This window comes from Rhinatrema bivittatum, chromosome 3 (genome assembly GCF_901001135.1).
Source record: "Rhinatrema bivittatum chromosome 3, aRhiBiv1.1, whole genome shotgun sequence".
Lineage (NCBI taxonomy): Eukaryota > Metazoa > Chordata > Amphibia > Gymnophiona > Rhinatrematidae > Rhinatrema > Rhinatrema bivittatum.
The window spans coordinates 282,359,306-282,431,394 of NC_042617.1; the positions used below are offsets into that span (position 1 = coordinate 282,359,306).

At 46.3% G+C, this 72,089-nt stretch overlaps 1 pseudogene; it reads right to left on the reverse strand.

The window, feature by feature from the left end:
- Positions 1 to 5,003: 5,003 nt before the first annotated feature.
- Positions 5,004 to 43,694, reverse strand: LOC115087530 (annotated as a pseudogene).
- Positions 43,695 to 72,089: the final 28,395 nt, after the last annotated feature.

Genomic DNA, 72,089 nt, shown 5'->3' on the forward strand with positions numbered 1-72,089 from the left:
GAATGATTGACCAGCAGATAACCAATATGTTCTTAAGTCCGGATTAGCAATCGAACCCTAAGCCTCTGATGCAAGAAATAGCAATTCAGGCAGAAGGGGAAATGCCTGTGATAGTGTCGCAGGCCTCTACTGCATCATCTGGGGTGCCAGTTTGTCTGATCGCATGATGTCTAGTGAAGTGAGAGAGCCACAGCGTCCCAGGCACAACCCATGGGTTTTTAGTGGTGGTGGCTGGGCCATCTCTCGTACTATCTGAAGATCGGGCTGAAGTTTCCCCAGAGGTATGTGCCTTAAACAATTTAAAATCAAGAGCCTCATTGGTAAAAGCCCTCTGTTATCTTAAAGAGTGTTTGGAATGTAATAGCTTCTGTGAGGCGAACTGTTTCATCCTTGGCCATGATAACTGTTAATATCCCCTCTGGGCTACAAGTTCAAGAATTTCATTGTTGGAGATAAGAGCTGTGCATATAGAGGCTTCTGTGGCTCAATTGTAATCTGTTCATACCGAGTTAATTAAAGATCAGAATTTAATGCATCGAAGAGTTTGGAGAATTCCGCCAAAAGCTTAAATCTGCAAATACTTAATTTTCCTATTATTCCATTTATTTCACCTTTGGAGCTCTTCAAGTCGAAGTTTTGTGTACTCCTGAGTAGGGCTTGCCCCCTAACGGTAGAATATTTTATCTTTCTACTGGAAAGTAGGTGGCGGAGGAGGATCCAACTTCTGTCTGTTCAACAGACAGTCTGAACATCACCTGGGGTGGGGGGAGGGGGTCAGTTCTTGAGAGTTCCAAGATTATAATAACATTATGGCTTGTATTTTCAGAATTGTCTTGTCTTGTTTAAAGGCCTAAGGGTATGAATGTTTCTAGATTTGGCCAGAACAACTCAAAAACACAGGAAGACATTTCTGTCCACGAGCAACAAAGTCTTGGCAAGTGGGGCCATTTGTCATATACATTTTCTCTGCAAATGTATAGTTGTTTTGGCTGCTGTTAAATTTTTATTTTCTTCGAACAGTTTCAGTTAAGGTTCTTTTTAGATTCCAGGAAGCAGACATAATTTATAACAGTTTATTTTGAGGCTGTTATGGTGGCATGGGCTGTATTTTGTTAATTACGTAGATTCTTCTATCATTAACAGTTTTCTTTTTCTTTTTTCCTCATGATATATCTTTGTAAGTCCCCTTAAATATCCTTCTTGAATCTTTCTTATTGTGGTCTTTTGATGTTTTGTGTACTATAGATTATGTTGGCATGCATATTTCCTTTGTTTTGATTTTTCCTTGTATACAATTCAATGTACTTCTTTCAAATACTTACTTTTTGATTGTATGTTAATATGGAAATAAAAAGAGAGCCTGTTTTTGCCTGATTTTCCATCTGGTAACATATCTACTCTATAGATGTGAACCGGGTCTGAAGTTCTCTTCCTGTTCTTTAATGGTCTCTTGTGCTTGAGAGCGGAGAGACCTTAGGGGAAAGAAAGGAGGGAGTAAAGATTTAAAGTTCACGTTTATTCACACAATCTCTACCCTATGAAAGGTCAAACATCTCCTCCCTTGAGCTTCGTCCAGAGATTGAGCAGCTCTCACCATCTATGCCATCTACATAGAAACATAGAAATGACGGCAGAAGAAGACCAAAAGGCCCATCCAGTCTGCCCAGCAAATTTCACACTTTTTTTTTCTCATACTTATCGGTTACTTTTGGCTCTTAGTAACCTTTTGATTCTATTTCCCTTCCAACCCCACCATTAATGGGGCCTTAAAACATCTCACTAACAGGCTGATACAGTAAACATCGCGAGAGAGTGGGCAAGTGCCCGCTCTCCTGTGCGCGCGATTCAGAAAAAAAAAATTATTCAAATTAGGACCCCGCGGTAAAAAGAGGCACTAGGGACACTAGCGCGTTCCCTAGCACCTCTTTTTGACAGGAGTGGTGGCTGTCAGCGAGTTTTGACAGCCAACACTCAATTTTGCCGGCATTGGTTCTCCAAACCTGCTGACAGCCACGGGTTCGGAAACCGGACGCCAGCAAATTGAGCGTCCGGATTTCAACCCGCGAACCGCGGGCCGATTTTAAATTTATTTTTTTTAATTTTTGATTATTTTTAACTTTGGGACCTCCGACTTAAAAATCGCCATGATATTAAGTCAGGTGCCGGAGAAATTAACGCCTACCTTTGGGTAAGCGCTAATTTCTGAAAGTAAAATGTTGCGGCTTGGCTGCACATTTTACTTACTGAATCATGTGGAATAACTAATAGGGCCATCAACATGCATTTGCATGTTGCGGGCGCTATTAGTTTCGGGGGGGTTGGACGCACGTTTTCGACGTGCTATTACCCCTTACTGAATAAGGGGTAAAGCTAGTGCGTCGAAAACGCGCATTCCAAAACGCGGGTTAACAGTGCACTCTCCGCCGGAGCACACTGTACTGTATCAGCCTGTAAGAGATTGCATGAGGCACCAGTGTTCTGAGGCAGACATGTAAAAAGAGCAGCAGAGGAAAACCTCTGTCTAGGACACAAAGAGCCTCTTTCGGTCCACAAGTAAACAATTAGCAAGATTCACATAAGAACCATGTTTTGCCATCAGAAGCACATATTCAGTCCATAGGGGGTCTCTGAGTACACCTTCTCCCCTTATCAGTGTTCAAAGAATGATGGCAAGCAAGGTCAACAGTTGATAAAAATACCAGATTCATTTGTGTTTTGGCAGTGAAGAACAGAATTTACATAGAACATAGAAACACGTTGGCAGAAACAGACCGTGTGGCCTATCTATTCTGCCCAGCCACTCAACTAATTTAGCTCTACTTTCCATCATTCCCTCATAGATCCCTTGTGTTAATCCCATGCTTCCTTTACACTCAGACAGGCCAATCCCCACAAGTGGGTTATGGAGCTCTACAAGCAGATGGAGACGGAGTAAAAATTGACATCGTGGACATATAGCCCTGCCCCAACATCAGCCCACCAATATTCTCTGTCTCCAGCAGATGGTGGACATGCATTTCCCTTCTGGGGATTGCTTGTGGTAAAAAATAATGAGAAAAGAGATTTGCGGACACCACTTGAGCTCCTGAGGTGATACCAGTGGGTCCCTCCCTCAGTTGAGCGTTTTCAGTCCAGGAGTCTACCCCAGGCATGGACTTAAAAAAAAAAAAAGCGGTTGGAGCCAGAGGGAGGCCCAGCGGTGATTGCTTGTGCCCTCTCCCTCCATAGCTGGAGACCCGTTGGTGCTCTCAGCCACGGAAGGATTAGCTCAGATATGCAAAAAAAAAACAAACAAAGAATAGAAGAAGAAGAAAGTGTAGGAAGGTAATATTTCCTTCTTCCTTCCTTATCGGCGCTAGGTATTCAGTAGGGATGTGTATCGTTTTTTGATGATTTAAAATATCGTCCGATATATTTTAAATCGTCAAAAATCGTTAGAGCCGCGATACAAAAAAATTCCCCCCGATTTATCGTCAAAAAATCGTAAATCGGGGGAAGGGGGAGGGGAAGGGGGAGGGCGGGAAAACCGGCACACTAAAACAACCCTAAAACCCACCCCGACCCTTTAAAATAATCCCCCACCCTCCCGAACCCCCCCAAAATGCCTTAAATTACCTGGGTCCAGAGGAAGGGTCCCGGTGTGATCTTTCACTCTCGGACCTCCGTGCGTTGTAGAAATGGCGCCGGCGCTACCTTTGACCTGTCATATGACAGGTCAAAGGTAAGCGCCGGCGCCATTTTGTTTTTTTGTCCCCCGATGTCAGGAGATTAGGAGATCGCTTCCCGGACCCCCCGCTGGACCCCCAGGGACTTTTGGCCAGCTTGGGGGGGCCTCCTGACCCCCACAAGACTTGCCAAAAGTCCAGCGGGGGTCCGGAACGACCTCCTGCAGTCGAATCGTGTTGCCATAACGGCCGGCGCCATTTTGCGCAAAATGACTACTGCTCCTCGCCGCCGCCGCTACTGCTCCTCCCGCTCTTACTCTCCTCTCCTCGCCGCCGCCGCCACTTCCTGCTCCTTGCCGCCTTTGCTCCTGCTCCTCCCAGTGCCATTTTTTTTTCGGGCACGCTCCACTGTGACCAACGTGCTCGCCTGCGCGTGCGCGGTAGAGCTGCTCTCTACTGCGCATTTGCGGGCCGTCGGTCAGAGCCCATTTATAAGGTAGAATAAGGTAGATCCTTGAAAATGAGGTTGGAAGTCAGACCCTGGTTGGGCTCTATATACAGCTGGACTAGATGTGTTTGTCTTTACTACTGAGATTGTTCCTGACTAGTGATGAGCCTTTTTTGTCTGGACAAGTACATTACATTTATACACCCCTGAAGCAGGCACTGCAGAAACATCTACCAAAGTTGGGGATTTTATGGGGATTTTGTGTTGGAAAACGTATGACTGTTCTTTGTCTGAGGTTCATTATCAACTACATTTACCCACTTGAGGATTAAGCTGCTTGTGCATGCTTGTGTCAGAGGGGGTTTTTTTTGTTGGGGGGGGGGGGTTGTGTGTGTGATCACCTACTTTTTATTTGCCCTTATTGAAAATCCACAAAAAAAATAAGATGAACTTTTTCGGGGTAAATAATTGAATTTTGTGGGAGTCCGTGAGCTTTCACCAGATGCACTCCACTTTTCTCTGGTACCTCCTGGACTTTATTAAATTAAATATGAATATAAAGCCATTAGTGTTGTTTTGCTGCATTATTTGGTTTATTTTTGTCACACTCCTATTACATTTTTTTGGTATTATTTTTCTAACCCAGTTTCCCAAGTTACATATCCTTGCCTGCTACCACAAAAGAGTGCTGAGTTATTTCTACTTCACAGTAAGTGCTCAGTCTGGAGAGTGTGTGCTACTGTATATACACTCAGTTCTGACTCTGAAAAACAAGATTGGGTCAGACAGGTGCCACTGTGACACTTGTAATGATGCAGTGGGACCTTATATGAGTTTTCTCTGAGGCTTTGTAGCAAAAATAATATGAAAAATATTTCAGAGGCATGAAACAGCAATACATGACAATTTAGTTAAAGTTCACAGTTGAATAAGACAATTAAAAACTTTCCTGTGGTTACTGGATTTTCTAATTGTCCCTCCCACCCTGCTCAAGTCCTTGGTTGCTACAGAGAGGCATAGCAAATACAGGAGGCAGATCCATCCTGGGAGCAGATTGCTTGTTGCTGTTAGCCTCCATAACTTTGCTCTGGAATTAATTATCGGAATTCATATTCAAGTGAATCAAAATCCAGAGGTGTTCTTTGTCATTGCCAAGTGATTACTAGACATCAGATCCGGAGAGCTGCGGGAGTCACAGGAGAAGCAGTAAAGGTGGGCAAAGAGAAGGAATTGTGCACGCAGGACAGTGAGCAGATTGTGATTAGAAATCTGTATGTCATTCTTCAGTCCCTCAGATCCCACTTCAATGCTGAAGAACTGATGGTTTGGTCAAACAGGGTAAAATTCCACGCCAAGGATATTTGAGAGTCTTTTATGAATCTAATAAGCTTATATGATCCTCTCTGTCTGTCACTGAATGCTACAATTGTTCTTAAGCTCTATATGCCCCCTGCTGGTTTGGGTAAAGGCCAAGTAAGCAGGAAATCTGCTAGCTTGGGTCGGTAGGTAGGAGAGGGGGGATGTAGAAGAGTTTGGGCATCCCAGCCAGCAGAGTAGCGAGTGCGAGGGTGCACTGCAGTCAAAGCGTGCTCCATGCAGTCTGAGACCGGGACAGGTCGTGATTGCACAAGGTTAAGAAGGTTTTCTCTGTGTGTTTCACATCTACAAATGGAAAAACAAAAAGCAGAGAAGACAAGCCATCCTGGTTAGTGAAGTACTGAATAATTTATCACCATGCCTTCAATGGTAAAAAAACAAAAAAAACAGCTCTCAAATTCCTCAACCCTGTCAATATGTACGGATCTATTGCAATCTGTTTATTCAGCACTGCTCATTTTTAGTGAACAAAGGATCATAGCCAGAGCTGGATGTATCTCTGGTGCACCTCTAGGTGCAGGAACTCCCCTTGGAAGCTGTAGCATCAGGCTGAGAGGAGGATAGGATTGCCAACTTTTCCTCATGAGGAATGGGGGGAGTAGTGCCCCCCCCTTATTTGCATAAAGTGTGCATAAAACAAAATAAAGAAATATTAAACACTAATACAGTAAGACCAAACTAATGAAAACAAAATTTAAAAGCAGCTTTTGAGAATAAAATACATTATTAAAAATTATAAACATTTGTTGTTTAAATTTCTGAAGCACCAATAAAATGTTTCAAAACAGCGTCAAATAGCATGCAATATTTAAAACAAATAAGGAATTTAAAAAACTCCACTCTTTCCATACCTGGGGACATGATTTTCAGTCACTCTGAGATTGCTGTGAATTAGTGGTTGTAGGTGTTCACAGTACACACACTCTTAACTTCTTGGTCATAAACAGACATGTTCATTCTCACATACACACACACTCTCTCTCTCTACCACTCACACATGTTCATGCTGTCTCCTTCACGCACATACATTCTCTCTCGCCTGTTGCGCCGGAGGTGGACCCTTGGACCGAGGTGGGGTTGACGCCTCTCGCAAGGCAAGCCCTACGGGTCCCCACTGTTGGGAGGCGGATTTGGCTGATTGATGGAGGCCAGCTGGAGCTTCGGCCAATACCAACCCTCGTTCCCCGCAGGTTGAGCCCCTGGGTACCGGGGCTGGCTGATGTTAGGTGGGCCTCCGTCCAAGGTCTTCCAGGATGTAGTGAAAGAATCAACCAGAGGTCAGCAGCGGTGACTTGGATAGGAGGACGAGTCCAGACGAGGCAGAGTTCCAGAAACCCGGGTGCCAAGAAGGAACAGGCAGCAAGACAGGTGGCGCCCGAGCACAAGCAGGGCGCCAGAGAGGCCAAGTCCAGAGTAGATTCTGTAGAGGCATCGCAGATCAGGCTGTGGTCAGGACAAGCGGCAAGCAAGGAGAAGCGGATACACGGGCTAAGGTCAAGAGCAGGAATCAGCCCGAGGATGGTCAGGCAAGGCAAAGGTCAATCCAGGAATCAGGCAGGAGTGTAGTCAGACAAAGCAGAGGTCAGCCAGGTATCAGTCAGTAGCGTGGTCAGACAAAGCAGAGGTCAGCCAGGTATCAGTCAGTAGCATGGTCAGACAAAGCAGAGGTCAGCCAGGTATCAGTTAGTAGCATGGTCAGACAAAGCAGAGGTCAGCCAGGTATCAGTTAGTAGCGTGGTCAGACAAAGCAGAGGTCAGCCAGGTATCAGTCAGCAGCATGGTCAGACAAAGCAGAGGTCAGCCAGGTATCAGTTAGCAGCATGGTCAGACAAAGCAGAGATCAGCCAGGTATCAGTCAGTAGCATGGTCAGACGAAGCAGGGATCAAACCGGGTATCAGTCAGTAGCATGGTCAGACGAAGTAGAGATCAAACCAGGTATCAAGCAGTAATGTAGTCAGACGAAGCAGAAACAAACCGGGAACCAGGAACACAGACGAGACGCAGGAATGAGCAACCAAGCACATGAATAGCGTGGGGACCTGTTGCCAAGGCAAGGAAGCACTGGCTGGGCTCGGCTTTAAGTACCGGGACCCAGTGACGTCATCATCCGTGTCCGCGGAGTGGTTTCCCGTCGCGGCCCCTTTAAAAATAGAACAGATGCGCGCGCGTCTAGGAGGCGGTGTGGCAGGAGACGGCAGCGTCTCCCTGCGGGCCATGCCGGGAGGCTCACCGCGGAGCTGGGAGGTCTGCGGAGAAGCCGGGAGCGCTGGAGGCAGCTTGGGAGTGCAGGCGACTGCCCACGGCTGCAAGAGAGGAGGAACAAGGAGCTGGAGTAGGCAAACGGGGGTGAATGCGCCCGGCTGTGGGCCTGCCGCAGCTGGCAAACCCAACATCGCCATCTGGCTTTTGATGATTCCTAAATCAGTCCATTGAAAAGTGTCACAACCTGCACAGACTCTGCTTATTGCCATAATGCTGGGAAACCCCACTCTCGGTACCCAGGAGCCCCAGGATAATTCTGCTCTCACCACAATTCCATAACTCCATATTCCAGAGCCTCACCTTCACTCCACTGCCTCCAGTTCTTCTCTTGAAACCATCACCAGTGCCACCACCAATAGGGGGCCACATGCACCCTGTGCACACCCCATCCAGCCTGTTGCATTTGGCTGGTCGTGGGATGGACCTGTGACCAGCTGCTCTTACCTCCAGCCCTGAGCCACAGTGGGGACCCGCTGACACTACAGTAGGCCCCCGAACAAGGACGTGGCAGGCCACTTCACCTGAGCAGGACCGGCACGCCGCGCTAGGGACACCGCTGCCAGTTGATCGGGTCTTCCCTAGTCACGCACTCAACTCTCCAGTATTTAAAGGGCCCACAGCAGGAAAATCCACCATGGCGCCCTCTGATGACATCATGAGCCTTCACTATATAAAGCCTGCCCATACTTCCCTCAGACACCAGGATAGTTTGCCTCTGCATTCCTGGTTCCTGATCCTGTGCCTTGTCTATGAGTTCCTGGTTCCGTAGTATGTCGTCTGAGTTCCTGTGTCTATTCTTGGCCCTTCCGCAAGTCTGGTCTTATCCTGAGTTGTGTCTTCATGGTCCCTCGTCTGTCTTCAGCATCCAAACTGTCCTGTTGTTCCACTTTGCCTTGCCCCTTAGATTGGACTCCTGGTTTTGACTTTTGTTCAGACGACTCTGTCTTCAGTTGGATTCCTGGCTTGATTTCGGTTTATTCTTCGACACTGCTTGACCTCCGCCTGCTGTTCGACCACTGCCTATTCATCGTCTTGCTAAAACTCTGCCTGCCCAAACATCTGCATGGACCTCGGCACTGTACGAACTCCACCCACCCATTGGCCACAGCCTGTTCCAGTCTCTGCTCTCTGCCGCCTGCCCCAAACTCTGCTTGTACTTCTCCGCTTCATTCCTGCTGGCCTGCAACATCTCCCACAATGGATCTATCTCTCCACAGAGGCCCACACCTAAGCCCAGCTGGCCCCAACACCCGAGGGCTCAATCTAAGGGGAACGAGGACTGGTATTGGTGAAGTTCCTGCTGGGTCTCTGCTCCAGTGAGCCCTGCCTGCTGACGGTGGGGTTCCTCCCTGTGGGTTATGCTAACCTCACATCGGTCCAAGGGTCAACTTCCGCAACACAGCTCTCCTCTCTCCTCTGTCACCAGCTCCTTCCCCCTGTTCCCAAACCTCTCTTCTTCTCCCTTCAGCACCCCACCCCCACTGTGCTTGCCATGTGCCCCATTCTCCCTACTCAGTCCTCCATTCTCGACCCATGTTTGCTCTCCTCTTTTGCCACTTCCTCTTCCCCTTCTTCTTTCAGCCTCCTTTCCCCCTCCTTTCCCCTGTTCCCACCCTCTCTTCTTGCTCTCTCTTCCTCCTGCCCTCACCTTCTGCTCCCCAGGTTTCATAGTCCTCATCATCTACATATAGAAACATAGAAATGACAGCAGAAAAAGACCAATCGGCCCATGCAGTCTGCCCAGCAAGCTTCGACTCTTATTTTCCCATACTTCGATTCTTATTTTCCCATGCTTATCTGTTTCACCAACCACCAACTTCAGGGCTCTTGTTAGTAACTGTTTGATTCAAATTTCCTGCCATCTCCTGTCATTGATGCAGAGAGTAATGGTGGAGTTGCATCAAAGGTGAGCATAAGGCTTATGTTTAAGGGTTGTAACTGCCGCATCAAGCAAGCTACCCCGATGCTTGTTCACCCAGACTGCACAGATCGATGCCTTGTTGGATGATGTCTGAATGCAAATCCTGTTTTCCTTACTTCCCCCTACAATTGAAGCAGATAGCAACGTTGTATATGCTTTCAAAGGGATGTATCAGGCTTAATTGGTATAGGGTATAACCGCCGTAATAAGCAGCTACCCCCACGATTGTTTACCCAGATTGTGAAGTTCAGGCCTTGTTGGTTGTTGCCTGAATGTAAATCCTGTTTTCTACTTTTTTTCCCACTGCCGTAGAAGCAGAGAGCAGCACTGTATATGTATTCAAAGTGATGTATCAGGCTTAATTGGTTTAGGGTAGTAACTGCCGTAATAAGCAAGCTACCCCCATGCTTATTTGTTTACCCAGATTATGAAGTTTAGTCCTTATTGGTTGTTGTCTGAATGCTAATCCTCTTTTCCACATTACCCCCCCTGCCATAGAAGCAGAGAGCAACGCTGTGTATGCATTCAAGTGATGTATCAGGCTTAATTGGTTTAGGGTAGAAAACGCTATAATAAGCAAGCTACCCCCACGTTTATTTATTTACCCAGATTGTGTAGTTCGGTCCTTTTTGGTTGTTATCTGAATGCAAATCCTCTTTTCCACATTTCCCTTTGCCGTTGAAGCAGAGAGCAATGTTGGGGTTGCAATAACAGTGCAAGGGATTTTTTGAGTAAGGGTAGTAATCGCCAGGTAGTAAACATTCCAGCAAACCACCCCCATGACTCTACTCTTCATTCCCATCCTCTAGCCTTTATGGATCCACAGTGTTTATCCCACGCCGCTTTGAAATCTTTCACCATTTTAGTCTTCACCACTTCCTCCGGAAGGGCATTCCAGGCATCCACCACCCTCTCCATGAAGAAATACTTCCTGACATTGGTTCTGAGTCTTCCTCCCTGGAGCTTCAAATCGTGACCCCTAGTTCTATTGATTTTTTTCCATTGTAAAAGGTTTGATGTTGACCATGAATCATTAAAACCTTTCAGATATCTGAAAGTCTGTATCATATCTCCTCTGCTCCTCCTCTCCACCAGGGTGTACATATTTAGGTTCTTCAATCTCTCCTCATAAGTCATTTTATGAAGAACATCCACCTTTTTGGTCGCCCTTCTCTGGACCGCCTCCATTCTGTCTATGTCCCTTCGGAGATACGGTCTCCAGAACTGAACACAGTACTCCAGGCGGGGCCTCACCAAGGCCCTGTACAAGGGGATCATCACTTCCTTTCTCTTACTAGATATTCCTCTCTCTATGCAGCCCAGCATTCTTCTGGCTTTAGCTATCGCCTTGTCACATTGTTTCGCCGACTTCAGATCATTAGACACTATCACCCCAAAGTCTCTCTCCTGCTCCGTGCACATCAGTCCTTCACCTCCCATCAAATACAATTCTTTCAGATTTCCACTCCCCATATACATGACTCTGCACTTCTTGGCATTGAATCTCAGCTGTCATATCTTCCACCACTCTTCCAGCTTCCTTAAGTCATGTCTCATTCTCTCCACTCCTTCCGGTGTGTCCACTCTGTTGCAGATCTTAGTATCATCCGCAAAAAGACAAACCTTACCTTCTATCCCATCCGCAATGTCGCTCACAAAGATATTGAACAGGACCGGTCCCAACACCGATCCTTGCGGCACTCCGCTGAACACCATTCTCTCTTCAGAGTAGGTTCCATTTACCATCACACATTGTCTTCTGTCCGTCAACCAGTTTGCAATCCAGGCCTCCATCTGGGCACCCATTCCCAAGCTTCTGTCTGCCACTTTTCACAAATACCTGTCCTGGTGATTCCTGCACCCGGATCTCTCTGGAAAAACTACTGAGAGTAGCAACAGCGAAAGTGCAATGCAGGAATGGTGATAGGTGGAAGCAGAAATAAAGGCCGCGGCAGGTCCCATAGCAGCACAGAAGTGAAGGCAGGTGCTACGGCTCACAGCAGAAATGGTGGCAGTGGCAACAGAATAAAGCTCCCAGTGGCAGCAAGCAGAGAAAGAGATCAGGCAGCAAAAAGGGCCCACAAGTTCTGCTGCTGGTTTTTTAAACTTGCTCGCAGCGAAAGTTTCATCTTTAAGACGTAACATCTGTCGCAAGCAAGTTGCAGGAAAGAGGGAGGCTCAGAGCGCTGAGCATTTCTTGCCAATCAGGTAACAGAAGCAGCAGGGAAGAGTTACTGCAGCTGCTTAATGGCTAAACGTTGGTGGGGCCATGGTCCCCTTGCACCACTTCTTTCTGACACCTATGTTTCACAGCCTGAGAATGTGCAGCTCCTCTTCTCCTATCCATCATCTCCTGCGGCTGCAACAAGCCGCTGAAAACAGAGCAATCCACTGATTGGTGTGCCAGGCCCAGAGAAACACAATCTGATTGGCCCCCGGCCCAGCCAGGATACGTTTAACTTTCTTTGCCGCCCGACCGGGTTTTATAGTGTCTGGTTATGCTTGTAACCAGACACTGTAAACTGATGGTTCAAAAACAGGCAGTTGGTCACCCTAGAGGAGGAGTCCCCTCCATAGATGTGCCACAATCAATGGGCAACTCTGCCTCTTTCAACCGAGCGACCCTCTTTCACCAATGGTAATTTTCTAAAAAAAATATATTTATATTGTACCAAGTCGGAGCCAGCAATGGTCACCATCTTTCACTTTTTCTCAATAGGGAATAGGAAGCAAGTTTAAAAGCTTACAGGTCAGTGTTCTTGCATAACCTGGAACAACATCACTGATATCTCTCACCTTGGACATGCCTGCTACCATAAAGGTGCACAGTGCCTTCCAGTCACAAGGTGCCCCTTGGCTGCTGTCTTCTCTACCTAATAGGAAATCCAGCCCTGACCATGGCATTATGCTCAGCCATGGTTGGAAATAGATATATAGGGTTTTGTGATACTTTGATTGTGATGGGTAATCAGTAAACTAGTGAGTAGGCATGGCCATATACTAGCAGTTACACCATTCACATGTAGCCCTATGGCTTGGATCAGAATGGTTTGTTCTAATTCCCCCACCCATTGCTTTGAAAGTGGAAAGTTCCAGCTGTATCTCTTTGACAGTGAAATTCAGGAGAGTTCTGTGAGGACAGCAACCTGCAGCAGAAGGCTAAAAGTCTGATCTGCATCTCATCCCTTATCGGCTGGGCTGCCCACCACCAACAACTAGTTCAGTGCAGCAGCAACACTGAAAAGGGCGCATGGCCTACCTGGCCATCCCAACCGGACCCATCCACCGGCACCGGAGACAGCGCTGAGAACGCTGCTGGAAAGAGGAGAGAGGAGTCAGTGCTGCGTCAGCTGGCCCGCCCACAGTCCACCCACTGCTCGCCCCCCACCATCGACTAGATCAGCACTGCGGCAACGCCAAAAAAGGTGCACAGCCTACCTGCTGTTCCAACCAGATCCATCCACCGACCCTGGGGGCAGCGCTGAGAATGCGCTGAGGACACTCCCCCTCGTCGGAAAGAGGAGGGAGAGGAAGGAGTCGCCGGTGCCACGTGAGCTGGCCCACCACCGACTAAATCAGCATGGCAGCAATGCCAGAAGCATTTGTGCTGTGGGGTGTGAGCCCTTGGCGTGCGCACGAAGAAGCATGACAAAGGAGCTTGCGCCCCTTTGTGCAGACCCAAAGTGCTTTATTCCATTGCATCCTGGGCTTAATTACTACAATTATGGATCAGATATGCTTCATTGAGCCTATACTAGGATGGGGTCTGTATGGAGATCTAAGGAGTGCCCCAAGAAAGAAGCAAAGAAGGATCACAAACTTGGTCTTCCCAACGATAAGTGCTAACTCTTCAGCTGTCTCTGCCTGCTTAATGTTTACTCTGCTCCTATTAAATGTTCCATCTCTGTCAAAAAATAAATCCCTGCTAGAAGATTTACATCCCACTATTTTTTGCATCTCTGAAACCTGGCCGACTAACAAAGATAATGTACTCTTAACCCAAATTTCCCACCAAACTATAAGGTATTTCATTTTCCTAGACCTAAATAAAAAGGTGGGGGTTTATTAGTAATTTGTAAAAAAGAACTTAAGCTAATACCTTACAAAGTAGAGATTAACCCTCCCTATGAAGTGGCAATTCTAAAGTCTGCTCAACTAAACATAGGACTGGTCTATTGTCCTCCAGGTTTACTACAAAAAGATTGCTCACCACTGATTGAATTTAACCTCCATGCAGATAAAACATCGAGAACTGTGACCTGTGAAATGTTTCTAGAGACAATGGAAGCTTTGGGATGGTCTCAATTTGTTTCCAAAGCTATTCATAAAGCAGGACATATTCTAGACCTGATATTTGTCAATATCGGGAACTGTCTAATCAATATTTCTCACACTAGATTGCCCTGATCTGATCACCAATCAATAAAGGCAGAAATAACCTTCCTCAACCCAATTCATAAAAGTATAGATAATAATTATACTTTTACCTTCAGGGAAAAGGTAGACACGGAGGTACTTACAGAATCAATAGAAAATAAGTTCCTTTAACTACATCAATCCAATGCCTCCTTGCCATTTGATTCCTGGGATCAGATTGTCAATGACATAGCTGAAAACTTCAGTCCTGTCCAGACAAAATGTTACGAATCCTGCCCGAGGAGTTACCCTCCGTGAGCAGGCCTCTCAGCTCTTCAGATCACCGCACTGCCTTTCCATGGCAGGGACCCGCTGAGACTGCGGCTCCTCCGTGGCCCGAATCGCCATGCTGACTTCCACCTATGCGGTCGGGTGACTGCCGTGCTTCTGCCGTCCTTCTGTGGCCGGGAGGACGCTGCTGTCGCTCTTCCTTCACGGCAGGGAGCCGCTGCCGGGGTCCTTACTCGGCAGGGAGGCTGTTCCTGCCAGTGCCTGCTCCTCTGCCGTCTTCATTGGGCCCTCCATGCGGCCTGGAGGCCGCTCCCGACGCCTTTTTGCTCCTGCATGGCTGGGTGTCGCTGTCCGAGGTCCTGCTCCTCCCCTGGTCTTCTTAGGTACCGGCGCGCACCTCTTCAGTGTATTTAAAAGGCCAGAAGCAGGAAGTGCTCCTGGCCCCCCATCTTATAAAATCCAGCGTACTTTTGTTCGCGCCTGGTGCACGAACAAAAGTACATGATTGCGCAAATTTTTAAAATCTAGCCCTTAGATTTTAAGCCCTCTGGGGATAGGGAAATACCTATAGTACCTGAGAATGTAAACTGATGTGATATGTTGGTATATAATAAACATTTTTCATAGAAGATGAACACTCCTCCATGATTTAAAGGAGATTTAATAACATGAGAAGAATTTTCCTACCTGTACTGAATATTTCTGTGAAACTTGTTTGTAACGTGAGAAATGTGAATTCTCTATATGAACTGAATTGGAGAACTGTGGATTGCCATTTTTTATGCTTCAAAATTCCTGAAGAACATAAGAACATGCCATACTGAGTCAGACCAAGGGTCCATCAAGCCCAGCATCCTGTTTCCAACAGTGGCCAATCCAGGCCATAAGAACCTGGCGAGTACCCCAAAACTAAGTCTATTCCATGTTACCGTTGCTAGTAGTAGCGGTGGTTATTATCTGTCAACTTAATTAATAGCAGGTAATGTACTTCTCCTCCAAGAACTTATCCAATCCTTTTTTAAACACAGCTATACTAACTGTACTAACCACATCTTCTGGCAACAACTTTCTCCGATTAGTTTTAAATGTGCCATGTGCTAACTTCATGGAGTTTTTTACTCTTTCGAATAATAGAAAGACTAGGGGGAGTCTTTCTATTATCCGAAAGAGTAAAAAACTGATTCACATCTACCCATTCTAGACCTCTCATGATTTTAAACACCTCTATCATATCCCTCCTCATCCATCTCTTCTCCATGCTGAAAAGTCCTAACCACTTTAGTCTTTCCTCATAGGGGAGCTGTTCCATTCCCTTTATCATTTTGGTAGCCCTTCTCTGTACCTTCTCCATCGCAATTATATCTTTTTTGAGATGTGGCGACCAGAATTGTACACAATATTCAAGGTGCGGTCTCACCATGGAGTGATACAGAGGCATTATGACATTTTCCTTTTTATTCACCATTCCCTTTCTAATAATTCCCAACATTGTTTGCTTTTTTGACTGCCACAGCACACTGAACCGACGATTTCAATGTGTTATCTACTGATGCCTAGATCTCTTTCTTGGGTAGTAGCACCTAATATGGAACCTAACATTGTTTAACTATAGCATGGGTTATTTTTCCCTATATGCATCACCTTGCACATATCCACATTAAATTTCATCTGCCATTTTGATGCCCAATTTTCCAGCCTCAGAAGGTCTTCCTGCAATTTATCACAATCTGCTTGAGATTTAACTACTCTGAACAATTTTGTATCATCTGCAAATTTGATTACCTCACTTGTCGTATTTCTTTCCAGATCATTTATAAATATATTGAAAAGTAAGGGTCCCAATACAGATCCCTGAGGCACTCCACTGCCCACTCCCTTCCACTGAGAAAATTGTCCATTTAATCCTTCTCTCTGTTTCCTGTCTTTTAGCCAGTTTGTAATCCATGAAAGGACATCGCCACCTATCCCAAGACTTTTTATTTTTCCTAGAAGCCTCTCATGAGGAACTTTGTCAAATTCCTTCTGAAAATCGAAGTACACTACATCTACAGGTTCACCTTTATCCACATGTTTATTAACTACTTCAAAAAAGTGAAGCAGATTTGTGAGGCAAGACTTGCCTTGGATAAAGCCATGCTGACTTTGTTGCATTAAACCATGTCTTTCTATATGTTCTGTGATTTTGATCTTTAGAACACTTTCCACTATTTTACTGGCACTGAAGTCAGGCTAACTGGTCTGTAGTTTCCTGGATCACCCCTGGAGCCCTTTTTAAATATGGGGGTTACATTAGCTATCCTCCAGTCTTCAGGTACAATGGATGATTTTAATGATAGGTTACAAATTTTTACTAATAGGTCTGAAATTTCATTTTTTAGTTCCTTCAGAACTCTGGGGTGTATACCATCCGGTCCAGGTGATTTACTACTCTTTAGTTTGTCAATCAAGTCTACCACATCTTCTAGATTCACCGTGATTTGGTTCAGTCCATCTGAATCATTATCCATGAAAACCTTCTCCAGTATGGGTACCTCCCCAACATCCTCTTCAGTAAACACCAAAGCAAAGAAATCATTTAATCTTTCCGCGATGGCCTTATCTTCTTCCCTAAGTGCCCCTTTAACCCCTCGATCATCTAACGGTCCAACTGACTCCCTCACAGGCTTTCTGCTTTGGATATATTTTAAAAAGTTTTTAATGTGAGTTTTTGCCTCTACGGCCAACTTCTTTTCAAATTCTCTCTTAGCCTGTCTTATCAATGTCTTACATTTAACTTGCCAACGTTTATGCATTATCCATCAGACCCCTCTTGATCTGCTACACCCTCTCAAACTGCACTCTACGGCCAGACCCTTAAGGGATGCCTACAAGGGATCCTTACACGTTCCTCCAATCAAGGTTGTGCACCACTCAAACATCAGAGACCGGACATTCTCAATCACAGGCCCCTCCATCTGGAACGCCATGCCTCCGGACTGCAGGCAGGAAACTTGTCTACTAACTTTTAAAAAGAAACTCAAGACATGGCTGTTCGGTCGAGCCTTCCCCACTACTAGCCCAACAGCTTGACTTCGAATTGTTCCATCACTTTTGTAAATAAACAAACACTAAATCATGCATACAAGTTATCATGAGGTTGGCTCCCTGCCTCCCATCCATACCCTCTTGTATATAGTACTTTATCTTTGTTCTCCCCTCTTTATTTTCCTACTCCCAGTTAAGGCACCCTTGTTATAATGTAACTTTATGCTCCTTCAAATTGTCTCTTGTTATTTGGTTATAGTTACCGCTTAGTTCGATGTAAACCGAGTTGATTTGATTTGTATCATGAACGTCGGTATATAAAAGCCTTAAATAAATAAATAAAATAAAAATCCTATTTTCTTCTGTTGGATCCTTCTTCCAATTTTTGAATGAAGATCTTTTGGCTAAAATAGCCATTATTTGAAACTTCAATCACTGTCCAGTTTAATTCTTTGAATAATGAGTTTCTTCTAAATTTTAAGATGTCACAGCCTAGAATTATGTTTGGGGGGTTTTTTGTGCCTGTGGTCAAATTCACCACCTTCTGACCAACTTTAAATTAACCCATAGTACTCTCCTAACTGCTCTCGAAGGGACTTTCTACACATGATATGCCTTATTTTTTACCACAATTAGTGGCAAATAGAACTGATGACCCCAGCTCACTTCTTTGATCAACCATAACCTATTGGAGTGGATAACAATAATCTTGCCCACCCCATGCTAGTAAAACAAGAAAACTCACAATCTTCAAAGTACTTTTGCCCATAGCTTTCCTGGACAGCTGTTGGAACCTGGCTCCAGATGTGGTTGAGAGTTGCCTTCATGCGCTGCAGGTCATTGAGCTCTGTTTTGAAGAAACCAGGTTCTAAGATGATGACTTTAACTCCAAATGGATTCAGCTCACGTCTAGAATAAAAGCAGTAAGTGGCATATGGGTTGAGTTATATTATGTCACACATCAAAGAAGTCCAAATCAATCACTTGGAATTGCTTATTTCAGGCAATTTTTAGTACATAGAGTTCTGACTTACAGAACATAAATGGTCTGAATGTAATCCTTTTTATTTTGGGGGATTGTTTCTTGTTGTTTGTTTCTATTTTAGGAGAGTAGGAAGTAGAGGTGTTAGAGAATGAATATAGACAACAGAAAACCCTAAAATTATGCTTTAGCTAGAAACGTGGGAAATATGTCTCATCCAGACATTCCTTATCAGGCTTGTTTAAATCCATATTATTCTCGGGAGCACTCACACTGAGGGGCAGATGCAATACAGTGCGCTCAGCCTAGCTCACTGTATAACGCGCACGCCGATGCGGGTTAAATAGGCGCTAATCCACCCCCTAATGCAATAGGGGGATTAGCGCCTATTTAACCCGTGTTGGACGTGGAGTGAATGTAATAGCACTCATTGCATGCAAATGCATGTGAATGAGCCTATTACTCATTCACTCCGCATGCAAAAAAAATACATGTGCGTCTCAGACGCACATTTATCACTCAGCTATTAACACCTGCCTGGAGCAGACATTAATACCTGAGTGCAGGTAAAAGAAGTACAGAAAATCAGAAAAAACTGCTTTTCTGTACTTCTTTTCTTAAGTAAAAAAAACCCAAAAACTCGGCAGACTGCCGAGTTATGAAGACCAACGCCGGTAAACTTGGCGTCAGTTTTCATAACCGGCCATAGTGAAAACGGATGCCGAGTTTATTGGCAGCCATTTTAATTACTGGCAGATGGCCGGTTATGAAAACTGATGATAAGTTTACCGGTGTCGGTTTTCATAACTGGCAGCTGTGGCGGGGTCGTGTTAGCAAGGAGGCACTAAGGTCACGCAAGCGACCCTAGCGCCTCCTTGCTAGCATGACCCCCTAATTTGGGTATTGCATAGCACCCCCCTTGCGGGCACCATGCGCACGTTAGGAAAGCGGGTGCTGACTTTTCAGAGCCCGCTTTCCGCGCTTTATAATGCCTCAGCCCCTGAGTAGGAAAAAGTGCTGGTATGTTCCTATCTATGACTCTGTAAAGTATACCTGTAAGGACCCTTTGCAAGATATATACTTTTATTTCTATTATATTTTATTTTGCCATTCTGAACTTAAACAAAACCTTAATCCATTTCATAGAAACAATTAACTTCTGCCTACAGTGTATCCTTAAGATAGGGACACAAATACCCAGAGCCACTTCCTCCTAACTCAGAAGTTAGAAATGAAGGCAGGAAACTTATAAGAGGAGTAGATGGGTCAGTAAGATTAATCTAACTTCTCCAGATATTACAAATTACATTATAGTGGGTATGGGTTCCTAGCATGAAGCAGATAAAGAGACCTGAGACCTGTACAAGATTTCAGCACAGCACAAGAGGATGTACAAGCAAGTGCTTGCAGATATAAAACTCAGGAAAGTACGGTGGACATTTTCTTAAACAGACCATGATTACAATTAAGGTCTGACATGGACAGCTTTGCCATCCATTCAGATCTGAAATGAACTCTAGCCCATTGGTAACAACTTGCTGACATTGCAGAATGTCCCTCTGATTGTCATAAGGCTCATGAGCTATCTGGAAAGCCGATAATTCAGATGTCTATAAACTGGCTAATCAATGAAAATGGTCTAATACCAGACATTAGCCATTTATGATCCAGATACAGATGGTGACAAGCTAAACTCCACCTATGTTGACTGTTTGCAAAATTATAAGTACAGAAGTCTAAACCAAGAAGATCTCAATGGACAACAGGAAGTGCAGGGAGCACACATTGCAGAGAGACCTGGCAGTACAGCACAGCAGTATGCCCTGCTAAAGACTTCAATTTGGCCAAACTTCTGAAGCAGCTAAACTTTATATTTTATATGGTGGTAGTAACTTTAGGGTAACAACTTTAAGTAGTAAGGTTTGTTAATACATTTTGGGTGAATTCCTATTTTTAAGTGATAGCCCAGAGCCTATAATTGATTTGTACATGCTTACAGACCCTAGAAAAGGTGGAGGTCCATTAAAGGTGTCCACATAAGGGCTATCCCATTGGTACATTACAATTATAGCTAATTATCATGGAGATTAATCTGGGGCAATAGGAATCCAAGATTTTAGGATTAGGTTATGATTTGCATTCCTTGCATATAGTCTACTTTAAGTTTAGAATGGCATGTTTCTAATGTTGTCTAGAATGGAAGGGAAAATTAATGAGCAAAATCTGGAGAAACTAGTGATAAAGAACTCCTTCCAATAAACAACTGAGGAAGGAGATGACACCTTTTGTACTTATAAAATAAGAGAAAGAATATACAAGTTATTAAACTCACAGAATAATGCTTATGCTGAGTGTCTTTTGTTCAGTGAGAAAGAAGAAGTACAGCTTCTATGTTCCATGACATTACTAGCTCTCTTTACTTATGCTGTAATAATTACACAGGAAAATGTTTAAAAATACACTTTATATTTTGTTATTGTCAGGAGATATCTGTAATAAAACATCTATCTCTGCCTGATGGTGTGTGTATCCTCTGTAGTTTACAACTCCATGTGAACCTGTTATCTGGTAGCTATGTTTTTTCGCTCTTAAAATCTGTCAGATCTACCGACAGAGGATATGAGTCACCTTTTCAGCATCAGAATCATTAGAATGCAGTAACATGACTTAAAAAGTGATGCTTTAATACAGTTCAGCAAAAGATGTGATAGCATGGCATAACACTGCATACTGCCCCATCTCAAACACTGATTGTGGTTAAATACTGCAGAAGAGGAGACAAGAAAAGGAAGAGATATCTGTTTTAGTTCTCTTAAGTGATGGGTGCCCGGTGTCAGATTTTTCAGACTTAAACATGCACTAGCAACATTGGCGGAAGCCCAGGATATGCAGGTCTAAAAGAGTTATATCTGGAGCATTTATCAGTATTACATTACCGTAGGCTGTCTGAAAAAGCTTCTATTCCATATTTGGAGATGCAGTAGCCCCCTCCACAGAAGGTTATTCTTCCCACTATGCTGGAGACATTGACGATCCTGCCCTTGGTTTTTCTGATGAGGGGGAGGAGGCCTAGGGTCACCTCAATCATCCCCACCAAGTTCACGTCTAGCACCTTCGCAAAGTCATCCTTGGTCAGCCATTCATTTGGGGCTCCTGGAATTCCAGTTCCTGCATTATTCACCAGACCCCAGAGCCCTGAAAAGAGGCAGTGAATGCTCAGTAATACAACATCTCTCATGTGCAAACCATAAGAACCTTCACCTCATCAAAGAGGAGTAACCCTGAAATGAAGGGCATCTCCTGAAAAATGAGCCTACATGAGGCTGTTCTGTGATTACAGACCCATATCTTTTAATATCACATTCAGTTTTGCTCCCTCCCTGCCTATGGGGAGCAGCTCTGGCACAGAATCCACCTTTCACTCTCCTCACTCAGCATCCACTTCTCACTCTCCTCTCACCCTCTGCCACCAAGTCCTGCATCCCCCTCCCTTAACCCATGTCCACAGTGCCCAGCCTTCATTTTCTCTATCACCCTGTCCAGCATCTCTCCTTTTTCTCTCCATATCCACTCTCCAATCTCTTTGCCCCTTTTTTTGCAGTGCTCAGCATCCTTTCTTTATACCCCCCACCTGAGCAGAATCTCCTCTCTCTCTCTCTACCCCACTCTCATCTCCCAGCACCCTCTCTATATCCATTCACCCAAAACCTTCTCTCCACAATTCCCCTTTCAGCTTCTTCATTGTGTCTCTACCTTCCCCCCCCCCCCCCCCTTCCCCCAGTATGGTAGAATCCATGATCTATTCTCTTGTGGTGCTATGCCTTAAAAAACTATGGAATTGATAAGTACTCAGATATAATAAATCCCTTCCTCAAAGAGCTTATTATCTGAGGGGGTGATTTATTCCTGAAGGAAAAATATCACAGGATTCACTAAACTACAATTCTCAGTATAACAGTTTAGTAAACCTTGTGGTATATTTTCCTGCAGTAAAATACCATTGGGAAAAAAACAGCACAGCTTAGGTGCCCCATGTGTACTGTGAGATGATGGTTCCATGGTCCATGGTCACCATCCTCTTAAAAGGCCTGGGCAGTCCAAGCAATTCCACCCCCTCCTCCTGAAGTAATCTAAAAACCCCTGAGAGTCTGGTGAGAATCCCTGTCCCACCCTAAAGCATCTCTGGAGGGGGCCCCAGTGGTAACAATTTAAAAAATATATATATATATATCTGCCGTTCCAGGCCCTGCCCCCTCATTTCCAAATCCTGCCCCCTTTTGTCATAAAATTATCCACGCTAGCCCCCCCCCCCCCCCCAATCCCATATCTTTATCGCCCTTGTGATCTGCTGGAATCTGGATCACCTCCTAAGGCTCCGGGACCAGTGCCTCTCTTGTCAAAATATTGTAGGACTATCCAGAAAGATTTCTCTTTTTGCAGATGGGTGCTAACATCTGCAACGAGGTAGACATCTTGGATTGTGAGGAAAAATGAGGAGGGTCCTAGTGAAACTTGGAGAATGGTTTAGAGTTTGGCAGCTAAGATCTAATGCTATAAAATGTAGAGTTATGTATTTGGACTGAAAAACCCAAGGGAGTACAGTCTAGGGGGTGAAATATTTCTATGCATGAAACAAGAACGGGATTTGGGAATGATCATATCTGATGGTCTTAAGGTGGCCAAATGAGTGGATAAGGCAATGACAAAAGCCAGAAAGATGCTTGGGTGCATAGAAAGAAAAATGGGCAGCCAAAAAAAGGAAGCGATAATGTCTCATATAAGCCGTGGTGAGATCTCATTTGGAATATTGTATACAATTCTGGAGACCGTAGCTTCAAAAGGGTATAAACTGGTCCAGAAGGTGGTTCCTAAAATGGTCACTGGTCTTCATTCTAAAGCATATGGGGATAGACTTAAAGATCTAAATATGTATACAGGAGAGGAAAGGCAGGATGGGGAGATATAATAGACACATTTAAATACCTCCAAAGTATCAATGCATAGGAGGAGGGTCACTTTCAACAGAAAGGAGGCTCTGGAATGAGGGGTCATGAAATGAGGGTAAAGGGGGGTTAGACTGACTAGTAGTCTAAGGAAATATTTCTTTACAGAAAGGTGGTGGAAAGATGGAATAGCCCCCAGTGAAGGTGGTGGAGATGACAATATCTGAATTCCGGAAAGCACGGGATGCACACAGGGGTATCTCTGAGGGAGTGGTAGGGATTGTAGAGCTGAGCAGTTGGTGTGGATGGGAAAAATTAGACTATATGGAGGTTGATATTCAGTGCCACTTAGCCAGATAAGTTCAGAATTGTCTGGTTAAGTATCACTATTTGAATATTTGGTCATGTGCAGCAGCCGTCACTTAGCGGATAACTATTTACTGACTAATTACTTATCCATCTAAGTGGTGGGCTGGACAGGGACATATAGCTTGTGGCTACTTATTCAGCTAACTTACTGAGAAATGCATCAAGCCACAGTAGTGCTCTAATATGCCCTTCTACACGCCCCTATTACAATGACCTTCTTTGCATGTGATTTGCATGCATGAATAAGAACATAAGAAATTGCCATGCTGGTTCAGACCAAGGGTCCATCAAGCCCAGCATCCTGTTTCCAACAGAGGCCAAACCAGGCCACAGAACCTGGCAATTACTCAAACACTAAGAAGATCCCATGCTACTGATGCAATTAATAGCAGTGGCTATTCCCTAAGGGGCAGATTTTCAAAAGGTTTACGTGCGAAACTTATGCATGTGAGCCCGAAAACCTGCTCCTGCGCACGCCGAGCCTATTTTGCATAGGTTCGGTGACGAGCACAAGCCCCGGGACGCGCATATGTCCCAGGGCTTTGAAAAAGGGGCGGGAAGGGGGTGGGGCATAGGCAGGGAGCCAGTCCGGGGGCAGTCTGGGGGTGGGACCGAGGCCTCAGAGGGAACGGGGAAAGCCATCGGGGCTCCCCTAGAGCTTGGCGCGCGCAAGGTGCACAAGTGTGCACCCCCTTGCACGCACCGACCCCGTATTTTATAACATGCGCGCGGCTGCGTGAGCATGTTATAAAATCGGGTATACATTTGTTCGCGCCAGGTAGCGCACTCAAATTTACTCTGCACATGCAGGTTATAAAATCTGCCCCTAAGTAAACTTGATTAATAGCAGTTAATGGACTTCTCCTCCAAGAACTTATCCAAACCTTTTTTGAACCCAGCTACACTAACTGAACTAACCACATCCTCTGGCAACAAATTCCAGAGCTTTTTTGTGCGTTGAGTGAAAAAGAATTTTCTACGATTAGTTTTAAATGTGCTACTTGCTATATGGAATGCCCCTTAGTCCTTCTATTATTCGAAAGCGTAAATAACCAATTCACATCTACTCGTTCAAGACCTCTTATGATCTTAAAGACCTCTATCATATCCTCCTCAGCCATCTCTTCTCCAAGCTGAACAGGCCTGACCTCTTCAGCCTTCCCTCATAGGGGAGCTGTTCCATCCCCTTTATCATTTTGGTTGCCCTTCTCTGTACCTTCTCCATTGCAACTATATATTTTTTTAGATGCAGCGACTAGAATTGTACACAGTATTCAAGGTGCGGTCTCACCAGGGACAATACAGAGGCATTATGACATTTTCCGTTTTATTAACCATTCCCTTTCTAATAATTCCTAACATACTGTGTGCTTTTTTGACTGCTACAGCAAACTGAGCCGATGATTTTAAAGTATTATCCACTACGGTATGATGCCTAGATCTTTTTCCTGGGTGGTAGCTCCTAATATGGAACCTAACATTGTGTAACTACAGCAAGGGTTATTTTTCCCTATGTGCAACACCTTGCACTTGTCCACATTAAATTTCATCTGCCATTTGGATGCTCAATCTTCAGTCTTGCAAGGTCCTCCTGTAATGTATCACAATCCGCTTGTGATTTAACTACTCTGAATAATTTTGTCATCTGCAAATTTGATAACCTCACTCGTCGTATTCCTTTCCAGATCATTTATATATATATATATTGAAAAGCACTGGTCCAAGTACAGATCCCAGTGTATGAAGTAAGAAGGAAAGAAGACAGGAGGAGAGAGAAGAAACAGAAAGAATAAAAGAGACCCTGAAAAAGTAATAAGGAAATGACAGACAAGGGGAAAAAAGAGACTGGAACCAACCAATTAGAAAAATAAGATCAGGCAACAAAAGTAAAAACAAATTTTGCCTTTCAGCGATTCGAATATGCCATTTTTGGGAATGCACATTTCTTATATATTTGTATTTGTTTTTTCTTTGGTATTCCAGAGTTCAGTCTGGTTTCTCTGGCTTTCCATTTTAGTTTTACCTGCATGTTTCTGTTTCTAATTTATAGTCCCTTATTCTGTATTAGGTAAGGGTCTGTTTGTGATGTGCATGTGTGACAGAGGTGCAGTATTTTGACTAGTGTGTCGTTTCTGTGTAGGGATTTGTAGCAGTCCGGCTTATTCTGTTTGCCCAGTAGGTGGTATATTAGTGTTCTAGGTCCTAGTATGTCACAAACAGGCTCTCACAGGCACGTGTACATGCACGCAAACATATAATCTGTATGTGAGGGAGAGAGAGCCTGTGTGGGAGAGAGAGAGAGAGTATGTGTGTGAGAGAGCATTGGCATATATATATGTATCAGATAGGGACCAGCAACTGAAAAATCTCAGTGTCTTGGGGCCAGGGCCAGTTAGGCCCTGGCAGAACCAAACCTCTGACTGAGCTGTATAAATAGTGAATATATACATTCAGGATTTGTTAAACCTTTTGATTTCTCTTTTCTCTTAAATTTTCAGTCTTCTCTGAAAAACATAAACCACTGAATTGTATGTGCTAGTGGTGAATCTCTGAGGCTCTCAGGAAAGCTATAAGTCACATTCAACTGACCTTTTTGAGCCAGCACCTGGAAAGGCTCCTCTTCCCTAGAACTAAAATGCATGGGAAAAGAAAGGGTACACTGCATGATTTATGACTTGAGTATTGGCAGAAAAAAATCATACAAAGAATGAAATGCTCTATATAAACTACCTCACAGGACAAATGCCTTTGTATTGGTGGTAACTAAAGATGTTCAGAGACATGCTATACTCAATGTGCTGAGTCCCTGGAGGTGCTGACTGTTTTATGGCTGAGATTCATGGGATGATCTCAGGGAAGTAAGCAGATTTGGTTTTACATTGCAATTATATGTATATATATATATATATATTCTGGTTTAACTTACTTGTTCTATGCATATACTTTCTTGTATCTTATCTTCTATTACATTCACATTTTTCACTTCTGAACATTATACCTTATTCTTATGTGCATTGCAATTTTTATTAATCCTAGATTATTATTATATATACTTGATTTAGTGGGACGATAAATGTGAAAATCAGCTAAGTACAGTGTGAAAATATTTTCTGTTTGTCAGTGTGAATTAAGAAAGAGCCATCTAGTGGCCTTAACCACTCCCCAGCCATCACAATATGAGGGAGTGAAATAATGTGTTACGCCCCTGCCCGCGCTTCATGCAGACAGGGCCTTACCTTCGCAGCTTGGCCTGCCGCCGACACTACTCCTCGCAGCCCGGAGGCCGTACTTCAAGCCAGGGCCTTGCCTGCTTCCCTGCCCACGGCAGGAACTGCCAATGCCAGGACCTTGCGGCCAGGCCACCATCTTGCCGGCATGACAGGAGCTGGGCTGGGCCTTCCTTCATGGCCTGGGAGGCCGCTGATGCCACCATTTGGTGCCGTGGCCTAAAGGCCACATCCTCGGGCTATCCTTCATGGCTGGAGTTGCTTCTCCTTCTCCTTCACGCGGCAGGAAGCCACTGACATCATCGGGGCCTACCCGGAGGCCCGCTTCCCCTGCTCTGCCTCCTCCCTGCACAGTGGCAGGGACGCCGCTGTCCAGGATCCTGACCTTCCTGTTCCTGCTCCTCCTAGGGGGCAGGCCCGTGGCTCTCTTCCCTTCTTGTAGACAGGTTTGGTCCTCTCAGCAGCTCCTCCCAGAGAGTTGCCTCTTCAGCCCTTTAAGAGGGTCCTGCTTAATTCCAGCTTTGTGTTCGCATCAGCTCAGATGCTCCTGAAGTCGTCTCTTCATCTGGTACTTGACCCTGATGCTTGATCCTGACTCCGGTTCCTGATGCTCGTTCCTGAGTCTGGATCCTGATCCTTGTTCCTGAGACCGGATCCTGATGCTCATTCCTGATTCCAGATCCTGATATTTGTTCCTGAAGTCTGGGTCCTGATGTTCGTCCCTGAAGTCAGGATCCTGATGTTCGTCCCTGAAGTCCGGACCCTGAAGTTCGTTCTTGAATTCTGGATCCTGATGTCCGTTCCTGATGTCCGTTCCATGTTCCAAATCCTGAGATCCATTCCAAGTCCTGCAGTCCGTTCCAAGAAGTTCCATGTTCCAAGGTTGATCCAAGACATTCCTAGTTCCAAGTTCCAAGTTCCTGGTTCCAAGATGTCCCACGATTATAGATGTTCCAAGATGTTTTTAGATGACCCTAGAAGTTCCTAGTTCCAAGTTCCTAGTTCCTAGTTCCAAGTTCCAAGATGCCTGTGAGGGTCCTGTCTCCCTTTGATGTTATCCCGGTCCTAATGCACCAGGAGGAGGACCCATGCCTCCGGAGACTTCCTGCTTTTATCTGATTCCCTACTTCCGACTCCGGAGGATTCGCAGGGTTTCCACTAACCTGCGCTATGAGTCTTCCTGAGCTTGCCCCGATCTCATGGTCCGTGACCAGCCATCAGGCTGTGTAGGGCACATAGGGGACAGTGTGGTCCGTGATGAGCCCCACGTGCTGTGTAGGGTGCCTGAGGGTCTTGCTCATTCCTGCCTGTGTCTTGTTCCTCGCCTGAGTCTCCAGTGTGGTCCGTGACCAGCCTATGTGCTGTGTAGGGCACCTGACAGACTTGCCATCCTCTCTACATTCCAAGTCCCAAGCCTATGTCCCCACGTTCCAAGTTCCAAGTCTTCAGTTCTACATTCCAAGTTCCAAGTCTTCATCTCCATGTTCCAAGTCTTCAGTTCCATATTCCAAGTTCCAAGTCTTCAGTTCTACATTCCAAGTTCCAAGTCTTCATCTTTACGTTCCAAGTTCCAAGTCTTCAGCTCCACGACGCAGTCTTCGTGAGTCCCAAGTCCCACGTTGTCCTCCTCATGAGTTCCAAGTTCCAAGTTCTTATATTCCAAGTGCCTAGTCCTAGCCAGAGACTTCATTATAGTCCTGTGTTCCTAGCTCCATCCAGCTCTGCTCCTGTGAGGCCCATTCCCGCACACACACCTCACATTGGGTGCGACTCATGTTTTTACCTGAGCCGCCCTGTGGCCCATGGTTTCTGCTCGCCCAAGAGCCAAATGATGCACGCCGAGCCCACACCATTGGGCCCTGAAGGCTGCACTCGCAACAGAATGACTGTGTTAGTATATGTGTGTGAATGAGAGAGAGGATAGTTTGTGTGGCACCACCTCTTCCAATCTATGATAATATCAGGGTGAACAGAAATTTAAAAATCCCAGGTATGGAGAGCAGGAGATATGTAATCCTTATTAGTTTTAATTATTGGGTGTAATTTGATGTTTCTGTTGTTCTGAAATATAGTTTTTTTTGGGGGGAAATATTCAAACATGGTTTTAATTATTGGATGTGTTATTCATTAGTTGTTTTGAAATATTTTATTGGTGTATGGTGAATATTATAACAAATTTCTGCTTGTTTTTTAAATTATTGGATGTTCATCGGCTGTTTTGACATTTATTATTTTATTAGTATGTTTTTAAATATTATGAATGATGTTTATATCTCTTGATTTTATTGCTTGATGTTTTGCAAGGAATGATGTTTCTGTTTTTCCATTGTTGCACTGCATAGTGCATAATACAGTTGGGCTTGTGATTTCCAGTACTGTTTTTGTTGGCACATTTATATGTTGAGATTTGGTGAGGATCTTGTCTGTATTTTAAAGGTCCAGATCTTGTGTAACTTGAATTCTTGCTGTAAAAATAATGGTACTGACTTTTACAGCATTATGGTCTACTCTTCCGCATTTCTATTTTAAAGAGAAGTTTGTTCTTTATTAATTTCATTTGTATGCAGAAAGTGGTTTTGAATGTTCTTGCAGAAAATATGTTTTCATTCACATATTTTATTGTAACTGCTGTTAGTAGATTAGGTGATTATTTTAAGGGATGGACTTAGCTAATTTTCTAAGGACTAGGTTCCTGTGAGCATAAAATTGATAGCTTTTTGTGTCAAAGAAAGTAGTGCTCACAAGGTAATGTAGGAGGGTGTACTGTGTTCTAGGGCACCTGGCAGCAGCAGATTTTCTGGTGCACCACCAACTTTAGCAGTTATCCTATGTCCTTGCTCATGAAGAAATAGATAAGAGGTGACTGTCAGGGCAAATGTTGAAGAAAGGAATCACCTTTGTCTCCCACTTGCTCTTTCACCCAATCGGCAGCAGCAGCGACACTCTGACTGTCAGTGACATCCAGGATTAGCGTTTGCAGTCTCTGGGAGGTGGCTTCCTTCAGCTGCTCCACCCCATGCTGCGTCAGGCAAGCCGCCAGCACTCGTAATCCCCGCCCATCCAGCTGCCGGGCCAGCAGGTTTCCAAAGCCCGAGTCACAGCCAGTGATGAGCACATATTTATCTGGGAGATTCAGGAGTATCTGTCTGTCCAGGTACCAGCGGTACAGAAGGTAGAGCCCCAGGAGGGCCAGCAGCCAGAGCCACATCAGGGTGTTCTGCCTCTCCCTGCTGGAGAAAGAATAGAAAAACTTCAGAGGGCATTATGTAGTATTTATTTCAAACTATATATGGAGAGAGGGAAATTTTCAGCAGTCAGCTAAAAGTGTACTTACTTCTAGCACTGGAAGCGTAAACTGAGTGTAGTTTACACTTCCAGCGCAGCTTGGCAGAAGCTGTGCTGAACCTCACCGGGAGTGAGTAAGTGCAGATCCCACTCCCAGCAGGAATTTGTAGGCCTTGGAAAGTGGGGGGAAGGTCCAGGAGGGTTTTGGAGGTGTGGAGTGATGCGAGGGCCATAAACACTTATCCGGCTGACTGAATATGCCTATTTTGCCATTTAGATGGATAACTGTTGAATTATCCATCTAAATGGCTTTTAAATATGGATGTGTGTATGTGGCTCTCTTTTCACTAGCTTTGTCATCTTAGTGGAAGTCAGTCTACATGGGCAATCAGCAAGCAGATAGTGTGTAGCACACCTTTTAACAAGATACTGTGAGGCAGATATTAAAAGCTACACGTGGGCATACATTTGTGCGCGCAACCCGGTACACACAAATCTACGCCCGATTTTATAACATGCGCGCGCAGCCATGCACGCCGAGCCGCACAGCCGCGCAGCCTTCCTTCCGCCCCCCCACCTTTCCCCACCTTTCCCTCCCTTCCCCTCCCTAACCCACCCCCCAGCCCTACCTAAACCCCCCTTTACCTTTAACTTAGAAGTTGCGCCTGCCTCCAGGCAGGCGTAGGTGTGCGCGCTGGCCAACAGCCAGCCCGCGATCCTGGGACTTGCGCGCATCCCGGGGCTTGCGCGTGTCGCCGGGCCTATGCAAAATAGGCTCTGCGCGCACTGGAGGGGTTTTAAAGGGTTACGCGCGTAACCCTTTTAAAATCCGCCCCTGTGTGTGTGCTGTCTGTTGTGTTCTCTTTCTGTTTGTGACTCTCCACTCTCCACATGACACTAGTGTACTGGTGTGTGTAAAGTAAATGAAGGAAAGTATACTTACTACACTACATTTAGCATAACAATAAAACCATCTAGCTATTACATAACAGCCTAAGATTTGCCATATTGTGTCAGATCAAAGGCCATCAAGCTCAGTATTGTGTTTTCGACAGTGTCCAATCCAGGTCACAAGTACCTGGCAGGATCCGAAAGTGTAGATAGATTCCATGGTTCTTATCCCAGGGATAAGCAGTGGATTTCCCCAAATCCACCTTAATAATAGTTTATGGACTTTTCTTCCAAGAACTTTTCTAAACATTTTTTAAACCAAGTTACACTAACATCTTTCACCACATCCTCTGGCAATGAATTCCAGAGTTTAATTATGCATTGAGTAAAAAAGTATTTACTCCAATTTCTGGGGGGTAACGGGGTAACTTGCTGGTGTGGCAGTTGCTACCCTTAACAAATAAGCCTTGATACAGTTAATGCAATTCCATCATTACTCTCTGCTTCAACAGCATTGTCATTGAAGAATTTGGCAAGGTGCTGCATTTAGATTTGGATTCCGTGCCAATTAGGGGGGAAGGAAGGGGTCTGGTGAGCTCAGAGACATAAGAGAAGAGAACTTTGGGATCATAGAGGAAGTTGTGGATTTTATTGGTGTAAAAATCCCGCTTGGTTTTCTGGAGAGCATTTCTGTATTTGTGACGGGTGGATTTGTAGGTGGCAAGGAGGGATGGCGAAGGGTCCTTCCGCCAGTATTTCTCAACTTTCCTTAGGGTGCATTTAAGGTTTTTGAGTTCAGGGGTATACCAGGATTTTTTTCGTTTTTGAGTGAGGGTTTATTGGTTTAGATATGAGTGGGCAATTCTTGTTAGCAATGGTGGAGTTGATTTTAGACCATGTAGTAAGGGCGAGGTCTGGGTTGGAGCAGTCAAGTTCATCTAGGGCCATATTAAATGAGGTGATGAGGTCTTCTTGGTTGCATGATTTTCTGTAATGAATGAAGGTGGTGTGGTTAGGAGGAGAGGAGGGGGATTTGTTTTTATGGAGAGGGAGGATTTTATAACAGAGTGATCGGACCAGGACTCTTGAGCATGAGGGAGGTTCTGGGAGGTGGAAGAAGGAGTTTATGAAAATTAGGTTGAGGGTGTGACCAGCTTTATGGGTGGGCGTGTTTATAATTTGTTTGAAGCCCATGGCATTTAGGGAGTTTAGAATGGCTTCGCAGCTAGGCGAGAGAGGGAAAGTGTTGATGTGTAGATTGAAATCGCCTAGGATGATGGCTGGAGAATCGAGGTTCAAGTTCTTTGTAATGAATTCAATGAGAGGGGAGGGGTTGTTTTCTAAGAAGCCAGGGGGCGAGTAGATAAGGCATATTTGGAGGCAGGGTGATTTGAATAGGCTAAATTCAATTTTGGAATCAAAGTTGGAGGGTTGTGATCGGAGATTCAAGGGATTTTTTTGCGGCAAGGAGGAGGCCACCCCCATGGGCTTTTTTTAGGAATGGAGAAAATATCATAGAGGTGCGATGGGAGTTGGTTGAAGAGGACAAGGTCAGTGGGTTTAAACCAGGTTTCAGTAATAGCGCAAATGTCAGGGTTAAGGTCGAGGAGCATGTCATGAAGGATAGGGGTTTTTTTAATGAGGAATTGAGAGTTGAAAAGTACAATTGAGAAGGCTTTTAGCCCGAGGAATTGTATTAGGGGGGATATCATAATGGGAATGAGAGATCTTGTGAAGGCGGGGGGGGAGGGGGTAAGTTTTGCGTGGCATTCTGAGGATGGGGGGATGGGGTGAGATCTTGGGAATGGGGAGAGCTTCCATGGTGAAGGGAAAGGGAAAGGCAATGTGTATCTCAGAAGGGATATTTATTTAGAAGCAGGTAGGTGTCAGCAAAGTTGTGAGCAGAGCGGGAGATTGGAGAGTCTCTAGTCCGGTTGGCGGGAGGCAAGGGGAGTTGGTGGGAGTGTAATTCTGGGTTCGGCAGCAGTCAGTGAAGGCTTCTAAGAGGTACAAGGGGCAGCAGGAAGGGGTGCACTAAGGGGCAGGCCCCTTGGTCGCACCCCTTCAGCGCGCGACACACGGCGCACGACGCTGGCATCACTGGCCTTGATTTATAGGCCCTCCGGAAGCTGGAAGTGATTTCAGCGGCTGGGCAGGACACAGTCAGGTCGAAAGCAGGAGGCACCTGGAGCAGGTCTGGTCACAGCGGTAAGCGAGCGGGTCCAGTCGTGGGGTCCGGTCGTGGCGGCAGGCGTGGGGCCTCGGGCAGCTCCTGACCCCGACGGGTCTGCGCCGATAGCACGGAGCTATCATGCCGGCGTCGGGTCAGCGAAAGGCTGAGGCGGCGTCACTGGCCTTGATTTATAGGCCCTCCAGACACTGGAAAAGATGTCAGCAGCTGGGCGGGACGTAGTTGGGCCGAAATCAGGAGGCATCTGGAGCAGGTCTGGTTGCGGCGGTAAGCGAGCGGGTCCGGTCGTGGGGTCCAGTCGTGGCAGCGTGTGTGGGGCCTCGGGCAGCTCCTGACCTCAACGGGTCTGCGCCGATAGCGCGGAGCTATCGGTGCCGGCGTCGGGTCAGCGAAAGGCTGAGGCGGCGTCACTGGCCTTGATTTATAAGCCCTCCGGACGCTGGAAGTTAGATTCAAACAGCATCCAAGGGCCTTGATGTTTGCGGTTTGGTAAACTGATAAGCATGGGGTTAACCTGCACAGTGCAGCAGATACTGACATAAGCTTGCTGGGCAGACTGGGTGGATCATTTGGTCCTTTTCTGTCGTCATTTCTATGTTTCTGTTTCTATAAATCACTAGCAAGGTGTTTTCTTTTTTCTTCCTCTGGCTAACTAAACTGTAACAGGACACAGTGGGAAAGTAATGAAACTGTTCAGGCTTTTTTGTTCTTCAGAAATTGTATGCTAAGAGAAACTCTGGTCCATGAGCATTACTCCAGAACATTTTGGCTAACAAAGAATTATTATCTGCTAGGAGAAACTTTCTATATAATCTAGAGTATTGTTCCAGCATGCTTGTATCCTATAAAAGTTGTTAATTAATTGTTTTGTTAAAGGAATCCCTGTTCTCTGACCCAGTGGGCTAATGCAAAGTAAACCTAAGAGTTGAAGAGTTGGAAGCTGAACAAATTAGACAATTAAATTATGGGAGTTAAGACCGTAGTCTAAAGCAGACTAATTAGACTTTACTTAATTCTTTAAGCATAAAGACTGCTTTCCTCATCAGCGGTGAGATATCCAAATAAAATACCTTTTTATAGCTTCAGAGTTGCTGGAGTGGTAATAGTCTGCCAGTATGTCCATAGAATCTCTAGATTAGTGAGTCCTGAACATGATCAAGGCTGTGGCTAAGCTAATGGAATCTCTTTAACCGTCTTAAGCTGTTCTTGATGTTAACACTCTCAGGATCCAAGAAATGTTGAGTCCTACACTGAAGCTAACTGAAGTTAAATCTCATAGCCTATGCAATGTTTGTGTGGAACCTTGAGCCTGTTTTGTAACTAAAGGAAAAGAGAAATAAAGCTGTGTTCTTGTATATCTGAATTGTCTGTTTTACGATTGGGAGAGTGTTAACAGCTACATGCTGGGAAGCCTCACACTTTGAACTTTATGGGAGTGAAGTGGGGTACTGCAGGTGACCAGGGAGAAAACTATTACTAAAAGGTGTACCCAGGGGCAAAGAAGGGAAGGTAGCTTAGCTCATGACCAATTTCCTGCACTCGCTGACCCCAGTACTGCCATACCTAAGTCTCCTGTGCAGAATCAAGCCTACTACGGCGCCCCCTGGTGGACCAGAAGCAGGTATGTCACTACAGTGGCATCAGCAGTGGAGGGGCAGAGGAACTAGGAGCAGAGCACCCAAAAGCAGCACACAGTGCTCCTCCCTGATTCCGCCTGAACAGTGCCTGCAGCAGAGACTTGGAGGAAGTACTGAGTCAGACAAATTATGTGAAGGTTTCAGAGGATATAGAATTTCTAGTAGCTCAGAATGGTTTAGATTCTAGTTACTAGCATGCTATCTTCTAGTGAGCAGCCACAGGAGGCAGAAAATCATAGTGCTGAGGAAGAGAGCATCCATACCCCACTCCCAGGAAGAGTAGGTAATGGAGAGTGTGAGAGATGCCCTTGGCCTTTTCCAGACCCAACATCGGCACCCAAGCAGCTAGAGAGGGACAGGAGATCCCTCAAGACATCCCAGGTGTGGAGGCACTTAAGAGCTAGGGAGAACCGTCATTTTGCAGAATGCATTCACTGTTGTAAGGCTATCAGTAGAAGAAAGATACTAGGTCATCTTATAAACATGGCATGCACTGCAGCATAATTAAAAAAAAAAAGAATACCCGTTAGTGTTGGTTTCAGGGGAGGCTGCCAGTACTAGTGTGGGGATACAGTTTACCACTCAAAGCAGCAGCAGGCAAGCCAGAGAAAAAAGGAAGTCAGCTTCCCAAGCTGAGGCCCCAGCCCCTTCCATCAGTGAGATGACAGGCAAGCAGCCCCCAACCCCATGTCAGCGGTAAGCCACTATGGAGCAGATGAGGTGTTTTACAACATCACTGACCATGGTAGGAGGCGTATGGTGCATCAAGAAAATGATTGCCCTGGATGACCAGTCCTTGCAGATCATGGAGAATGTGGGGTTTAAGCAGCTGCTGCACCTTTAAGCCTCAATTACAAAATGGCATCCTGGACAACATTCAGTAGACAGGTTATCCCCACCCCGGTGTGCTCAGTGCCGTGTTTACATGCAGGTGCAGCTGGCCAAGGTGGAGAGTAGCAGCATCCATTTCACCAGTGACATCTGGACCAGCCAAAATGCTACCCATGCTTACCTTTCCCTCATGGCACACTGTTGGCAGCTGTCCAAGGCAGAAGCAGGCGGTAGCTCTATTTGGGGGTGGATCAGCAGAGTATAAGTGGGGCTGTGCTGCACACCTAGGTGATGGATATCAGCAACACCTCCATTAAAATCTTAGGAGCTTGCAGCTAGAGAGGAGAGACAGAACTGTTGTTCCTGGTTATTTTGTTATAGACAGTGGCGCAAACATGAAAATGCGGTGGAAGAGGAGGGGGGGGGGGCTCTGAGGGGATTCCTTGCTTTGCATATTTGCTGCACCTGGCAGTAAAGCATGCCCTGACTGCCAAGGAGCAATATGAAAGTCCTGAAGGAAGCGATGGGTGCAGGAAAACAGTGGGGGGCATTTTTACCGGATAATAAAGTGTGGGTAGTAACTCAATGAGAAGCAGGAAGCAGTGGGGGGGGGGGGGACACCTCTGGATTGGCTCCTTCTGGATGTAGGAACCAAGTGCAATTCCACCTATCTAATGTGCAGAGCTTAGTGGAGCAATGCACAACCCTTCATGATTTGTTTCTCCAGAAGACTATGTTCATGAGGAGCTAACTAAAGTAGATCAAGCAATGGGATCTGACCCGAAACATCCAAGGATGTCATGGAAATTTAGAGAGGTTCCAGCAGCAGCACGGGCTGACTTTTTCAATGCTTCTTTAGAGTTGGGAGTAGTTCCGGAGGACTGGATATAGACAGGTATGGTTCTTTTTCACAAAAGTGGAAGTAAGGGGGAGGTTGGGAACTCAGGCCAGTTGGTCTGACTTCTGCAGTTGATAAATTAATGGAATCGCTGCTAAAACAGAGGATAGTGCAGTTGCTGGAATCCAGTGAATTACAAGATCCAAGGCAGCATGGTTTTACCACAAGTAGGTTTTGTCAGATGAACCTGATCGATTGTTTTGACTGGCTGACCAGAGACTTGGATCAGGGAGAGTGCTAGATGTGTAGTGTACTTCGATTTCAACAAGGCTTTTGACATGATTCTCCATAGGCAACTTATAAATTCACTGAGCACCCTAGGAATGGGCCTAAAGTGATTGGGTTAGAAACTGGTTGAGTGGGAGATGACCAAGGGTGGTAATAAATGGAGTTCTTGCTGAGGAGAAGGGTGTTACTAGTTGTGTACCCCAGAGATCAGTTCTTGGACCTGTTCTTTTAAACATTTTTGGAAGGAATATTGCCAAAGGACTATCGGGATAGATGTGTCTTTTAATAGATGATATCAAAATCTGCAACAGAGTAAATGCCCAGGAAGGAGTGAAAAATATGAGGAGAGTTCTAGCAAAGCTTGAGGAATGGTCTAGAGTCTGGAAGCTAAGATTTAATGCTAAACAATACAGTCATGTATTTGAGTTGAAAAAAAAAACCAAGGGAGTGGTACAGTATAGGAGGTGAATTTCTTTTATGCACAAAAGAAGAACAGGATCTGGGGGTGATGCTATTTGATGATCTTAAGGTAACCAAACAGGTGGATAAGGCAATGGCAAAAGCCAGAAAGATGCTTGGCTGCACCAGAAGAGGAATGGTCGGCAGTAAAAAAAAAGTAGGTGAAATTGCCCCTGTATAGGTCCCTAGTGAGATCTCATTGGGAATACTGTGTACAGTTATGGTGACTACACCTTCAAATGAATATAAACCAGCTGGCTAGGAGGGTGGTTACTAAACTGGTCATATGGGGATAGACTTAATCTTAAAGATGCGTACCCTAGAGCAATGTTTCTGAACCTTTTGTATGCCAGGTACCTTCCTTAAATTACATGGACCAAGGAGGGGGAGGACATGCTCCTTCCCCATAGGCGGATGCAGTAATCTGGGCATTAAGAAACTGTGTGCTGGTTTTTTAACTCCTGATGCAGTAAGCTAATGAAATGCAAACGAATTGGGAGTTTAGAAAAGCATTTGTAAGAGTAAAATGTGCATTTGGCACAGGTCCAATGCACATTTTAACTTGGGAAGCGGGGGAGGCATCCCTGCCAGGTCATAAGTGATGGAAGCTGCTGCCATTTAGCCAGATAAATACTGATTGTCTGCAGATAAGAATTGACTTATCTGGCTAAGTAGCGGCTGACACTACTAACCCGGATAAGTACTGACTTATTTGGCTATCTGGTAGAGGGTAAAGGCTGCCCGATAGCCAGATAAGTCAGCACTTATCCGGTTGTCTGGCACAGGTGACCACTAGTTAGCTGGATAAGTTAAGGCAGCGCGGGCTTGTCTCACCGCATCTGGAAGTACTGCTTAATGCCCTCATTTGCATGGGATTTCCATGCAAGGGCACTAAGCAGCGCTCCCATTCAGAAACAGGCATTTTCTGTGCACAAAACTCCTTGCTGCAGCCGCAGTAAGTTCTGCGCACAGAAAAGGCGCGTTGAAATGCAGGCAGAAAGGGGCATTCAGCTGAACATGCCTTTGTGCATTGGCTTGCCAATCTTAAATCTCATAGGTCAGACCTGCAGCTTGTCTGTGTTATTTCAAGAAGGAAAGTGGCCAGTTTAAGAAAATTGTTTTCTAAAAATGTTGCTCTTATTAAAATTTAAAAAAAAAAACAAAAACCCTGTCTTTCTTCTGCTTTCCTATTCCCAGCTAGCCAACAGCACTGTGCTCAGAAAAGCAAAAAAAAAACAACAACCAAAACCTTCCTTTCCCCTCCAGGCAGCCAGTAGTTGATCATTGAAAATAAAATCCTTCTCTCTTTCCTTTCCACCCCCCCCCCCCCACCCCCCACGTCAGACACCATCTCATCATTAAATAATAAGAAATCCCTTCTGCTCTCTCTGTCCCTCCTGTCAGTCAATAACCCTTCTACTATTAATGTCCCCACACTGTGGACTTTATTTTCCAGTTGAGGCGATTTCTGGGAGGGGAGCAACTGCTTCTGAATGTAACCAACCTGCATGAGGCCGAGTCAGCATCTGCCCCTCTCTCAGGCCCTTCGTTGGCCCCGTCCTTTCCCGTCTTCTGAATGGGAGAGGGAAAGTGAAGCAGATATTGGCTTAAGTCTCGCTGAGGCTCATGAACATTCAGCTTTAGCTGTTCCCCTCCCAGCAATGTTGCCTCGACACCAGATCCCACTGGAAATATTTTGTCCACGGGAGGGGAGGTTAGAAAAAGTCTCTGCTCACTGTGGGACAGAGTGCAGTGTCGCATGTGCACTCCTCATCCTCCTGCAATCATTTTCATTCCACAGACGGACAGAAATGCCGCCGGAGACCGGTGCCGGTCCAAGGACCAGTGGTTAAGAAACACTGCCCGAGAGGAAAAGTGGAATAGGTGAGATATGATAGAGGAGGTGATATGCAGAGGAGGTGAGCTCTTTCAATGGAAAGAAGGCTCTGGAACAAGTGTCATGGGGTGAGGGTGAAAGAAGGCAGAGACTCGGGAGAAATTTAAGGAAATATTTCTTTACAAAAAGGTTGGTAGATGCATGAAACAGCCTCCCAGTGAAGGTGGAAGAGGCAAGGACAGTATCTGAATTCAAGAAAGGATGAGACAAGCATTGGGGATCCCTGAGGGAGTGGTAAAGATTGTAGAGCTGCATACTGCTTTTTAGAGATGTGCAATCATTTCATGTCATTTTCAAAATGGAACAAAAGAAAAAACAATGAGAGTGTTAACTTTTGTTTCATTTTGAAAAAAAAAATTCAGAGGCCTAGGCCTGACGTCAAGACTCGTACGAGGTCCGGGCCTGGCATCAAGGCCTAGGCCTAGACCCACATTGGGAGCCAACCCAAGACATGATCCCGCTACCAAGGCCTAGGACCAGGCCTGATGCCAGGTCCTGATTCGAGACCCAGTCCTGCAACCAAGGCCTAAGCCCAGGCCCAATGCTGGGGCCCGGTCCAAGGCTCAGTCCTGTCACCAAAGTCTAGGCCCACAACCAGGCATGGCCTGAGACCTGGTCCTAGCACCGAGACCTAAGTCCTATGCCAGAGCCTGGCCCATTTGCAAGGCATAGACTTCAGAACTGGGATTGGAACTTGGACCAGGCCCTTGTGTCAGGCCAGGTCTCAAGCAGTGGGACCAGGCCTCAGTCTGGACCATGGCATTGGGCCTATGCCTCAAGGACGGGCCAGGCCATGATGGACCCCCACAGATGAGGTAAGTGGGGTCTGGAGAGGTTCCTGGCCCCAACACTTTGGAGAGAGTGAGATGGAGCTCAAGGGAGTCTGGGGAGGCCCTGTTTCAGAGGGGTTTCTGTTTTAATGGAGGGGTCATGTTTATCTTGTTTCTACAAACTGCAGAAACAAAATAAACATTAAATGAAATAATACCTGGGAAACACCCCCCCCCCCCCTTCCAGAAAAGAACTGAATTTTTTTTTTTACCTGCACATCCCTACTGCTCTCTCTCTTTATCTCATCACTCTATGCCTTGAGGTATTTATATGCCATTGTGCTGGCTGCTCCATTCTGCACTCCATGCTTGTGGTTTTTAGGCACTATGCTTGCTGCCTAACCCATCATTCTATGCACTGAAATGTTTATGCCATATGCCAGTATTCTTGTTTTCTGCTCTGCACTCCATGCTTTGTGGGGTTTTATGGCCACCCATCTTTCTATGCCTTGGGGTTTTGACCACTGTGCTTCCTGCCTTACCCTTCTCTCAATTCTTGGGGGGGGGGGGGGGGGGTAATGATGCACCTTGTATTTTTTTTCCTGTCTGTTGTGTGTGTATAAGCCCAGTCCATACTGTAGTGCTGGGTGTATTGTACTGCTTAAAAATCCCTAACTTGCTGCCTTACTACTCTAAGTGCTCATGCCGCTGTTGATGCGGCTTGCTCTTCTCACGTCTTGAGGTATTCTTGTCTCTGTTTAGGCTTATTTGCCCCCTGTCTTGGCATGCCTCTCTTGGCATTACCCCTCTCTTGATGCCTTGGGGTATATTTGTTACTGTTGTTAGTGCTCTTTGCTCCTATTTAGGTGCCTTGGGGTTTTCATGCCACTGGTAGAGGGTAACGGCTGCCCGATAGCTGCTTTTCCCTTCTTTTGGTACCTTGGAAGACATGATATCAGCGTCATTGGTGCCTTCCATCCCTCTCATGGTGCTTAGGAATGTTCATGCCACTGACTGTGCTGATTTGACCATCTATCAGTGCCTTGGGGTATTTTCTGCCACATTAAGCACGCTGCATGTTTTGCTCCGTTTAATATCTTATTGTAAAGCCTGTCGCTGAATTATTGTTTGCGCTAAACCGAGGTGATGTACTGTACGTGCCGTGGTATATAAAAAATCTCTAAATAAGTAAATAAATAAATAAGTAAATAAATAAATAAATAGATTTGGTGCTACTTTCTCCCTCTCATCGTGCCTTGAGCTGTTCATGCCACTGTTGATGCCAATTTTCTCCTCTTTTGGGGCCTTGGGCTGCTTTGTTTTGTTTTTTCACTGTTGTTCCTCCTTTGCCTGTCTTACATAGCTTTGATTTCTGATTTGCCCCAATATGCTACCTTGAGTTATTGATGCCATTCTCAGTGTCACTTTGCCCCATTCTTGGTATCTTGGATTGTTCTGCCCTCTGCTGCTGTTTTCTGCCTTCCAATTTCACTAAACTTGAACAGAAAGCTCCAAGTTTTGAGCCCAAAATAGGATGCCCTGCATCCAGTGGGAAACAAATGAATTATGGAGGCAAAGGAACTGAAATAAACTATACAGAAATATTTTCTGTGCTTACCTGCAATATAAAGGCCCAGCGCGACTGGGTGTGCATTCCAGGCATTTGCACGGGGCGGCATGCCCAGGGGAGGCAGCGAGCCGGCAACAGCAGGAGAGGCCATGGGGCTGCTGGCAGACGAAGGAGAGGGGTGCAAGCCGCCGGTGTTCAAGCTGCAGGCAGCCGGCAGAGAAGTCTGTCTCCGTTTGTGTGTGTGCACGCACACAGCTTTCGCTCTCCCCCCCCCCCCCCCCCAAAATCGGGAAGGCCTGCGAGAGAAAGACGGTGGGGGTGGGGGGGGGGCAGGAGAAGGACATTCAGCACAATGGCTTGCCTAGGGCAGGTGAGCCCCTCACATCGGCCCTGAATGGGGGAGCATGGAAATTCTTTGTACAAGGCAGCAGAATCGCCAGCAACAGCCATGGCAATACATAAAGGCTGGAGGTCTTGAGAGACCCACCCTCTGGAAGATGGAGGAACCATCGAGGCAAACACCCCTCCCCACATTACCCCTTCTTCCTATTGGAGAGGTATTTATTTGGCACTCTGCCAAAAAAAAATGTTGTTTACACTTGATCTAGAAAATGTCCAGTATAGTGCTGACTACTTCAGGGAGGTGTGTTTTCAGAAACTGTTCCAGTACAGTTCTTTCTGAAGCACTAGGACTGTAAAGCACTTTAAGACCCTGACTGGGTTAAAGGTGCTTTGGAAACTGCTACATTCCACAGCTGAAGCTGTAAAAATGTCTGGGATGTGCCCTGAGGGCCGGAAAACTAGAAGCTAACTTGGATTCCCAAGCTGTTACATATTAAATGCTGCATCTTACTACTTCTGGGTTACTTGAATGCATTTTTGTGATTACTTCGTGCTAGTAAGTTTCCCTCCTGCAATTGCAGAGGTCCTGCTTATTGCCAGCTAGTAGCTCAGAGAGAATGGGGCAATATATGGATCAGGTCCCTAACTGGTAAAGCTCGCCTGGATCTATTTATGCCAAGATTTCTCAATGGAGTGTGACTGCAGCATCATGGGAACGATGCCAGGCTTGTGATGCACGAAGCAAACTAAAAATAACATATCAGTTAGTTATAATCCCCAGAAAACATGTCCCCTCCCCACTGTTGGATCTATGAATGCACCAAGCCCAAATGGGGAGCGTGCCCTGAAAAAGAAACCACATGGGGGCTCAGATCTCCTGGCAAGAAGGAGCCAGTATAGACTGAATTAGAGTACTTTCATTTTAGGATATCTGGGGGAAATGGATTTAAAATGGGGCACCCATAAGCAATTGTGGGGGTCCTCTCAATAATCAGAGGGTGCTGGAGGAGGGGAGAGTTGCTGCACGTCCAGGAAGTTATTGGAGGTACAGAGACCAAATCTCTCCCTCCCCCCCTCCAATTGTTCCTACCCAGATCCTCCTCTCTCCTGGTGCCCCCCTTCACCTTCCCTGCTTTCCCTGTAGAGCGGCACTGGCCCTCAGCAGCAACTCCAGCAAGAAAATTCAGTGCAGGGCCCTGTGCTGCCCTGCTCCCTCCTGCCTCACAAGCTTCCTGTTACCATGGATACCCTGCGAGGGATGGAGCACCACAGCGCCTGGCAGTACACACAGTGGCCCAGCATGAAGGTGGAAGTGGCCCCTCGGTGCCTACGGAAAGTTGGCACCTGAGACAGCTGCCGAACTCCGGGCCTGACTCTAAGCAGCAATACTGCAGGACACAGTGGCCGCATCACATCTGTGCCCTGCCTCAGGATAATAAACACTTACTAGGGTCCTTGGCTTTCCCCCTTTTAGCAGATAAAAACCTCCTGCTGCTGAAAAATTCTGCTCTTTGCCTTCCTTGGCTTCCTCAGCCCCCTGCAAATATATCACCCCCCTTTGTACTGACATGACACCATTTACCAAGCTCCTTGTAATCCAGCCTGCAGCAACCTGGAGCTGCCCGGTTCAGAGTTACTTGAGGCCAGGAAAGGCAGGAAGGAACAGCACCTACTCAGAGTCCTTACCTCTCCCAAGGTGGAACAGGAGACTTCCTTAGTTCCCCCCCGAGTCCAGCGCTTCCCCCGGATCAGATAAACAAGCCTTCAGTCCAGGAGTGAGAAGAGCCCTGGAAAGCCTGGGCTGAAGGTTGCTCCTGAGCTGGTCCTGCCCTGCAGTATTAAAAGCAGAACAGGAGGTGTGGCCACGAGAGAGAGAAACAGGAGAGAGTGAACACAACTCCCCTTAGCCAGAAATCAGATCAGTCTGGAGAGAAGTAGCTGTGCTGTGTATTTAGGATGACTGTCTTGGGTGATCAGGGTTTGGGATGACCCTGAAGTTGGTTCCTTATTCTGTTTTTGACTTTGTACATTGCATTGTGGCCCTTATCCAAAGACCGAAGCTTGTAGGTGATAAAATCCATCTGAGATCACCCAAAAACACACTTCTACAAAAAAAACTACAGGGACAGCGCAAGGTAATCTGCTGCCTGAGGTGACAGATGAGATGGCACCCCCCTAAGGCACAGGATGGAGGGGGCACTGAGGAGGGGGGGTCCCCCCTTGGAATATTCTTTTACTAAGCAGAGGTTGGGGGGGGGGTCTCTCTCAGGAGTCCTCCCAACCTTCCCAGCATCTGCCCCTCTAGGGAAGAGGGAAATGGTTGAATGTTGGGGGTGGGGGTGGTACACTCAGACCACCCCCATACAATCTTGCTCCCTCTCTATTTCCCTCCCCTTTCTCTTTTTCCTCTCCCTTTTTCCGTTTTCCTCTCATTCCCGTCCTTTCCCCTTCCTTCCCTCTCTTCTCGTTCACACCTCTCTTCCCATTTCCTTCTCCCCCTCCCCTCTCACTCACACCCCCTTCTTATTTACGTCCTTTCCCCTCCTACAGCTCCCTGCCCTTTCCCTTCCCTCCTCTCCCCTCTTATTCGCACCCCTCTACCCTTTCGTTTCCTCTCACCCCCCATCACCTACCACATAGCCATTCGGGTCTTCTGCTTCCTGCTAGGGGTGGGCATCCTGCCGCTGCACAGGTCTTCTTCCGTCTGCTGGCAAGTACTGGGAACCCCACCAGCAAATCACTTAACACACTGCTGCATGGATCGTCTTCTTCCTGATGGCGGTGGGGTGTGGGGGAACCCTGTCACCAAGCCTCTTCCTAAGACAACCCAACCAGCTCATTTTGCTCTCATGATAGAAACATCCCTGACTATTCTAAAGATGATTTTAACAGAGTGACAAAAAAATGATTGTATTTTTAGCACCTCTCCCTTCTCCAGCATCTTTAGCACCTCAAGATTTTCTGACCCCCACCTACAACACTTCACTTACATAGCACAGTCCTATCCTTCCCCTACCCATAATGCCACCCTTGAACTCTCTTATATCTTCACAAATATGGCATCCGTAGTAGCAATTCGACACAATAAAAAAATATCGCTGTTTCCCTACGTCACTCCTTACCAGCCAAGAGAAACAACTTTGACTCTCCCCTACTAGATAAAAATAAGTTATAGTTTGCTCTAATCTATGTCCAGGTACAAGATATACCACTACTTAATGACTATTAAGTACAATTACAAGTTACATGTCCACCTAATGAGAAATGATACTCACCACAATTTATGTTGCTATACTGTAATTTACCATGATGCATGTTGTTATGCTGTAAAATACCTTCTACAATTCCTTGAATGACATAATGCTCCCCCTACTCTGCTCCCCTACTCTCAGTAAAAAAAAAAAAAATGTTCAATGTATTATAAAGCCTCAATGCATAATAAGTAGCACCCTATCCTCCCCGTTCCCCAGTCCTCCCTGTCTTCCTAAAAACCTTATTTACACTGTAAACCGATGTGATATTCCAGATCGAACACCGGTATAAAAAAAACAAATAAATAAATATTCCTCCTACAGTTTTTTACCCTTCCCCAGCATCTACTGTGCCCCCCCCCTCCCCCAAGACACCAAGAGTGGGGCAAACCAGCACTGAAAATGGCATCTTCCGCTTGCCTGTTCCCCTGTAGCAGCTAACTGAGCCCTGGGCGGCAGGCCAGCACTCAGAGGCTGAAGCAATACAGTGCACGCAGCCTAGCGCACAGCTTGACGCGTGTTTTGACGTGCATTTTGGACGAGCTAGAATAACTCCCGATGCAATAATGGGATTAGCGCATCCAAAACGCGCATCCAAACAAGCGCATAGCTAATAGCTAATAGCACTCAACACATTAAATTCCATGTAGATGAGGCTATTGACTATTACCCTGTGATGCAAGGAGGTGCACTAAGCAAGAGACTGCCTAGCGTGTCTCCTACTACCACGAGAAATGTAACGCCTGCTCAGAGGCAAGTGTTAAACTTAATGCGGCTGGCCTGACCAAAGCTCCCCCACCCCCACCCCAAGAACTGGTCCAATGAATCAAGCAGTCCAGGTCGGACCAAGGGGTCCTGTAGCTGAAATGACAGATTCTGAGGTCCATTCAGTAAAACAGCCCTTGCCAGACCACAAATCCCATCTCCAGACTAGGAACGCCTGCCGAAGGACCTCCCCTGGCAGGGCTGTTCCCAATTGGTCCATTTCACTGTCACATGTCAGTGAAAGGACCAAGCCCCTTTCAGGACAGCCTTCTGAAAGGGGATTGGTCCTTTCACTGACATGTGGCAGTGAATGGACCAATCGGCAGTAAGTGAAAGTGAATAAATTAATAATAAGAGACACTTAATTTGGTGCTGGTCTGAGCGCTCCATGCTGTTGTGGGTGCACAGCCACCTCTCCTGGATGCCCAATGTTTTTGAGCACTAGGGACGCATAATTTGTCCCTAGCACTTGCCTTTTACTGCACCAGCTCATTTAAATATTACAACTGGCGCCCAGGAAAGGTGGCTGTGTGCGCATTAGGAAACTGGGCGCTCAATAATGAGCGCCTGTTTTACTGCGCGTGATATTGCATCAGCCCCTCAGTTTCTTCTGTGCCAATACCAGGAGCAACTTCAAAACTCATGGGCGGCACTTCCTGCTACCGAGCTCGTGAGATCTGAAGTTGTTTGCGGGTGCTGGCACAGAAGAAACCGAGTGGTGGGCTGCTGCATGACAGGCTCCCGGTGCTCCTCCCTCGCAATCTGAGGTCTGACCATGCCTTCACCTGCTGGCTCAGCAATATGACACTGCATGCTGGGAGCTGTTACTCTCTGCCTCTTGTGTTGGACAGGAGTTTCCCATGCTTGCACGTGAATTTTCCATCTACGTTTAACATGTAAATAAGCCTTGTACTTCAAACACTCTTATAAATGTGATGATCTTAGGGACCTTCATACATGGTTACTGCACACCTTTCAATGTGATATGAGTGCCTTCATATAACAATAGGTAACCCCAAGTCTGTTTTATGCAATGACTGTTTTTTTCTAATTTTTGTTTATATGCAAATAAAATGCCCAATACTTATCGTGGCTTAGTGTAGCTCAAAACGTCCTGGTGATTCATAATTCATGTGACGTCAGTGCACCATTCTCACCCTGACACAGATCCGTGTTTCAAAAAAATCTGTTTCAGGGGTTACTTTCCTGTGCAGCAAATGGAAAGGCCTTGCATATATTGTGAGCAACACAAGTCCCATAGTATGTCTGGATGATATAGCTGGTACCTGCTCTGAAGTGGTTCCACTCCTCTCAGATGAACATTTGGAAAGAGTCTTAATAGTCTTAGCGTCTGTTTCTTTTTATATCTCACAGGATCTAAGATTGATAGGCCTGATCCACAATACTTCTGGAAATCAGTGTTCTCATTTTGTGGTCTCTGTATTGTCAGTTTGTATTGTTTTATGTGGGTTACCCAGAAAAATACATTGCCTTAGCTGCTCCTAAGTCTCCTTATCTTGGGCCCTCTTATTGCTCTCCCAGAAACTGGACATGTGTCCACCGGTGGGAGATCAGGAGCACGATATTAGTTACAATTATAGTTCCAACCATCAGTTTAAATTCAGGTTTCTAAATGGTACCAAGCCCCTATCCCAGAGCATGTCCAAATTACTGGATCAGTATTCCCCCTATGTTGCAATTTCCAGCCACTAGATGTTATAATGTGCATCATTTCAAAAGGCCTCAAGTTACTTTTTTATTTTTTTCATTTTACAGTGATTCATGGTAAATCTGTGTTAATAATTCATCCCCTCTCCCACTGATATATTCTCTGACTTGGAATTGTACTCATCAATATGGAGAGTTTTCTATGAATTCTAGGATCCTTTTGGAAAGTTCTCTGGTTATTATACCCATTAAATTTAATCCTCTCCCATAGTTAGGATTTGTTCTTCTTGGCTTTTAATCTTGGAGCTATTAGGCAAGCTGATCTTTATAATGTGTAACAAGCTTTGTTGGTTAATAATATACTGTGCAATGTGACTTACTGGTCAGTTCCATTGGGATTTCAGATACAGAACACATCAGTTCACACTGTGGGGCATTGAATCAAGCTATACTTTTTCCACTGTTTGCACATGAATTCAAAACATCTCTTGCATCTCAAACCATACTGCTGTCACTTGATTTAACCATTCATTTACCCATAATGTCTCTAGTATCACTCACAGTGCTTCTTATGCTTGACATGACTGGGGGACTGGCTAGATACAGGGATTTCCCCCACAGGGGCAGTACAGGACTTCAAGGCAGGGCAGAAGAGGGTCTTCTGCTTGATCAGCCATCCCCACCCCCCTTGGGTTGAGCCTGCAGGTTCTGGAGGCCTGGCAGGACTTTGGCTGGAGCTGTAGATAAGCTAGGTCTAGAGGCAGGGCAGGCACTGGAGTCAAGGCAGGCACAGGCAGTGAGACAGGGACCAGAGACAAAGCTGGAACTGGAGACAGGCAGGGGCTGGAACAGGAGGCAAGGAGTAGAACTGGAGACAAAGCTGGAACTGGAGACAGGCAGGAGCTGGAGGCAAAGGCTGGAACAAGAAGTGAAACCTGGGATTGGAGACGGACTGGAACAGGAGGCCCACAAGGAAGACAAGTCAAGGACTGGTCAGGAGAGGAGCACGAGAACAGAGCAAGGAATATACACACTGGCTAAAGGAACTATGGCAAAGCAAGGTACATATAAGACAAGACAAGGAAGAAACAGATAAGGAGGCCTAGGCAGGTGACAAAGGAGGCAAAGCAAGACTAGAAGGTCCAAAGGCTTTGCTGGACTAAGGCCAACAGATGCTCTAAGCACAGCCCAACAATGATAACCCCTCAGCCCTTCCATTGCTTAACTGACAAGATATTGAGATTCAGTACTTATTAAGTACTGAAGGTGAAATAAGAGACTAAAAATTCAGTTTTCTTTCAGGCTAACCCCCAGGCCAGACCCCACAATTATATTAAATATAAATTTTCTTTTTAAATTGCATTTATTTAACTAAATAGCAGCAATAAAAACAAATTATTGACTTTTAACTAGGGAGGCAACAGGAAAAATGCAAATTTTCAACACTCTGTGGTGCCCCCCTTCCCTTGGTGCCCTATGCCATGTGCTTAGTTTGTTTATTGGTTAATCCAGGGCTTCCCAAAAGCCACAAGGCAGGGCAAGAAGGCCAAGGAGACCACAAGGCAAGGCAGGAAGGCCAAAAGGCAAGGCGAGACAAGAAAGTCACAGGGATCACACAGTAGAAAGGCAAGGCAAGGTGAGCCAATGCAAATAGCTGAGGTGACTCAATAAAGAGGCCCTGAGTTGTGGGAGAGGCAGGGATAAATAGGACTGGCATTGCTGAGTCATGGGACCAGGAAGGAGGTAACTAGAGTGAGATGAAGTGTGGCTCCATGAGGACCTCTGCTGGTGGGGAGGCTGCCTAGCAGCCAGAATCATTACAATGCTGGTGCCACTGTGTTGAAATCATGTTGACTGGTTGTTTCGAAGTCCCCAAAGGGTTATTAAAGTCATCACTATTAATATGTCTTTGCTAAATATTTCCAATGTTGACAACCAAATGAAACCCATATGGTCTGAACCCCCCCACCCCCGACCACCCCCCAGGGAGAAAAGGTTAACGAGCATGCTACCATTTAAGTGAACTGCAGCAGAAAAGATGTGGTTAGTGCAGTTAGTATAGCTGTGTTTAAAAAAAGGATTGGATAAGTTCTTGGAGGAGAAGTCCAATACCTGCTATTAATTAAGTTGACTTAGATAATAACCAACGCTACTACTAGCAATGGTAACATGGAATAGACTCAGTTTTTGGGTACTTGCCAGGTTCTTATGGCCTGGATTGGCCACTGTTGGAAACAGAATGCTGGGCTTGATGGACCCTTGGTCTGACCCAGCATGGCATGTTCTTATGTAAAATGATTTAGAGTAGTTATATCATAAGCGGATTGTGAAAAATTGCAGGAGAACCTTGCTAGACTAGAAGATTGGGTGTCCATTTAGCACATGAAATATAATGTGGATAAGTGCAAGGTAATGCTTATATGGAAAAATAACCCATGCTGTAGCTACACGATATTAGGTTCCATTTTAGGAATTACCACCTAGGAAAAAGATATGGGCATCATAGTTGATGTTACATTGAAATCATCAGCTCAGTGTGCTGGGGAGGTCAAAAAAACAGAATATTAGGAATTATTAGGAACGGAATGGCAAATAAAATGGAGGATGTCATAATGCCTCTGTATAGCTCCATGGTTAGACCGTACCTTGAATACTGTATACAATTCTGGTCACCACATCTCAAAAAAGATATAGTTGCACTGGAGAAAGTACAGAGAAGGGTGACCAAAATGATAAAAGGCATGGATTGGCTCTCCTATGAGGAAAGGCTCAATATGCTGCTGGTCCTCCTCTCTTCAGTTGCATGGCCTGGCCTGCCACTGTTCCTCCTATCTTCAGGCACGTAGCCTGGCCTGTTGCAGTTCCACTGCTCTACAGCCGCATGGCCTGATCTGCCGCTGCTCTTCCTTTCTTTTGCCTCATGGCCTGGCCTGCCACAGGTCCACCGCTCTTCAGATGCATGGCCTGACCTGCCGCTGCTCTTCCTCTCATCAGCCATGTGGCCTGGCCTGCCAATAGCTACGCCGCTCTTCAGACACATGGCTCGACCTTCTGCTGTTCCTCTTCTCTTCAGCTATGTTTTCCAGCCTGCTGCAGCTTCACTGCTCTTCAGCCGGGAGGACCTCCTCCCGCTTCTGGATACTATGGCGTTTTATTTTTCTTCTGGTACAGCAGGGTCAGGGAAGAAGGAAGTCGAACTGCTGCAGATGAGTGCAAGCAGTAGGTGGCCGCCCCCAAATCTGTGGTGCCCTAGTGCTTCCACCAACTCTGTTTCCCCTCTTTCCTGAAGTGATCCAACAAGGCCAGGGGGAGGGGGGGCTTCACAAGACCCTTCTGAAGAGAGACAAACATCCACCTCTCGTTGTCCTCCTCCAACAACTCCCTCCTCAAGAAGTCCCAAGGATATTCCTTCACACACCCCCCCCCCCCCCATAGCCATAACCAAGGACAGAAAACACACAGACTTCTTCCCTGCAGGACTCCATCAGCTGGTTGATACTTGTGGCAGCAGTGGCGACCAGCTGCTCCCGATGCACCACTTCTCCAGGAATCACCGGCATACTACATGCCTCAGGAAGAGAGAAATCCCCTCCTGAGCTGGGTGATGCTTCAAAATGAGCCCCAGAGGTAAGAGGTAAGAGAAACCCCTGAATCAAGGGCTGAGAAGCACTCATGACAGGAGCTGGCTCTAGGGTATAGACCCTCACTTTCCCCTTGTACTTCACCATTTTGACAGGGAACCAAGCCATTACTAACATTTCCCTTGTACAGGGTGGCCCATGGAAAAGGTGCATTGGAGGCAGGCTACTTTTCCATGGGCCACCCTGTAGTTTGGATATTTAGAACTGTAGGAGGGGTTTTTATATTTTTGATTCCTGCCTATGTGATAACCCCACCTTTTCTAGAGTAGGGTACCTGGGGTATATATTTCCCAGGAGCATGGGTGGGAAGTAGGGGCTGAGAGAGGTAAAGGGCTGGAGATAGAGATTTCCCCAGCATCTCAAGGAAGCAGTGGATTGAAGGTAGTGGTAGAAAAGAGAATAAGTGATCCCTTCCACTGTTTTGCAGAGCTTTGGATCCCCTCAGAATCTATAAGGAGAAGAGAGGAGATTGGGGATTTCTACAGGGTCTCAAAGAACAATAGTTGAGTATCTTTTGGATGGGCCTTTGCTCATCACTTTGCATTTTGATATTGAAGGACTTTTGGATAAAAAGATATTTTGGACTTTGACTTGGCCAGTTTGAAGGGAAGAGTGTCCCACTCCCCCCACCCCACCCCCCCAAGCATCCCAGAGGATAGGGGCCAGGATCTATTTGACTGAAATACCTGAAGATTTTGATACATTTTGAGACAAGGACTCAAGGGGCTATACACCATTGAGACAATGTGATACAGTTTTTCCAACTTGGACCAAAAGAAGTTGGATGTTTTTATACATGGGGACAGTTGTCCTTCAGTTTTAGTGCTTGGGGATTTTATTCTATTTGCTGAGTGACTGTTGCGCTGGAAGTGGACCCTTGGCCTGGTGCAGGATTGGTACAGCCCTCTGAGGGTTCCCAGAGGGTGCCTGCCGCCAGGAGGCGGAGCACACGAGGAGACTGAGGGTAGCTGGAGCTTCACCAATAACAGTCTGGGGGCTCCTTGGTTTGAGCCCTTGGCTACCTGGACCGCCTGGGCTTAGGTGGGCCTCTGAGGGTCTCCCGGAGAGGTAGCGGAGAGGTGTGCCCACCAAGAGCAAAGGTGCACAGCAAGTGGAGAACAGATAAGCTAGACCGGAACAGAGAGTACCGGAGACCTCTGTAATGGAATAGGAACTGAAGGTCCTCCGGTCAGGATAGGCAGCGCCTAGTGTTCTTGTAGAAGACCGCAGGTAGCGTCACAACAGGCAGGCCTGGTGGCCACAGGAGAAGCAAAGAGAATGTCCGAATGGAGCGCAAGGGTCAAAGCCAGGGTATCCATCCGAGGGTGGTCAGCCAAAGCAAAGGTCAGTTCCAGGTATCAGTCTGAGCGTGGTCAGTAGCAAGCCGAGGTCAGTTCCAGGTATCAATCTGAGCGAGGTCAGTTCCAGGTATCAGTCCAAGCATGGTCAGTACCAAGCAGCCGACAGCCCGAGTGCAGAAGATCACTCCAGGACCCCCGCTGGACCACCAGGGACTTTTGGCAAGTCTTGGGGGGGTCAGGAGGGTGGGGGTTTATTCGTTAGTGATACGTTGTATTCGTGGGGGTTCGCCATATGTTTTGTGACCCCCATGAACACAACGAATATGGCATATATGTTGTGGATTGCCAATAGGTTGCAAACAAATGCACACCCCTAGTCAGTACTGAGTATCAGTCTGAGAAGGTACAACCTAGGTAGCGGAATGTGGAACAAGAAACAGGAACAGACGCTGGAACACAGGAAGGACCACGGGAACACAGGAATGCAGGAGCACTGGAAGACACAGGAACGCAGGAACACTGGAACAATCACAGTAACAAGGAACGCAGGAACACTGGAACAAGCACAGGAACAAGGAATGCAGGAACACAGGACAGCAACTAGCTTCACACAAGTGTGATGACTTGTTTGCCAAGGTGAGGAACTGAGGGAAGGCCCTCGCCTTATATAGGATGCTATGTGATGTCATAAGGAGGCATCCAGCCCAAGGTTCCAGCCCTGGGCCCTTTAAATGGAGGAGTGCCGGCCGCGCGCATGCCTAGGGTCGGGGACGAGGACACTGAGGACGCAGAGCCCCTGCGAGAGCTCTGCTGAGAGGGCTGCTGGGTACGCTGAGAGCTGGCTGCGGCTGCTAGGGAGGACAGAAAGGAGCCCGTGGAGGGGCGTCCAAGGTGAGCAGGCCCGGCCAGGACGCACAATAGTGACTTCATGCTGGAACCCAATTACAGTTTTCCCATATTGCAAGGGGAGCAGTTTTTCTCCATGGATAATGGTGCAAGAAAAGTAAGAAGAGAGGTAACACCTAAGATGGACAAATTGACAATAATCTTCATTGCTATTACATTTTTTATGCTATTCTTGATTTTTAGTCTTATGGCCTGCATTATCCTTTTTAAGTTACAGTAAAGACTATTTTATTTTAATACATTTTCATTTTATTATTCTTAATATTCCACTTGTTAAACATGTTATCCAAGTGGTGGTACAATTTTAAAGTGCATACATAAATCCAATGTAAAAATTAATTCTAATGTTAAACAATGAAAAATTAAATTAGGGTGGGCATGTCAAGATGGTGCCCTGAACAGACGTGTGTGTTTGAGCTCTTGAGACCTTCCCTGCAACTTTTCTTGGTCCATTTGCTGTTCACCTTCCTCTGTGGCCATGGGCAAGAGGAAGAGTGTTGTAAGAAGTTATTCTTCAGCAGCGACGTACTGGCACCACCATGCCGGAGTTCTCATCCTTCGCCGACATTGGAGTCGACTTGGCTGGCTCTGGGGCTGCTGGCTCGTCGACGGCTGAGGTCTCTCTCAGCCCTGTGGCTCGGTCGACACCAATGCCCCCTCGTGCTGCCGCCCGTGCGATGGCTGAGACGCCAGAAAGCGAAAGGAATCCTGGCACCACCACCGTGTCACCGGTCAGTGCCTGCCTGCCCTCTACTGCGACTGAAACACAGCGAGATGCAACAGAGGATTGTCAGCATTTCCGGGGACCAGATAGATAGGCTGGAGGAGTGGCAGCTGCAATCTCAGTGTCAGGTGAAGATTCCTCGCTGTCAGGAGTCATGGGTGCCGGCTTGCAGGGGGTCCAAAAAGTTATCTTCTCACTCCAGGTTAGACCTGCATTATCCAAACCTGCTTCTGTGACGTTAGTCAGTCTTTGGTCTGCACTGGCGACCATAGAACAATCTGTTTCCTCTCTGATAACTGTTACTCTTGATATTCACTCAAAATTTCAAAATCAAGATTTGCGTGTATCAAACTGTGAAACATCTGCTTCTAATTTGGAGTCCTCTGTTTCCCAAATTAAAGATTTACAAGTCAAACAAATTATGGATCTAACATACATCTCACAAAGGGTTGAAAACATGGAAGATTTCTCTAAGAATTTGAAATTGCGTGTTTTAAATTTTCCTCAGACTCCAGTGCTTTCGCCTAGCAAGATGTTTAAATCTTATATGAAGGCTGTATTATTAATTTCTGAATTTGCGTTGCCTCCTATTTAAAAAAATGTTTATTTATCTTCTGCCAAGAAGAACATGGATAGAGGTGAACATAAAACTCCTTTGGCTCTAACTGACTTTCTGGAAAATTCTGGAGCACAAGCTTTTTCTAGAGCTCCTCTGTTCTCATGCGTGTTTTTGCAGGATAGAAATCATATTCTTTGTTCATTTTTTCTTCATTGAAAGGCTCTATTTAAGGGTGAAAAAATGTGAATCTTTCCAGATTTAGCTAGGGCAATGCAGGAGAGAAGGAGAACATTCTTGGCCATGAGATTGGAGGTCACTTCCTTGGGGCCACCTGCACTGTTAGATATCCTTGTAAATGCTTGGTAGTTCTGAATTCTGTTAGATATGCTTTCTTTGATCCCAGGCAGTTGAGGGACTTCATTGATGCCGGATATAACGCTGCTTCCCAGCACTCTTAGAGCATCAGGTTCTTTTTGAGAAGGCAATGTATGTTCAGGATATGGTTGTATTAAGATTATTTTGTTTCTAATTTGTAGGTCTTTGCCCTAAGACCTTTTTCTTTCTCTTCACTATTTGAGGTCTTTTAGGGTTTTCCACCTAACTTTGTATTGTTCTATATATTTCTTTGTATTCATTAAATTTGTATAATCTCATTTTTCTTTCAAATATTTGTACATTTGGATTATTGTTTAAATTCAAATAAAAATGAAGTAAAAAAAAATTAAACCACATAATATAATACAACCTAAACCAACTTAAAATTCTAAATCAATTAATACATAAAACAAATAGTGACCATACATAATACAAAATTAACAACAAGACATCACAAAATTATAATAATCTAACACCATTCTTGGACTCTAGAAAATATTTTTTTCCGAGTTTTCTACTCTTTTTAGTGATTGAAATGTATGGATGGAAATTGGTGGAATCTATTTATATATCCTTGTTGCAATTATTGCCTTCATTGCTGCTTTTCTGGACTATTTGGCACCTGTTGAAGGTCCTCCACCTCCAGTGTGAGCATTGAGTGAGGATTGAATAGACACACCAGGGGCCCCAGAAGATTATTCTTCATCCCCCATCTGGACTGAACCCGGACCCATACCACCCTTTAATGATGGATAAAGCACCAAACGGAGGAGACTGATTACACCATTTTTGCAGGAAGAAACATTTGTAAGAAAGATAAAGCAACTCAGGAGCTCCTCCCTATTAGTACACATGGCCCGACACCATCTTGGATCTCCTCACAATTTCTACTCTCCCTCTGATGCTTACCTTCCTCGATCTTATTCCCTACTGGAAATCATTGCAAACATAACGTCCATTGCCTACTTTTTCCTCCCTCCCCAGCCATTCTGCCCTCTGCTCTTTCTAATGCCCTTCAGCTTCACAATATTCTAACTCTTGTCCTCTCTCCCTGAGAACATATTATGCTTGTCACTGTCATTGTACCTCTGCCGCTTTTCATTCAGTTAACCATGCAATACTATTAACAAGGTTAAGTGATTGGGAGATCAATATTGAAAGCACTTTCAGTGCAATTTAGCCAGATAAGTGGGACTTGTATAGTTAAGTAATGGCTGCTGAATATGTGCCCATGTTCAGCGGCCGCAGCCTAGCCATACAGATCCCTTATTCGCATGCATTGGGCATATGCATTGGGTGGATCGGGGGCGAAGCAAGTTAGACGTATAACTTATATGCCTAACTATTGATATTCAGAGTTAGGCATATAAGTGTTCATCTAAGTTTAGATGCCCCCATAGAGCAAGTCTAAGCTTAGCTGTGTAGACTTATCTGGTGAAGTGTGCACATATACGCATATATTCATCAGCTGTCCTGTGCCGCTGAAAATATCTTCTTCCCCATCTGCAACAAGGATATATAAATGAGGAGGAATAGCCTAGTGGTTAGAGCAGAGGACTATAAACCAGGAGACCAGGGTTTGAGTCCTGCTGTAGCACCTTGGGCAAGTCACTTTACCCTCTATTGCCTCAGGTATAAAACTTAGATTGTAAGCCCTCTGGGGATAGAGAAATACCTACAGTACCTGAGTGTAAACCAATGTGATATCTTGATTGAATGTTGGTATATAAAAAAATAATAATAAATATACATCATAACTTAATTGGATACGTTTTATCCGGTAAATAGGGTAATTCATCAAAATGTGTTAAGGCTCTAACTCACGATAAATGGGGTCTAACGTTTGATAAATAGTGCAGCGCAAGCTAGCATGCAAATGGGAGGACTTAATGCAAATTAAGTTGTCCTACCACATTCCATGATAGATTAACGCACATTAACTCGAGATTTAACATCAGAAATAGCTACACCTTTTTTTTTGTGTGGTACAAGGGGAAAAGGCTTTTATCTTGCGCCATGGCCGTTATCATGGATTGCGGATATTATGCACGATAAAATGAGGCCTTCTACCAGACACACCTACCACGCCCTCCTGGGCCAATAAAAAGACCTTTTCTTACATGGCCTGTCCTCCTAAACCTATTATGTTTGTGGCAAGTTTACTTGTTGGGGGATACTGGATGCTTCAGGATGCTCTTCGCAAATAACAACCACAAGAACAGGCAAAGGAAGTTCCAAGCCCTCCTAGGGAAGTCTCTGCACCGGAGCCCGAACAACTGGCCTCACAGGGAGAGGGTCATGGCCCACAGCAGCGCTTGGCATGCAGGCAGCCACTCCCCTCACCTCTCCCTTCCTCCCCTCTCCTGCACCTGCCTTACCAATTCCCCTCCCCTCTGCTCTGTCTATCCCTAGCCTGTCAACTTCCTTCCACCGGACTCGCCTGTCTATCCTCTTCCCCCTTCCCCCTTCCCCCTTCCCCCTTCCCCCTTCCCCCTTCCCCCTCCCACCTCCTCCTATCCCTTCCCCTTCCCCCTCCCTATCTCTACTCCTGTCCCTGTCCCTATTCCTATTCCTGCTCCTCCTCCTTCCCCTAATCCTCCCTGCCTCTTTCGCTCATCCTCTCCACTCCTCCTCACCACACCACCACCACTCTTCTACACCATCACTACTCCTCCTCACTCCTCCACACAACCACCACCTCCACTCCTCCTCACTCCTCCATACCACCACCACCATGCCTCCTAACTCCTCCACACAAAAAGAAAGACAAATGTGACAAACTGACAAAAACTTTCACACACAGATAAAGACAAGAGACAAAGGTAAAGGAATCAGATGAGAACATAAAAAGAACAGGACAACACACTCAGATATCGCTAATCTCCCACACCAACTAACTAAACCATCAACTCATCTCCTCTCCTCTACCAATGCCTAGACACACTCTCAAAGAGGCAGCTGCAGGGAGCATGTATATAAACAGAAAAAATAACAAGCCAAGTATAAATCAATGTCCACTGCGTAAAATGATGTATGATGCACTGACGCATCGCAAGACACAAAAACGCAGCGTGCTTAGCGATAATTGCCTATGCAATGTGGAAGATAGCAAATTACCCTAACCACGCCCATTTTTTTTAATCACAGGCACTATTTCTGCTTTATTTATAGCATGTTGATGAATCAAGGCCTAAGTTACTTAAAGGGCCAGCTTTGAATATTGATCTCTTAGGAATATCTGGAAAAATCTTCAGTTGGTTTGCATCTTATTTAACCTTCAGATCACAGCGAGTTAAAATTGGACAGTCTTGGCTCTCTCAGTTTTCAATCTCTGTTGGTGTACCTCAAGGTTCAACATTGTCTTCTGCTTTATTTAATCTTTTTATTAACTCCCTAGTGTGTACTTTTAGAGTCATTTAACATAGTTGTTAGGTGTTATGTGGATGATATTCAGTTGTATTTCCCTGTCAAGGATGATATTTCTTTTATTTTTGCTCAAATAAGGGACTGTTTGACTGCAGTCACAGACTGGATGACGAATCTTAATTTTAAATGTGACAAAAACTGAAGCTCTCTATTTTGCATGACCACAAGCCTGCCCAGGTCCTGAAGAATTTTTATTTAATGGGAAGAAGAATATGTTTTCAGAGACCTTGCATAACCTTGATTTTTATTTTGATTCCTGGGAGTTACGTTTTTCTCATCATCTGCGCACGGTGCTTTCCACTACAGGCTCAGAGTGCTCTGCCATCTTCAGCTATTCCTGGGAGTGTCTGATGTTTGTACTCTTGTCCAGGGGTTTATTTTCACTGCTGTAGACTACTGCGATTCTCTAATTTTGGGGCTGCCACAGAGTTGTTTGTGCTCTCTCCAACTTCTACAGAATTCAGCCACACAATTCATATTCAGGGTCTCAAACAGGAGCTTCATTGGCTGCCAGTTCAGCAAAGGATTAAATTTAAAATCCTTACACTAATTTTTAAGTCTCAATTGGATAGAGTCCCCTCATATTTAAGTAAGTCATTTACTGTATACACACCTAGGTGAGCTTTGTGATCAAGCCACTTAAATTTATTTGAGATTCCTGTGATTAAAGAGGCCCATTTTCGTCGTAACTGATCTTTGTCTATTGCTGGTCCTGGCCTGTGGAATGTGCTGGCAGATGAGCTATGGTTTCTTACAGATTTTAAGATTTTTAGAAAAAAAATTAAAAGGTTTATTGTTTAAGGAGGCTTTTTCATGAAAAGTTCTATATGATGACCGTAATTAAGTATTTTAACAGTTTGGTTTTTTTTGTTTTGTACCTTGCTTGTTGTGTATGTTTTTCTTATTGCATTTTGTGTTGTAATTGCCATCCACTGAGAATAATGAAGTTGCTATCAGGAGAATATAAATATTGTAGTAAAATAAAGAAATTGTAAGCTCCATGGAGCAGGGATCGTCTCTTTATGGGTGCCTTTACAGCGCTGGGTATGTCTAGTAGCGCTTTGAAATGATAAATAGTAGTAGCAGTAGTAGTAATAGTAAGTGGGGCTGCATATTCTTCCCAGGAGCTAGGCCTTCTCTCGCCAGCCATGTGTCCAGAAATCTCTCTCCCTCTGTCCGCTTCTCTCTGAATATGCTCCTTCTCCTACTGCACCCATAGACAGATCTCCCTCTAGATTAAAGCATATTCACAGCACTTTACTGTCTCAGATAGTCCGCCAGGGCTCAAAATAAAGGGGGTTCACGCTGGAACATACTGAGGCCAATATTCCAAAAAAGCCGAGCCCCTAATTTAGGCACCTATTTTCAGCCAAAGTTAGGGCCCTACATTTTTAGCTGAAAATGTATGTAAATTTAGGGCTGCTTTTCATGTGCTTATATTTATGATCCTAAGTTAGGTGCCTAGTGCTGAAAATCAGTGCTAAGCTCCTTTGTTTCCCTTTCTTTACTCCACCCCTGTAGCCACCTACCTTTTAGGCTCCTAAATTTAGGGGTCTAATGAAACTAGAGCCTAAGTTTAGACACTAGTCTGCTCTAATAAATATCCAAATGTTAGGGTCCTAAATCAGTAGTGTAGTGAGGGGGGGGGGGGGCAAGTGGGCCAAAGCCCCTGGGCGCTAGGCTGTAGGAGGCGCCCGAGAGCAGGGGATCCCATCCCATCCAGGAAGAAGAAGAGGCCAGCAGTCGCAGGGGGAGCCCATCCCACCCAGCAGCAGCAAAAGAGAAGGAGGCCCGTGGCTGCCTAGAGCACCAGGAACACCGCCAGCACCTGTGAGCCGGGACGTTCTGCGTACTGCGGGGGAAGGTGCACGCAGCTGAACAGCCATTTCCTCAACTCCCGATACAGTCCTTACTTCTAAGAATGCTGTGTCGGGGGAGAGAAGAAGAGCTGCTGCACCTGTCCCAGGTGTCAGAGGCTGCCAGCAAAACAAAGAGAGGGGGCAAGCCTTCAGTGTGTATATGTGTATAAATGGGAGCTTGTGTGTGTGTGTCTGTGTGAATGAATTGGTGACTGCCTGAGGATCTGTGTGAGAGAGAGAATGGGTGCCTGCCTGGGGGTCTCGCTGTGTGTGTGTGTGTGTGAGAGAGAGAATGTGTTATGGTTGTGGACCCTTGGGCCAGGATGAGTGATAGTGTGAGCACTAAGGGATTGCCCCCAATAGTTCTTGTCTCCGGTAGGTGGAGCTGGCGAGGACAACCCGGCAGGACCTTCACCTATACCAGCCCTCGTTCCCTGCAGGTTGAGCCCTTGGGTGCCGGGGCCGGCAGCACTTAGGTGCGGGTGCCTCATTGAAGACGATGAAGCTGAAGATGAATACAGGGTTGGAGGTCCAGGTCAGGGCTGGCAGTGAAGATGCAGAACAGAGTCCAATCCGAAGGTCCATGGCAAGCAGTAGACAAGCAAGAATGGAGTACCAGGCCAAGGGTCGAGACGGGCAGCAGGCAAGCAGAGACGAGAGGACAAGCCAAGTTCAAACCAGGAGATCAAGCCGAGGACTGGGGCACAGGAACAGAGGATCAAGGAGAAGACCGGAGACAGGGATGAAGGCACGGTCAGGAAGGCAGGAACTGGAACATAGGACTGGACACAGGATCACAAGGACTGGAGCAGGAGCAGGAAATAGACCAGGATCAGGATCAAAGCAGGAACAGGAAGAAGAGACGTCTGGAACAGCAACTAGCACTCCGAGGAGACGACCTGTTGCAAAGGCAAAGGGCTGGAGACTGCTGTGGGGTTTAAATACCCCTCCCATGTGATGTCATCTCCCGGGGCCGGGTCGAGGTTTCCCACCGCAGCCCCTTTAAAGGGTGAAGCCTCCTGCACGCGCGCACCTAAGGAGAGCCCCGCCGGACGGAGGATGGCGTTCACAGCCATGTGGAAGGCTGCGGTCGGCCTGCCGCAGAGTGGGGCATGCCGTGCCGGGCTGCTGCGGTGAAGAAGGTAGAAGGGACTGGCCGAGGCCTGCTGCGGCTGGGAGCCGCAACAGAATGGGTGCCTGCCTCGGGGTCTGTGTCTGTGTGCATGTGTATGAGAGAGAGATGAATGGGTACCTGCCTGGGGGGATGTCTGTGTGTGTGAGAGAGAATGGATGCCCACCTGGGGGTCTATGTATGTGAGTGTGTGTGAGAGAGAGACTTACCTGCCTGGGGCCCTGTCTGTGTGTGTGAGAGCCTGGAGGGCTGTCTGTGTGTGTTTAGGTGTGAGAGAAAGAAAATGTGTGCCTGCCTGGGGGTCTGTCTGTGTGTATGTGAGAGAGAATAGGTGCCTGTTTGGGGGGGTCTGTCTGTATGTATGTATGTGTGAGAATGAATGGGTGCCTTCGTGGAGGTCTGTGTATGAGAATGAATGGGTATCTGCCTGGGGGTCTGTGTGGGTGAGAGCCTGTGAATGTATGAGGGAATCTGGGGGAGTAAGAGCTTTTGTGTGTGGGGGAGGTGGGGGGGGGTGGAGAGGGTCTTAGAGCCTGTGTATGAGAGTGTGTGTGTGTGTGTGTGTATGAGAGCATGTAAGTATGTGTATGTGACAATGTATGTATGAGAGAGAATGAATATGTGAGTGTGTGTGTGAGAGAGAGAGGATAAAAGTCTGTGTATCCCCTTAGCCCCCTAATCCTCGACAATCTCAGGGTGACTGGAAATCAAGAGTTCCCAGGTATGGACAGCAGTGTCTTTTTTTTTTTTTTTTTTTTAATCCTTATTAGTTTTAATTATTGGGTGTTATTTGATATGTGTGCTGTTTTGAAATAATTTATTGGTGCTTGGGAAATTTTAAATGTATATGACTTCAATTAATATAAGTTAATCTATTTGTCAGTAGTTTTAAAATATTCATTTAATAGTATGATTTTACTATTATAATTGATGCTTTATGTTTCTTGATTTTTATTTGTTTTATGAGGAATGGTGGTTCTGTTTTTCCATTGTTACACACAGAGTCTGGCTTCTTGGGATTTCCATTTCAGTTTTTGTCTGCATATTGCTGGTTCTAATTTGTGATCCTTTATTCTGTATTTGGTTCGAGTCTAACTGTGTACTGCATGTGAAATTGTGGTTAAATATTCTACTAATGTATCATTTCTGTGTAGAGATCTATAGAAGGTAGAGTTTGTTCTGTTTTCCTAATAGGAGGTATATTGGGTTTTAGGGCCTAGTGTAATGTTTGCACAGGAGAGCAGAAAAGTTAACACTGGCCCTACATGGCAGTGCCATTTGGTGATGCAATGGCGGGTTTCCAATTCCTCCCTAGTGAAGAGTGCTGATGGTTAGTGCTGTTTTGGAATGGGAGGTTTATTGGGGTAGATTTTAAAAGGTTGCGCGTGGGCGTACATGAGCGCGCGGTATCTGGCGCACGCACATGTACACCTGATTTTATAACTTGCGTACGCAGGCGTGCTCAAGTTATAAAATCCAGGGTCGCCGCGTGCAAGGGGGTGCACAATTGTGCACCTTGCGTACACCGAGCCGCGCAGCCTTCCCCTGTTCTCTTCCCCCTAACCTCACCTTCCCACCCCTTCCCCTAACCTTTCCCCCCCAGCCCTACTCTAACCCCCCAAAAATTTTTGTTTACCTTTTGCGCCCGCACCAGCCCTGCCCTCGGACCACCCCGCCCATGCCCCGCCCATGTCCGCCCCTTTAGTAAAGCCCCGGGACTTACATGCATCCCGGGGCTTTACGCGTGTCGCCGGGCCTTTTGAAAATAGGCCCGGCCTGCGTCACCTTTTTAAAATCCGGCCCATTATATTTAGTCCTAGGGGAATTCTGCGCTGCTGCTGCAAACGGAGTGCGCGTGCCATTTGCTGTGAACATGAAGGCCCCGGTGAGTATGAATGTATGTAGAAAGGTGTGTGTGTGAGGAGGAGGGGTGTGAGGGAGTGGAAAGGGAGGGAGTGTGAGAAGGGGGAGGGGAGGGGGTATGAGAGAGAGGAGGGCAGAGTAAGAGAGAGGAGAGCAGAGGGCGGAGGGGAAGATGAGAGATGAGGAGGGAGGAAGGGGAGGGGTGAGAGACAGAGAGCAGGGGGGTGAGCAGAAGGGTGTGAGAGAGCTCAGGGAGGGTAAGCAGGGGGGGTTTGAGAGAGAGCAGGGGGGTGCTTGAGTGTGGGTGCCAGAGAGAGGGAGTCTATATGAGGAGATTGTGAAGGAGTGTGTATGTGTGTGAGAGATTTGGAGCTCGGGTGTATGAAAAAGGGATCGTGTGTATGTGAGGGTGCTAGCCTGTGTGAAGGGATTGTGTATGTGTGAGACACAGCCTGTGTGAAGGAGTGCATGAGAGAGAGACCTAGGTAGCCCTGTGTGAGGATGCATGCGTGAGAGAGAGAAAGGGAGCTTGTGAGAGTGTGCATGCAAGAGAGAGGGCCCTGTATGAGTGGATGTATGTGTGCGAGTGAGGGAGCCTGTATGAGGCTGTGTGTATGTGCACTAGAGAAAGGGAACATGTGTGTGAGAGAGGGAGGGACAGAGGGAGCCTGTGTGAGGGGCAGTACTGAGAACAGAGTCAAACTCTGGGAGTGGCGATAGAGTGGAAGGGGTTGAGCCTAGAGATGGAGGGGAGAAATACTGGCAGGTGGAGGAGTTGGGACCTGGGAGGGCAAAGTGGCCAGGGGAGTAGGGAGAGTGAGTGGGAGGAACACTCTTACAGTGAATTTCTAGGGAAATTCTGCTCAAAATATTTAAAATTCTGCATCTTTAAGTAATAACTTTTTCCTTTATTAATTTAAAATGTAATTACTTAAAGACTGTCATGTACATTGTGTTATTTTGACCAATATAAAGTTTTCAGAATTTTGCAGAATTTTAAGTTTTTATGCACAAAATTTTAAATTTTTTGCACAGAATTCCCCCAGAGGTATATATTGTAATTGTAATTTAGTTTGCTCATGGCTTTCTGAAGATCAAGGCCACACCCAATATGCGTTACAAAAGTCCTAATACCATATGTGTTACAGGGTCTTTTTGGCTTTTATGCAGGATTTTCTGGTTGACAGCACAGATGTACATGTAAATAAATATAATATACATGCTGGTGTGATATTTTTACTTCCAAAGGTTATACTTTGAGTGCGTTTCATGTAAAATCTTTTATTATAAATGCAGAATTTGAGATTGTGTGTGGAGAGGGTCGTGGTAGGGGGAAGGCTAGGCACAAGGCTGTAAGATTCACTTAGGGAGCCTAATACCCTTGCACTGACCCCGAATAGTAAAAGAAAACAAATTAAATGTTAAAAAACAACAACAAAAAAACCCAGAATGAGGAGGGGCCAGCTCAGTAACTGTTTGCACAGGGGAGCAGAAAAGTTAACACTGGCCCTACACGGCAGTGCCAAGTGGTGATGCGTTGACGGGGTTCCCATCCCTCCCTAGTGAAGAGACCTCAAGCGGTGGTGCTGTGTGGTGATGCACTGGTGGTTGATAAGGGGGAGCCCAGCTGGGGAGACAACACAGAACTCTTTGTGAAAGGAAGTTGTGGAATGTAAGATGAATACAGGAGACCCTTGCTATGCCTCTGGCCTAAATCCTTTAAAAATTGACCCTATCATGTGGCGCAAGTGCTACAAATATAGAATCAAAATATGAATTTGATTACAACTAGTTCATCTTAAAATGCAGGAATTTTAGCATCAACTGTTTAGGCTTTTTTTTTTTTTCCAGATATATTTAGTCAGTGGCATCTGTGGGCAGGAGAAAGCAGAAAGAGGAAAAAAGAAGGAACGGGTAAAACCTCAAACCATATCGATGCAGTGTCTTTTCCTTAACTCCCTGAGAAACTGTTGTGCTTGACACTTTGCGGAAGTGCAAAGCATTAACTCACAAATGTTGGGTGCCAGCCTGGGTAACATGTTATCTGCCACCTTATCTTGCTGTCAGAAGCGTTCTGGGATATTTTTAGCATTTCTGGCGCTGTGTCTGCTGACCTGAAGGTCATCTCTCCGGGTCCTAACAGCATAACCCTTTGAATCCTGGACTGCTAAATCAATTTTGTTAGTCTGTCTACATGAATAATGAACCAGGAAGATGTGTCCCAGGAAGGTCAGGGGAAAAGAGATTACAAAAACATCCCTCCCTCTCCCACAGGGCCAGACTCAAATCTGCTATAGCTGAATGTGTACTGCAAACAAATTTGTAAATATTTTGATTACTAATTTATGCAAACTGGTATGTTCCATTTGCCCTTTTATTCCTGGAGATCCAGCTGAACGCCAAGGCTTTTTGTCTTCATCAGACTTTTTCGGTCAGCACATTTAAAATAAATCAATAGACACAAGTGCCCTGGCTGTCTAACTTCTCTTTTAAGCCTCTGATCTAGGGTTCTCACCTTAGCCAGGCCATCCCGATCCGTTTGGTCCAGTCCTGATCTTATCCAGGTGCATGCATGGAGGATGGATTCCCTGCCTTTCTTAGGGAAATCAGAACTACAACTCAGGTCATGCAATGGTGGGGCAAAAAAATCAGGACTCGTTCGGACTCTCTGGGTTGGTCTGGGTGAGGCTGTGAAAGTGTTGTACGAGGAAGAGCAGCGTTTGAATGAGCAATGAGATATCACGCATCTGAGGCAGACGTAATGTTAGAGCCACTGACGTGACTAGCAGGAAGTGCCTGTGGGATATACACACAGGAGAGATCAATCATTGCTGCTATAATGTTTATTATAACTGGTATATTTAAAAAAACAACAACACAGAATCAATACCTATAGACAGAAATGTCTCTCCATGCCTAGCTATCTAAGGGGCCGATGTAATAAAACCTGATTCAAAACTGGTGCAAACTTTTAGCACCAATCTTTCATACCGCATGCATTAAAATGCATAGCTTCACTTGATGCAGTAAACTAATGATATGCAAATCAAATCAGCTCTAAAAATCCGCAGTAATCCCAAAAAGTGCGCCAAAACTGACATTAAAACCGACATGCAGAAAAACGCAATAAAAGCCGCAGAAAAAGTGGTAATAGTTTGAAAAATGCTGCAGTACTCTCTATTGGTTGATAGAAATGACCTAGGCCGGCCTGTGCTGTGATTGGTGGTGCACAGATGTACATCTCAGGGAAATAAAAGGCAGCTTCTTCTAGGGCCTGTTTTGTCAGTGCTGGGTAATATTAGGAAGAGATTTTCTTCATGGTTGAACTTTGAACTTGTTCAATTGCTGCGTAGTGTTTTTTCCCTGTTTCCCATGCTTTTGGCTTTTGTCTGTGTTCTTGAGTGAATCTTTAGAGTGCATCTGATATTTTGTTGGTCTCTGTCTTTTTGGACACTTGTGAATTTAGATTCCTGAAAGAACAGAGCAGGTGTGCTTGGCTGTGGAGGGAATGAAGCATGACGGAGGGAAGGGAGCAGATGAGCATGACGGCGGCGAGTGGTGTCAGAGAGAATAGGAGGAGTGCAATGCATGAGTCAGTGGTGTAGCCAGGGAGGGGGGAGATGGAGCAGGTGAATAGTGGCATGCGTGAGATAGAGAGTATAGTTAGAAGGGGGGATAAAAAAGGTAGCTGGAGAGTCAGATCAGGGAGGGAGGGAGCAGGTAGTGGGAGTAGTGTTCAGGGACCTCCACCAGTCATCATCTGGGAGCAGTGAGCAGACAGGAACCAGCAGCCAACAGCTGGAGGAGAAGCAGCGTCAACGCTATGTGCACTTCACAAAGGACGAGAAGGATCCTCTGGTGCAGTGGGTCTGCAAGAAGCACAATGCGATCTTCATTCAGAAAACATCCTCGAAGATCAAGAGGAAGAGATGTGAGACCATCACCAAGGATGTCAGCAATCAGTCAGTAACAACCAGGTCAGTGGATATAGTAACATATAGTAGTAACATGTTGCTATGTTAATATATAAGGCTTTGGGTGTTGTGTCTCGCGGCCGTGGCCACCCGTGGTCGCGACCCCCCTACCTGAGTCGCAGCATCGGGGCCGCCACAGCAGCACCGGGGAGCCCAGGCCGTTTGTTCCCGCACCTCACCGCGGGTCCCCGTGGTGATTGCCGGCGGGAGAGGCGTCCCAGGCCTCCCCTCGTGGCGTCGGGCCGCTCTGCACTGCTGCCAGGATCCAAGATGGCTGCCCTGCCCTTAGGCGCGAGGCCGAGCCTCCTCTGCAGAATTAAAGGGGCCTCGTCCTCCAAATTGCCTGCACCTTCTCCTAATGGGCTAGGCACAGGGGAAGTATAAAAGGATACTTCCTCCGCTCACTCCTCGACTTGGCAACGAGTCTGCTCGCTCCGGTGAGTCTCCTGGTGCTTCGGTTCCTGGTTCCTGCTTCCTGCTTCTTCTCGGTGATTCCTCGGTGTGTGACTTCGGACTGGCAAGTGGCGATCCTCTGGTACTCGACCTCGGACTTCTCTCGGACCATCCACCTTCAAGGGCCCACCTAAGTCCCAGCGGCCCGGGTCTCTACGGGCTCCTCCAGGGGGGGCCGCGGGCTTCCAGTGGCGAAGATCCAGCTGGCCCTTGCTCCGACTTCACGCCTCACCCCCCTCTCAGAGGCCATCTGAGTCTCCAGCAGTGAGGATCCAGCCAGTCCCAACTTCTGTTCCGCCTCGCCACCCGATGGGGGAACCTGAGGAGCTGTCTCCTAAAGGTAGTACCAACCTCTCCGTCGGTCCAAGGGTTCACGTCCCTCCTGGTCGTAACGTTGGGATAACTGCATGGAGCGGCAGTTACTATCCTTAACAGAAACATAGGGGTAACCTGTCCAGAATGGCAGTTACTACTATAAGAAACTTTGATCTTTTTCTTCCATCAATACTATGTTACTATGTATACATTTCTTTTACTGGTGTCCATACTAGCGGCACTGATATGGATGCTGCGGAAGGAGTAAATGTGTATGGCGGGGAATGTATCTTTGAAGTGAAGAGGGCTGGCTGAGTGGGGTCAGAAGTATGTAATAGTTTCTCAATACTTGGCTCTGGTCTATCATTTTGTTTTATTTTACCAGGTGATCATCAGCTGCTGGACACAGAAGGGCCTGTCCCAAAGAGGCCTGCCACAGAGGGTGCGGCCAAAGAGAACCGGTCAGCATCTCAGCAGATTAGAGATTCAGGATCCACCTTCCATGGGAACAGCAGCACGACCCAACAAACGAGCCACTTGCACCCGATAAATAGGAACAGATGGTTGAGCTCCACTTCACATGGCCAGACACATCCATGACAGACATCCGGGATGTACCACTAAACGCAGGAGGCGTTTCTGCAGGTGCCACTGTGGTCGGCGATGGGGCTCCAGATCACGGCACTGCACCAATGACAGAAACACCTCTTTCCAGTATTGATGCAATTTATTTATTTATTTATTTATTTACAATTATTTGTATTCCACCAATCCACAAATCTTGGCAATGGCAGATCAGAGTCGTGCCAGGGAGTTTCATCTGACAACATTGTTGGTGTACTACGAGCCCTTGACCAAAATATGTGAGATGTGAACTGGATAATTAACCATGTGATTGAGCTCATGTTCCCCCAGGAGGCAAGCTCATCCTTTAACTCTGAAATCACGGAATGTAGCAGCCCCACCACCACCGCCAAGCAGAGCCAGACGTAGATGTTGTGGTAGCCAGCCGTGGGACCCGCGACCAGCCACATCTACCTCTCAGGCAGGTCCGGGCCCCCACCGCCGCTCCCGCTCGGCAGGAATCTCTGCTTCCTCGGCGCGGTGGGGAGCCGGCCCCACCATCCCTGCACTGCCAGCTGTGGCCACCACTAGATGCGCATGGCACCTCCCCTTCTTAAAGGGGCCACAATGGGAAACACCTCCCGCGGGACCCGGAGGTGCAACCCACCCAGGGACCTATTTAAGGCAACTCCTACTGCCTTACCTTTGCCTCAGCAACAGGACTCGCTCTGCCTTAGAGCTGCGTGTTGCCTCTGTGTCTTCCAGCCTCCGTGTCTTCCAGCCTCCTTGTGCTTCTGTTCCTGCTCCAACTCCTCATCCCCCTGGCCTGCTCTTCTGGTTCCTGACTCGGTTCACCCCTGGATTTCGCCTTCATCTGCCGCCTGCCCTGACTGTCTGCCTGTTCACCGTTTCTGCTGATAGCCACCTGCCTCGACCTCTGGCCCATCTTCAGATTCTCTTACTCACCACCTGCCCCGTCCATCGGACTGCCTGACCTGCCTACGCCTCACGAGCATAGACCAGCCTCCAGGGAGACCCGCTCCTAAGTCCTGCCGGCCCTGGCACCCAAGGGCTCAATCTGCGGGGAACGTGGGATGGTAAAGGTGAAGGTCCGGTTGGGTTTCCGTTGTCTACATCCACCTCCCAACGACAAGGGCCTATAGGTAGCCCCTATAGGAAGCACCAACCTCATCTCGCCCAAGGGTCCACCTCTAGACGCAACAGTGGAAGCCATGGACAGAGGCCAAATCCACGAGGAACGTTCCCGCCACACTGAACCACCAGTGAATCTCCTGTTCCTAACTTTATCTGAACCCAACCCTGTTGGTCCACCGACTCCATCTGGACCCATCCCGACCCTATGCAGGGAGAACAAAAAGAACAGGAGGAAACTGCGGGGTAAAAAAAAACAACAAAGATTCAGGACTCTTTTCTCATCCTCCCTCTAGCCGTATGATCCTCTTCCTAACTCCTCCTTCCTCCCGCTAACAACAAGATATTCCGGGGCTTATTCCTAAGGAAGGGCCTACTCTGATGCCAAGAGAGATGCCTCAGGTTGAGCATATCTGAGGTTTGAACATGCGGTGCAGGCAGGTCCAGCGAAACCAAGGGGCCCCGTGTGATTCAGATTTCAGATTGAAGCTGGCAGAGGAGGAGGCAGACACCGATAAGAACTGCTCTGCCGGTAGGAAATGATTGCCCTGGGGCAGATAGAAGCGGGGCCTTGTGACGCTGCTGACCTGCAGGTTTATATGCTCAACCTGAGGTATCTCTCTTGGCATTCGAGGGGGGCCCTCCTAAGGAATATACTCCAGAATTTTAATTACTTGGGTTTATAATTATTTATAATTTTTAGGTTGGTTTTCTGTTACTTACCCAAGAGGTCCCACAATACAGCAAGTAGAATTAGAAAATACAATTTCATCTCACAACATTAAAAACAACACAGACCCCATCCTAACACATACCCTCAATCCATCAAACTCCCCTACCCCCATCTATCCATCCCACCTGCCAATCAAATTAGCCCTCCCTCAATATCCACCTCCACCCTCTTATTTAACTAAAATTCCCACCCCACCCCAACTCACTTCATTGGCATTGCACTCTCTTTACAAGGATAATACTTGAAAAATATGCATGAAGCCACCTCAGGGTGCAGACAGTCTGTCAATACATCTCTGGCAACAGGACTGCCTGAAACTAAAAGAACACGTTGGCAGTCTCAGTTATTAGCTTTGATAAATATTTATTTTAGAAACTACTAAAAGCAATCCCAAAACATTTCAGTATGGGAGAACGTGTCTATACAGACACCAACCTCAGTCCCCAGCACTAGGTAAATAGCTACCAGATGAGTAACAGCTCAGCAGCTTCTGTGCTTTGCTGCCATCTTGTGGGGGTTCACAGATGGCAGTAAAGCACACAGGAACTCACTGCAGGAACACAGTCTAATATTAATTATTATTACTAGTAGTAAAGCCCGTCCAAGAATGGGGAAACACTGTGACATGTAGGAAATGCGTAATTGAGAGGTGTGGACATAGAATCACAACCCCATCCCCTTTTTCCCTTATCTCCCTTCCAATGTTCTTTTGATCTCCTCACTCTCCCTCTTTCACTTCCTCTCCCCACCCAATCTCCCCATTTACCCTGGCTCCCTCCCCTCAACAAACCCTTGACTCACCCTGGTTCTCCCTTCCCTTCCCCCCCCCCCCCAAGACACCCTAGCTCCCCCCAAAAAAACCTCACTCACCCTGGTTTACTGCCCCCTCCCCACAAACACCACATTGACCCTGGTTCACTCCCTCCCCCCCAGCTCACGAACCTCTCACCCCATTGCACTTCCCCCAACCCCAGTTCAATCCCCCACTTTCCCTTGTTCACTCAATTCTCTCTCCACTCCACCCCATCCCCTGCCTCAATCCTCATCAATTCGTTCTCTCACCTCCATCCCCCCATCCCCAACACACACACACATACACACACACACACAAAACACCTCTGGAAACACCCACCTCACTCACAGGCTCCTGTTAGCAAAACAAGAGGAGGAGGAGGAGGATGCAGGCGTTGCAGTTGCCTCTGGATCACACCCCCCACCCCCAGCTGTGGCCCAAGTGGCATACTTTGAACCACAGGGTTCAAAATGTGCCATTCAGATCCTGGCAGGGGATTAGGAAGGATGTAAGGCCCCCGTCCTCCTCCTGTTTGGCCGATAGGAATCAGTGAGTGAGGGGGTCCGGGGTGGGGGAGGGAAGATTGTGCTGTCCACTGCCATCACTATTGTCTCTTCTGGGCAGGCAGGTGAGGGTTAATGCGCCGCCCACTGCCGCCAATGTTCCTCTTCCAGGGCAGGTGGCGGACGAAGGTAATTGCACTAATGGGAAACAACCCCCCCCCATTTTTTTTTCATGTCTCTTTTTGAGCCTGGGTGTTAGAAACCACG